The 63,053-nt window shown below is 38.2% G+C and overlaps 1 protein-coding gene across 3 annotated transcripts; it reads right to left on the bottom strand.

The window, feature by feature from the left end:
* Positions 1-2,595: 2,595 nt before the first annotated feature.
* Positions 2,596-33,086, bottom strand: FMR1 (fragile X messenger ribonucleoprotein 1). 3 transcript variants are annotated; one of them, XM_080554024.1, is made up of 15 exons: positions 32,615-33,086; positions 24,104-24,156; positions 22,988-23,081; positions 21,991-22,062; positions 21,572-21,720; positions 20,318-20,411; positions 20,113-20,229; positions 15,660-15,830; positions 15,501-15,579; positions 11,399-11,508; positions 7,855-7,941; positions 7,133-7,328; positions 5,722-5,901; positions 5,174-5,256; positions 2,596-3,147 (listed from the first exon to the last, which is right to left on the bottom strand). In XM_080554024.1, the coding sequence occupies exons 1-15, from the start codon at positions 32,663-32,665 to the stop codon at positions 3,142-3,144; spliced, it is 1,542 nt and encodes a 513-aa protein (XP_080410150.1). In that variant the 5' UTR covers positions 32,666-33,086; the 3' UTR covers positions 2,596-3,141. The 3 variants fall into 3 exon arrangements, with proteins under 3 accessions (XP_080410150.1, XP_080410149.1, XP_080410148.1); XM_080554023.1 differs by having other exon boundaries at positions 2,596-3,101; positions 32,615-33,029; XM_080554022.1 differs by having other exon boundaries at positions 2,596-3,152; positions 32,615-33,027.
* Between the last annotated feature and the right edge of the window lie 29,967 nt (positions 33,087-63,053).

The following is a 63,053-nucleotide window of genomic DNA, read 5'->3' as shown; positions in this document are numbered from 1 at the left end:
ATCCTGTGTACTGTTGAAAAAAATTAAAAATCTTGCAGATTAATACAGAATGCCACTTACCAGAACCATAAAGAAGGGTTCTCGAAGTGACTGAGGAATACTCACTGGAAGCTAATCTATTCCCTTTTAATATTCAATACTGAAGAGTTCTGAAGAAAAATGTTGCAACTCAGGAAGTTACCTTTCCTAATAAGCACTCCTACAAAGAACGCAGAATGTACAGTCAATATCATACTTGGACTATTAAATTTGTTTCTGGCTTGTTGAAAGAAACAAGCATGGTACACGTTTGACTTTAGAGACAGCAAATAGAAGATAATTTATAGCTAGGCCATTAAAAGTTTCTGTACACAAGAACTAAACTGATTTGATTCCTGAACTCATGAATGCTCTTCATCAGAAAAAAAAACAACAAAAAAAACATTTCAAACAAGCTATATAAATAGAGGTCTTTTCTTGACAAGATTTTATACCAACTCTGAGAAGTTACCATCGTTAAACAAACGCATTTAGTAAAGAAAGGAAACATTTTCTATTTTCATAAGCATCTGTTAATTTATAGGCTTTGATGTTAACCCTACTGAATTTAAACTTTGGCATCATTCACAAATACCTCTCATTCTTTTTAAAGAACTTTATTTTTAAAATAACTTTAATTCATTAGACCATACTTTATAAGTTACCAATAGGACGGACCTGAACTCAAGCATCAGACATTGGTTGCACTTTCAAGTTTTTTTTAAACAACACATGATTTTTCAAAATAAAACTGTACATTTAGATTCACAGTTTAATTTGCTGAAATTTAATAACATTTAAAAAACACTGGAATTTGAATTGAAAGGGATACATGTTAAGCACACAAATACTGAAAGGTCATAATCCCAAAATGCACTTGAGAATGGAATGCAACTAATTAGTCAAGACTGTAGTAGTTTAGTAATTTCACATTTAACCTAGTTAGCACCTTAGTAAACTCAACCACTGAATGTAAGAAATATAGTGCATATAAATGTGACAACTCAACAGGTATTGTACCATTTCATAATGAGATTGTTTCTTGAGCATTATGTGCCATATTTTTTGAAAATTGGTAATATTTTAGTTTTCTAGAACGTGTAAGTAACAATGACTACAGTTAAAGTCTAAACAGAAATATTTTCTCTACTTATTTTGAGATTTTTAAAGCAATCATTTATAAGGATTGCATCAACATCAGTTAGCAGAGGAAGATCAAACTTTATTGAAACTGCTTGCATACAAAATATATTGCACTATAACCAAACAAATGTCAACATAAAATCCAATCTGTTGTAGCTAATATGTACAGAGAATATTGCCCAAGAGCAGTTACATTACAAGGTCAGTCTACCTTGGTTAATTATCTACAGTATTTTAAACCAAACAGCTTACAGATGATGTGTGCAAGGTACCAATTTCTGTTTTCAAATACTATACATTCCCAAAATAAATAACTAGAAATCAACATTAATGTTTGGCAATACTTTTTAAGACATTTTTATATTTGTTAAATCATGTGCAGTTTGTTGCCATTTTTAGTATGCTCACCTGTATGCAAGGAAAACAAAGAATGAAGAAAGCAAAAGAAACAAAACTCACAAAATACATCAGAGGCAAGGTCAAGTTTGTACAATTCTGTACACAATCAGTGGCTCTCCTTCTGGAGTAATTTGAATAAAATGGATTAAAATGGAGGTCCTTATACAGCTTTGCCCAGTGAGTTTAATGCACGATCAAAAACAAAAGAAAGCACAGCTCCTCCCACCACTTCCCACCCTTCCCTGGTGTATGACTGTACTTTAGATCTAATTCTGCATCGCCTTCCAATGGGCTGGTAATTCAGACCTTGTACCTCAAAGTAAGATGGATTTGTTCTACCCCCAGTATCTCCAGTTAGTACACCTGAACTTTTCAGAGTGGCAATTTTCTTCCTACCTCTCCTGAAATAGTCCCCAAATTAAAATAGAAATTCAAAAACTTTTGGGACGATGAAGAACATTAGCGCTTTAAACTGGTCATCCGGCCAAATAGCAGGCACACATTACTAGCTTGTGAACGAGTTACATTTGTTCCCTCAGTAACAATGAGTTTTTTAGTTTTCCAGAATGGAAAGGTTTTTATTTCTTTTTATAAAAAAAAATCTGTACTGCCTACAAAGAAAAAGTTACACCCCTTTTTCAATAACACTATTTGCCAAATCTTCAGTGCAAAATTTCCTATTCTTATAACTGCCTAACCCAATGCTTATGTAAGGAAAAAATTATGGAAAGCATGCACTTGTCTATAAAGTACTAACGTCTGACAAGGATTGCTACATATATTTTACATTTAGTGTTACCAACTCATCTTCCCTGATTTCTGCATCCAAATATAATATTCCTACCTGCCAAGATATAAAAAAGGCACAGATCATACAACTTTTTTGCTAATGAAAATGACAATTGTTACATCACACATTTTTCAGGGTCCACTAAAATACTGAAAAAGGTGGACCAGAATGTGAACTGACACAGGACATAAAACGACATAGCATTTCATGAAGAACTTGTAAGTTAGATTGAAAACAGAAGCCAATTTGATTACTGCAAACACTATTTATTCTGAAAATTGAAATTGAGCAGTGATTTTGACCCGATGCGTTAAAATGGTACAACTGAACAGAAAGTTTACCAATGCACAGCTCAGTATTTTTAAAACAAACAAAAAGATTCTTTCATTGTTTGAAGTGCAATATGTACTTGAAAGCGATTTTCGGAAATTCAGATATTTTTATGCAAATATTTGAATAACTTCTTATTCTGAAAACAACTGCATACTGTTGATGTTAAAAAAGGCTAACAGAGAACATATGTTCATTTCATGCCCTGCGCCATCTTGCCTACTATTTGTCTTTGGCCTAACAAGTTTCTCTAATGTGGAATAGGAATTACTGAAACAGTATAGGAAATATGACTTCAGAATTATGCAGTTTAGGGTACTCCGTTCACCAACGGCTGTTGACCATCTGCGCTGTCCGCTTTCTCTTTCTTCTGATTACGTTCTTTACCCGTGCGCAGCCGACTACCTTCATTGGAGGTATTCTGTAATGTTTTAGTGTGGACACTCCTTTCATTATTGCAGTCAATTCTGATCTGGAACAAGTCAGAGTTATATAAAGCATTCTCCTCCTTTCATCCACCCCTTATGCATTCATTACCTTTGCAGCTTGGCAGGAGTGCTGTTTATTAAATCATCAGAAGACACAAAATAGTAACACACCCTTAAGGCTCTGTTAAAGGTAACTAGCTAAAATGGAGCATGTCTGATTCTTTTTCTGTTTGAAAATGCCACATACTTTTGGCCATAAAAGAACAAACAAACCCCCACAAACACTCCAGTCTACCTGGTCTTAGAAAGCTCTGCTCCCTCACCAAAGCAAAAACATACTGTATTTGTGCAAGATCAAGTTGAAGAACTTATAGTACACAGAATTTTGAAACATCATTTCACTTTTACTGCAAGTTCCTAGTTGTTGTATAGAAATATTTATTTTTGAAAAAATAAACACAGATCATGAAATGATTTCACATTTCAACACCCCAAAAATCTTCTCAGCCATCTAGTAAACCTGAAAAAAGATTTCTTATAATCCACCAAAAACTTATGTGGCTTTTATAAATGGCACTAAAAATGTTCAAGGGAGCATTTCGAAAGCAAGATTTTTATGCTTGTAGGGGGTAAGCTCTTAAACTCATTTCTGGCTTATTCCTTGAAATATTACAAAAATTTATTACGACTTGATCAGACAGGTTTCAATCATATGTAAGTATTTATTTTAATGTAGAAAGAGTATCACCTCCTCCATATCTCAGAGTAACAGACAAAAATCATGACTTTGGTTAAGTTCTCCTTAGTTTTTTTTTTCCCGTCTAACATCAACATTCTCCTTTATCTGCTTCATCCTCCTTTACTTACTTAAAATTTTGCAAGTGAATTGCTGACTAACTGTGAAAGTTGTGTGGCCATGTACATGCATATATTTTTTTTTTTGCATGCTATTTGTTCCAGGTGTGTATTTACATCCTCAAGTTTAGCACTCCCACTTCAAGAACAAAGCATTTGGTCACATGCTCCAAATTTTTCCTTTTTTTTTTTTTTTTTTTTTTTAAACAGCCTAAACCAAGACATTGAGAATCATCTGAATCTCCCTCCAGATCCATGACTCCTTGTAACACCATATAGAAGGTGGCAGCTACAGCTGCTCATTATTCCTCCCTCCTAACACAGCTCATCCTGTGTGGTAAGAAATGGTAGGTCTGCACATTAACACAAAGCATTTCCATTTGGGGAAACTTAACATATATACATAAAATATCATCATGAATAACTTCACCCAAGAAAACACTTGAAAAATCTCTATCAGTATCTTTATAAAAATCTATAAGGTCAATATTGAACTGTTTCTCCATTTATATTCTTAACTTGCTTTCTAGATTGCATAGCTTTGAATTGCAAACATTTAGTAATAAAGGTGCATTTAAAAGTGTAAACTTTTTCACTCTGGAGAGTTTGGCTACAATACAAGCACCCCCCCCCCCTTTTATTTAAAGCATTAAGTATTCTTTTTGCTCAGTTATGCTCCTTCATTTTGAAATGAAAAACAAGAACAGAAAATGCTGTGACAAGGGAAAGTGAAAAATAAAAAAGCTAATTAGAACAAAGAATCAAATACAGCTGTCTAGTAAAACCTTAGGACTCATGATCAGTATTCTAACTCAAGGGAAAGAGCTAAGTTCCAGAAATAAGCTCTATACTGTAATTTGAGTTGGGGTCAGTCTGAGCTAGCTTCAGAAGACAAGTTTCTCATCTCAATTCAACTCAAAAATTAAAATTAAACTGCACTACTCTGAACTTTTAAAAACTGCCAGCAAAACAAAGTTGTTAGTTCCAACATTAGGAAGCTGTATCTTTACACAACTTGAGATATCAAGATTCCTGTCTATAGAATACAAAACAATACAGAACTGTGCTATTCCTCTAAATATGATTAGGTAACAAGGAACCAGAAGGCTACTTTGTCAGCTGCAGTTTTGAAGAATCCCATGTTAGTACATACACACTAACACTTATGCATCTTTAAACAGTACAGAGTTCTAAGAAGAGGAAAAATTACCTGAAGAGATCCATCTGCTGTTCTCCCTTTTGCATCTCTTGAATTACGCTGACGGTTATCTGTTCGTGACTGTTCATCGTTTCCTGCAGAAAGAATTAATCAACTAGGTTTTTCCAGTAAGAACATAGAATTTTCTTGTATTCAAGAAGTGCACAAGCATAACAGTTAATTACTTGAAAATTTTCATCCTAAGGGACATTAAACAAATACCCTTGATCACATAACAACAATGTTCAAACTATGGCCCAAGTACCATCACAGAAAATCTTTTCATGCAGTAAATCACAGTAGACAAAACCACCATTTAAATCCAGTATAGTTTAAGAAAGACTTTTCTTAGTTGCCCTCAGGAGACAAATGTCTCTCAAAACAATCAACCACAGGAGAGAAAAGCGCAGTCAACTTTGGTAAGCTTTAACATATTTACAGATCTTTCCAGGATGGCTAGGAGGCTAAAGCATGTTTTAAGACAAGAGGCTGAGGAAACTGAGTTTGCTTAAGGATAACACTGCTAACCTTCTCTTCTTCAAAGAGAAGTCTAGATTTACCTTTGAATCCTCCACGACCCCGTCCTCCTTGGCCTCTTGCACCACCTCCACGTCTTCGCCCATCCCCTCTACGTAGGTAGTTGTCTCGCTCCTCTTCTGCTGGGGCTAATGACCAATCGCTAAGTTCATCTCTGTGATCAGATTCTGTTTCAGAAGCATTTGATGCTTCAGAATTAGTTCCTATCAAGAGGATAAAAAAATCCAAAACGTGCCAGTGTAGCTAAGCATGAAAATATTACAGTAGAACGGAAAATACATCTGTACACTTAGAGATTTCTCTTTTTAAAACAGTTTTGAAATTTTTGCCTCTATACATAATGCAGAGATGCGTATAATATGCATTACTTCTTCAAAAAAGTCAATATAGACATTGTAAGTTACAAGTATGTTTCAGGTTAAATTATCTGCCACACTTTTATAGTTAGTATTATTACTATCCATTATTGAATTTATTGTGCAAATGCAGTTAGTAAAAAATCACATCTAGTCATATTTAAAAAACTGAAATTCCTGAATTTAACTTGTCCTGCCTCCCCTCAACCCACCATGAAACAGCCTGTAACACACACTACAGAAGCAGAAACTAAAGTCAGAATGCTGTAAATGTATCAGATTCAAAATAATTGTCCATTACATAATTTTTGTAGTTAACAGATCACTTTTGCTGATAAAAGTTCATTCTTTTTCCAAATTTTCGTTTTCCTATACCCGTTAGTGGCCAGGTGAACTTGTGTCTTCGAAAAACCATAAAAGGGTTTCACCAGAATAACATTAATTCTGTATTACATTGTGTGCACGTCATCAAGCTCACACAGACAATTCAATAAGTGCAAACATCAGCTGGCCTATGCTCTGGATACTGAGATAACAGATTGCTCTAAAGAAGCACGTTCCTTAGAACTATTCATAAATAAATTATACAAGATTTAAAAGAAGAACACTATGTCGTTGACTATGCTCTTCTAGCAAAAGCACCCAAGTTCAACTTCATGAAGTAAACATCTTACTTTCACTTGCAAGTATTTATACTAAGATAGCCTCTTACAGGGTCAAATGAAAACCAGGTTTTATTAAGAGTCGTTCAAAATACAGATAAATTAAGAATCCTTGCCCTTAGTAGTTCATGATATAGAAGACAGGCTATACTGTAAGAGACAGAAGCTGCAGTAAAATAGCGCTAATGTAATCTAACCTATTGTCATTCAGAATATTTTTTACAGCATAAAGCTCTAAATAATCTCGAAATATTAGTACTTAATTGAATTTCTGTTTGAACATCTGTTTTCAAGTTCCCACAATAGCCAATCCTTAAGTGTTAACTACTAACAGAATGGTATTCAAGAAAGCAAGTGACCAAAGCAGCATCCAATAGGCTTCTACTAAAACTGTAAGCATGCTTCTAGTTACCTACCCGAAGCGTAGCCTGGACCACGTCTGCTGTGCCCTCTGTTTCTGTAAGGTCGACTACCTCGTCCAAGTCCTGGACCATCATCAGTCATATATCCTTTTTCCTTATCTGTACGATTTGGTGGTGGCCTAGAAGTAGCTCCGATCTGTCGAAGCTGCTCATCTATTTGCAGTCTTTCCAAACGTAGCTGGTCCACTTCCTACTCAAACACAAGCATTAAAGGTGATGTAACCATATGTGAATGTACAGACGCATTTCTCAGGAAAAAGAAAAGAACTAACGTATTGCTGTTGAAAATGTATTTAATACTTCCTAAGTCAGCTTTGAAAATAATTGTTTACCAAAAAACCCTTTTAATGTTTCAAACTGCTGCACAGTTAGCAAGCTCTCCAGTAGTTATACAGACAGGTGAGTGCTGTTATATGACCTTCTGTTCAGAAATGTTAGTACAGCACAAAGAAAAAATCAACTGAATTAACTATGAATTGAAGAATCTAAGAAAAAAATTCTGGGCTATTGAGCACTTTCCACTCCCATGTTAGAAGCCATTTAAGAATCAAAGTAGTAAAACTTTTACAAGAAGCCTTTAATGTAGATTGTAGATTGTGTAACAGCCACTTTTCAACAGCCTTTTGGGCCTGAAAGATTTTGTTCATCATCCTGTTGTTACCTTATTAAGTATTGTTAGACAAATTTCAGTGGTAGAGTAGCATCATTCTCCTCACCTTTAAATAATTAAGATGATAATCCAGAAGAACAGTTGCATTAGTGATGCTATCCTTGGTTCCCACAAATACGAATGGTACCATTCCCTACAACACAGTAACATTAAACCTATGATTACTGATTAGGCATCAAATACTGAAGAGAACCAAACATTATTATAAATTTAAAAAAACAATTTTTACAACATGCATAAGCACAAATTCAAAAATGAAACAATACTATATTTACTTTTTGATGCTGACTAAAGGGAATTATCCTTTTCCACAAAAAGATAATCTTAAGAAAATTTAGAGATCAATATCAACATTTATTATTCCCATCAAGTAAAACATTCAAAACACTTCAGGTTTCCTCCTTTCCTTCAAAACCACCTGACTGATTATGTCTGCTCTCTCACACCAGCTACTTTTATGCTGCAGGTCAGTAAAGAAGCCTTTGAGCTTTTTTGAAAAGTCAAATTAACACTGTCACATAGCAAAGCTTATCTTCCTGAAGGATCTCTCAAATGGTAAAAGGCACGTAAGTTAGTACATCAGGCAACAACTACTAGCTTACATGCCTGTTACCTTTCAAACATTAAGTGATTCGTTAGTTACCTGAAAAATGTAGGCCTGGAGTTGATCAAATTCTGATGCCTGAAATTACAACCCTTACAGATAAAATATCCAAAGACTAACTCCAGTGGTGAAAAGTGGTCTAAGAAATCTACCTAAAAGAGCCCCAAGTGCTGAAAACAGCTAAGCTTTAGCAGATAAAAAAATAATTTCCACAAGGATAACTCCAGACTAAAACTGGGCTAAGCGTCAATTCGAGAGGTGGGACTATTGCCCACACAAACTTAACGAACTAAACTACCTGAATTTTGTACCAGCTGAAGCCTCACCACAGCAGTACAAGCTTCACTGTAAACTGCAGAAGTCAACCTAAGTCTTGTAAACATTCAGCTGCTGAAACCCATGCATGGGCAGACAGAGCTCAACTACCCCTAACTGAACTGATAACTTTTTAAAAAGTTATTATATTAGGGTATCTCATCATGAGCTTTGAACACCCTTAACTCTTGCTGCATGCATACTCTTTACAGGATTGCATCCAAAAGATTTTTTTGTGTGTCCCTCCACCCGCCCCCAGCAACCCCCAAGAGTGAAACAACTGAGGATAATCTCTCAAAAAGAGAAAAATATATTCACAGCAGGGTGAAGTTCCTTAAAAGCAACAACGAAGTGACATGCCTGTAATTTGTCCTTTTTTTTTTTTTGGGGGGGGGGGGGGGGGGGGGGGGAAGGTGGAGTATGAACAAATGATTAGATCTTGTTAGATCTTACACATTAAAATATGTGTAATATTAAAATAATATTCAGTCCTTTAATCCTAAGGAAACGCTACACTAACGCTAAGCTTTATGAGCTTCAGAAATCTTTTAGCCACTGGTGTGGTTCACTGAAATATATTATCTTATTATCTGTGTCATTTTGTTTCATAAATATTTAATACGACTTGATGAAGAGTAATTACTTTTACACTAAACTGGCATTAACTAGTATATAGTATCAATTTTTAAAAGACAAGACAACTGACTTAAAATAGCATGTAAGGAAGAGGTAGATGCTTGTCACTTTCAGCAGTGAACTCTAGGCATAAGAATGCCAACTCTTAAGAATTTGAGCTAGTAGCAATGTGAAGCAATGTTAGTCCTAGAAAAACTCCAAAGTGCTTATTTATTGAGGCTTATTTCTGCCTTCAAAGCAAAAGCGCCAATCTTCAACTTAGTTTCAGCAGTGAATTCTTATGCCCATAAGTCATCGGCTCAGGAATTTAGAAATAAAAATAATATATACTACTATAAGAAATAAAACCTATTTTAAAAGACGAAAAGCCTGGAGACCTCATATAAAATTATGGGAGTTATGGAACCACACCCAAATTTTATGGGCAGGATTTTGAGATCTCAGTCTTAACAGAAAGAACCCAATACTGAATTAAAAGCAACCTACTGTTCTTCACAAAAAGAAAGTCTGCAATGTATGTGTCTACACACTGGAAGATTCCTACACATTCATTTCAAATATGACAGAAACAAGCTTACAGGTACTAACTTTTACCTGCCAAGTTTTGACATCAATTTCTTCAATTTCTCCTGGTGTAAAACATGACACAACTAACACCTAAAGCAGCATAAGGAATGCCAGTGTTAGCAATGTCATTATCAGGAAAAACAGAAAAAGGAATGCAGAGCTTGGCAGGTGAAAAGGCTTTCAATTCATCTTTAAAAGATGTATTTTGGATTGAAGGACATCAAATTTTTTTTTTTTTTTTTAAGACAGAAGAATGAAAAAACCTGAAATCCAACTGGAGTCATGACTTATTCTTTTACCCAAATTTTCTTCTGTAGGCAACATCAAAAACTTTGAAAGTTTTAGCCTGCAGCAAAAGCAGCACCCTCTTGCTTATTAAGACAGCTCAATAATTTTAGAGTTGTAAGTTTATTAGAAATAATAATTGAAATAGAAGTGAATCTTTTAAATCTAAACACTGAGTTGACTTTCTTACCTTTTCAAATAGATGTAAAAGTAGTAATGAAGTAAAAAAAACTTACATAATTGCTTAGCCACTTTTTACAGGAAGAAATTGAACTGTGGGTCTTCTGTAATAATTTAATCATGATGATACAAAAGATGAAAAACTACTGAAGCAAGAACGTAAGTGTTCTAGAAATCTATTTCATGTCTTATTCAAAGGTTATTTAATGAGTACATATAAAAATTTTTGGCTAAGAGAGTTTGATCTTTAAAATTCAAGCACATTTCACATTTGAAATGCAGGGACTTTTTGTGAATTGAGATAAAACCTTTTTGCTTAAAGCTTTACTTTCAAACCTGTAACCTTTCCCCCACAACATAACCCCACACAGAAGTGCCTTAAATTTTTAAATTACAAAGTTCAAGACTTCATTAAAGCCTTCTACAAGGCTGGTAGGTAGGAAAAAAACAATTTTACATAGCCTTTCTGTGCGAACATGGCATTTCACATCGTTCATGGTTGTTTTTCCTTTAAATTACAATTCACGTGCTACTGTGAATTCAGATCATGTTTAAAAAGAGGGTTTAGGGATTTATACACAGAACACAAACTTTTCCTTACAATGTAAGAACTTACTAGTAAAATTGAAAGCAGGTAAAACCCTAAGAAATCAGTCTCGAGGCAAATTAATGAATGGGAACAGGAAGATTTGCATATAGTTATTTACAGCTTAGCACATGCCGAGAAACAGTATCACTGCTTCTGACAGGAATAACATGAAATCTCTAAGAAGGTGCATCACAAAGTTTCATACAGCATTTTTTAAAACAAAAATAACAAGTCTAATTTACATAGAAATGCCCCTTTAGCATTAACGGGGAAATACAATTCCATAAGGAAAAAGAAGAGTAATCAGAACTTTATCTTACCACTATGAAAATACAAAGAAAATTTCATTTTAGCACTGGGTAGAATATAACCATCAGTTAACATACATAGAAATCACATGAACTAAGAACATACCTCTTCTTGTGGAATATTTTTATCATTTTCAGCCTCAATTCTCACTCTTACAACACCAGATTTGTCCACTATCTCCTGAATCAGTTTTCCATTTTTTCCTATTACTTTTCCTAGAGAAAGAACATACAAAACATTCCATTTTCAGGGTTTTTCCCCTAAAACCTGAGAGCATTACTATATTCTAGTTAAACACAACAATTCAGTAACAGTGCAAGAACTTGTCAAAATGACTTAATACTCCACAACAAAGATTTAGTCAATGAGCTATGAACTATAATGTCTAAGGCAGCCTGGGACGTTAACTTTGGTAATGTTCCAAAGCAATCACTGCAGCATACAGGAAGAGAGGTACTTTATTATGAAGGTTCATAACTGAGTATAGTTCCCTTCCTTTTCAAAGCTTCTACAGAGAACAAAGGAAATGAATCACAATTCCGTACTTCTGTATTAAATCATCAATCCCATTTTGAAAAAGGGTAGAAAGGAAGACCTGGGGAACTACAGACTGGTGAGCCTCACCTCTATGCCTGGGAAGATCATATAACAGATCCTCCTAGAAGCAACGTTAAGGCAAGGAGGTGATCTGAGACAGCCAGCACAGCTTCACCAGGGGCAAATCATGCCTTCCAGTAGCCTATGACGGAGTAAATGTCAGTCAACAAGGAAAAACCAACTGATGTCATCTACCTGGACTTGTGTAAGGTCTTTGACAGTCTCATACAACATCCTTATCTCTAAACTGGAGAGATAAGAAGGGTGGACTATCTGGTGGATAAGGAATTGGCAGGATGGCTACACCCAGAGAGTTGCTCCAGGTGGAGGCTGGTGACAAATGGTGTCCATCTTTGGACCAGTGCTGCTTAATATCTTTATCAATGACACAGACAGTGGGATCAAGCGCATCCTCAGCAAGTCTGCAGATGACACCAAGCTGAGTGGTGTAGTTGACACACCAGAAGGAAGGGATGACTTCCACAGGCACCTGGACAAGCTTGAGAAGCGCGCCCATGCAAACCTAACAAGGTCCAACAAGTCCAAGAACGAAGTGCTGCATCTGGGTCAGAGCAATCCCAGACATGAGCACAGACTGGAGGAAGAACTCACTGAGAGCAGCCCTGCAGAGAAAGACTTGGGAGCTCTGGTAGACGAAAAGCTCAACATGAGCCAGTGGTGGGTGCTTGCAGTCCAGACGGCCAACTGCATTCTGGGCTGCATCAACAGAGGGGTGGCCAGCAGGTCGAGGGAAGGGATTGCCGTCCTCTGCTCTGCCCTCTTGAGGCCCCACCTGGAGCCCCCAGCACAAGGATGCGGAGCTGTTACAGTGAGTCCAGAGAATGGCCACAAAGCTGATCAGGGGGCTGGGGCACCTCTCCTATGAAGAATGGCTGAGAGAGCTGGAGCTGTTCAGCCTGGAGAAGAGATGGCTCCAGGGAAGTCTCATTGTGGCCTTTCAGTACTTAAAGTGGGGCTTATAAAAAAACATATAGTGACTTTTTACACAGACTGATAGTGTTAGGACTATCAGGAAGGGGAAATAGTTTTTGACTAAAAGAGATTTAGATTAGAAGTTAGGAGGAAATTCTTCACTCAGAGGGTGGTGAGGCACTGGAAAAGGTTGCCCAGAGAAGCTGTGGATGCCCCATCCCTGGAGGTGTTCAAGGCCAGGATGGCTGGGGCTTTGGGCAGCCTGGTCAGGCAGGTGGCATCCCTGCCCATGGCAGGTGGGTTGGTGGAACTGGATCTGTAAGATCCCTTCCAAGCCAAGCTATTCTATGATTCTATGATCTTGGTTACAGATCTATTCACTATCTTGCATGCTTATTTGGCTTTGCTTTGGTATGTTTAAATTAACTTCAGAGTAATTTAAGAAAAAACTTTGTTGGTTACATATTTTTTTTTAAACTTTTACAATGACCTACATTTGATGTTTCATTACTTTTCAGGTAGAGAACAAAACCAAACCTTGGTTAGTTTGTTAAAAAATTAGCTAAGGTTTTCCTACATTATAGATTCTCTTAGAAACTGAGCTTTTCTTTGGAGATAGTTGAAAATAAGCTATAATTCATTAAAAAGTCAGATTAAAAACAGAAAAATTATACTCTAATGTCAGCAATGCCTACATTTATCTTCGGAACCACATTCTCATTTGAAACAATAAAAAGTTTAGCTTTGTCCAACTTGAACAAACTAGCTTGTTGTCTGAAAATAGACAGGATAAATGAGCTGCTTGGGAAGTGAGTAAGGAAAGGCCGTATCTTGCAATCACAGGAAGAAAGAAAAGCTTAGAAGAGTGATATCAAAGATGTTATGTGCATAGAACAGGAATACAGAATCTTAAAAAAAACTGCTGAAAAACTTAGGATGTAACATTTTAAGGGCAGAAAATACAGGCTACAAGACTGCTACTGTTTTGTTGGTACAATTAATCCCTGGAGAGCAAATTAAAACCCTCTTTTAGTCGCACAGGACACCGACCATTCAAAGCTAAATAAAGTTTCACTTCTGCATTTCAATTTTTCTACCGTGAACTTTTAAATCCCTCACATTTGTAGAAAACATGACAAAAGATGGACAGTAAGCTCTTCCTTGATCACAAAGGCCTGCTCAGAGAGTCAAAAGCTGATTTGGAATACTTTATTCCCTTACACACCTTCAGTAAATATAACAGCTTGCTAATAAATATTGAAAAGCCTTGGTGTGATATAAAAAGGTCAAGTAAACCAAAACACAAAAATGAACAATAAATTGCTTGTGCCAATGAAAAAATATTTAGTATTTATTTTTAGGTAGAATTCATTAACATACACAACATTCACTAAAAATTATGGACTGCATGCATACATTTTGTAACCTGCATTTCAGGTTATTAATTTCCATGCAGCCTTAAAACAAACTTTTTTTATGTTGCTTGATTTTTTTAAAGGATTATTAAGTAGAAAAAACAGATGCTGAATTTTGTTTTATCTAAAGAAAATGCAAACATCTCAGAAATGTAGGAAAAGGGCCTTTTGCCTTTTTAATGAAAATTATTTAGTTTTCTGGCAAATCATTAGAAGTTAGAAAGTAAATTACCAAACATTGCTTATTTTGGATACTACATATGGTTGGTCTAATTTTATATTAGAAGGGATCTAGGCCAAGAAACAGACTAGAAATGCAAAGCTGCCAAAACCGGAAGTTCAGAGATCTAAACATAGAATAGAAACAAAGAAAATAAAAACTTCAAGTTAAAATAATGATGGCAGCCTATCATTTCACTTACCACCATCAGAAATGTGAGGGAGCGGGATGGAGAACTTACCCTAAAAGCTACTGTTTTTATGTCAACTCCAGAGCTGAGGTGCCACATTCAAAAGTACTTGTCCCATTGCAGAACTCCACATTGCTTCTACACCAAATTTCATATACTGCTTCACAAGCTATTAAAATTACCTACCTTTCAAAGTACATTACAGTGTATGATATTTTCCCTTCTCTTATCTACTGGGTTACGCTATGTATTTTTAATGTTGCTTTATAGCAACAGAAGCTCATTAAAAGTATTTTACACACACACAACACCAAGTGCTGCATGCATTCTTGTGGACTGTCTTGATATACTTGATAATGGAAGTCATTAAATTGTCTTTTGAGTGTTTTCTTGACCTTTGAGTGCCTTAAACAGGCCTTCAGTTCATCCCACACTGCTGCTTCTAAACAAACAATATTTTAGAAGTAAAAGCACAGGAGAAAAAGACAAATACAAGTCAGAGCAATAATGACTCATCTGTTGTACAGCTGAACAAATCTCTTCACATCTTTGGAGGAAATCATTTAATTCTTTGGCTCAATCTAGAAACTACTTTTACTACTTTGTATTTAAGTATAACCATACTGCTTCTAGTTGAAGATCTTTCTGAACCGCAAACCAGTAGGTAATTCCTTAGTGTAAACTGAAAAATTCAGCAGAGCTTGGGAAAAAAAAAAAAAAAACAAACCCCAAGCTTTGTACCACCTATGAACTATTCAAAGAAAACTTCATTTTGTTTTTTAATTCTAAAAGTAAAAGCTTGTTCTCTAAAGGCACTTTTCTTTAATATCACATCCTCCAGAATTGACATACCTACTAAGTTTCTTGGGACTTGTATGACATCTTCAGCAAATTCAAGGTAACTTCTTGCCTTTTTCACTGCATCTTGATCCTAAAACGCAAGTATATGAGAGAAATGAGATAAGTTCTCCTATTGTATTCTCTTCTGAAAGGGTAAAGAAGGGAACTTACCTCTCCGTAAATATGGAATGTACAAGTATCTTCATCAAGATCAATAGCAGTCACTCCAGGGACTTTTCTGGCTTGCTGAATATTAGCACCATGAGTGCCAATGGCCAAACCCATTAGGTCTTCACGTACAACAAACTGTTCATGAAATCGTGATGCAAGTTGCCTAGAACTCTGGAAAGGATATATATATTTATATAGATTATTACAGCAAATCCCATGATCTCTGGCAGAAAAACACACTAATTTCAACTGTTAATGGGAAAGAACAATAACTCAATTAACAGGCACTGAGACAGAAAATGTTAACTATATAGGTATCTACTGTGCATAAAAGAAATAAAATGAGAAATCTGTCCATGCAAGACAACACAAAATTAAGGTGTAACTGCAATACACTGCTTAGAACACATTAAAAACGTACTAGTATCACTTCTACCCATACAGAAGGATCAACCTAAGAACTTCAGATTCATGCTACTAAGACAAAATCCCCTGCTTCACCAAGTCAATAAGAGTTACTAAAAACTATACCATTATATCAACTCTCAATCATTTTTGAAGCTTGGGTAATCTCAAACACCTGGTTTTGCAACTCTCATCACCTTCGCACGAAGCTGTTATGATGTAGTTGAACAATACAAAATGGCTTACAGAATTTTATGAGGATCTTCTATATGAAATAAGATACCAAGAAAAAAATAGTTCAAAATAGCTTTGAAAAAGTATTGCTAAAAATCTGGATAAAACTTGCAAAAATAATGAAAGGAACAGGTTAAAGATACCTTTACTGACCACAGTAAACAATTTTGTAAAGCAGCCCCAAGCTTCCAAGAAAGCTACGTTACTGAGCTCCAACTTACAGAATTATGCATAAACATGCCCATACATAAAACAGTTTCAATGTTTTCCTAATTGTATGAAGCTTCTGTCACACAGCATGCATGCAGAAAAGAACTGAGAACAGAGGGAAGCTTTTGAGAAATATCTTGCAGCATGTTGTAGAGATGGATCATGTTGAAAGTACTCAAACATGTAGGAAAGCTAGATTTTGGCAGAATCATACAATCCTGTATTGACAGGAACAGCCTCTGCCCATCCCAGGTACCTCAGATTATTAGCATGAGCAGACCTCGTGGGTGCAAAGAAAAATACTTGGCAAGTGCTGCATTGCATACAGCAACCCATCAAGCAAGCAGGGAAGCCACTAAACATAAATGGTGACTTATTTCTAAACAGAAAAAAACACCATAAAAATGACTTGTTTATGAAGACTAAAACAATGACTGATAAATTTATCCTACACACCCTCTTCATACTATCAAAAAACAGTTTTCTTAAAGGATGCCTGTGCTATATGAAATGGGAAGACCACTAAGTTTGGTTACCATGAGAACTAAAAGAAGCATATGGAGAGAAACCAGTAAGAGATGAATACACAGAATAACACAGACATTGTTTATGACAATGAAGTTGTCATACATTTAAACAAAGTTACAGTACTTAAACCTACAGAGAAAAGCAAATATAAAGTATGTAAAAAAGTCATGGATTACCACAATAAGTAAAACTATGTACAAATGCACATGCCATCCACTAATGTCTGAGCACAAGACCACCTAACAGACCACAGGAAAGTAACAGCTTAATGTATCTATGGAAGATACATTAATACAGACTTTCCATCTGTGATAAGTAAAATGGAAAGAATGTTTTGCAAGAAAATAAAGTGAAAGCTCTGTATTATCTTTTCCAAGCCAAAATATAACTGTGCATTTTTCTGCATTGCAATCAAAGTGGTGAAGATGTACACAGGTGCACTTTAATTTAGTTTCGGTACTAACAGCAGTTTAACCTCAGCAACATGAAACCCTACAGAGGTTGAAAAAACATGATGAAAATGCACACGTAATGGTCTACTCCGTCCCCTATGAACCGCTACTGTTATCCAACCTCTTCAGCTTAAAGATGATGATAAACACCCTGTGGAAAATCAGTCAGACAGAATCTGCTACAATGGATAAATCGTACACTATCCAAGTGTCATGAAATACTTCACAAGCTTGGGGACCTCTATCAAGCAGCTCTTTAACTGGATTACAGACAACTCAGAAAGCAAGCACCAACTGCAATGCTTACAGATCTACATTTCAACTGATAATCCAAAAACTGATTTACTGTTTGATATGTTACAGACCACCAAATGAAGAGTAGAGAAGAACAGGACAATCGTGTCAATCAGTCCTTTACACAGCTACCTACGATACACAGAAAATATGAAACTACATCATTCCTAGGGACCTTGACTACGATGGTCATGATAGAGTTATATAGCATGTACTAAAATATTATTAGCTTTTTCTGGAAATTATATATTACAACATGTACTGCATCTAAACACAGCAAAATCTTTATCTATTTTCTTTGGCAGATTAATGAGAAACGATTATGCAAATAATGTTTTAATACCTAGATAGAGGTCATGTCTTAATTGCATTCAGAGAGAATAAGATACAAACCAGAATGCAAAAACACATTTCCAAATTTGGGCTTTTTTTTAAAACATTAAAAGCACAACTAAGATACACCTACTAGGAAGGGATGCAAACAAAAAATAACTGGTTGTTTTACTTGATGCTCTAAAAGCCATATTTGAGAAGGAAGGCCATGCAAGTCAAGAAGCTAATATGCAGAAAAGAAGGTACAAAATACAACAAAGGGAAGGGAGGAAAAAAGCTGGTGTAGTGATTATAGCTTAGATTAAGAGTACTCATAGATTAAGAGTACAATGCATGAAAATGAGTTTATTAATGGTTCATTGTTTCCATCAAATAATAATGCAGTAAAAGCCCAAAGCATTCACTAAGTGCTTCCTCTGCAGATGGACGTGTGCAGTCTGTATGTCAATTAGTGTTTCAACAGAAATTCTGAGTATAATTTTTAGTATCTGAAGTTTTTCAAATTTAGCTGAAATTGACTTCATAGTTCTTGACGTACAGGAAACAAATGCCAACATGAAAAATGTCTCCCAACTTTTGTCACGCTACTTATAACCATATATATTTTTCTCACAACAACCTTAATTTAAGTACTGCTTATGTAGAATAAAGGCCTTCCAGTCAGAATCAAATCAAGTTGTCCAGTCTTTCACAGCAGGAAAAAAAAAAAAAGGTTCAGTCTTAGAATGAGAGCAAGAATCCCACATTAGTTTGGGAAAGGAATCAATTACAGCAGCTGCTGCTGCATGCATTTGTGGGAGCATGTACAGAGAATTAGCTCTAAAAAGGCTGTTGTTCTTCCCACCTCCAAAATAATACTTTGCACTTCAAGAGGTAAACTGCCCACACAATTGTCAGTTCTGGAGGAAGACAGAGAAGAATGGGTTGTACTCAACATGGAACACCAGTGAGAAGAGACTAGTTTTCTCAAGATCAGGAAGAGACCAAGACCCAAAGAAACTTGGATCGCACCTCTCAAATACAGAAATCAAAAGACTAATGAAAATAATGGAAGAACTTCTTGTATCCAGTAGGTACACACACAGCTGCTTACAAGAGTCCTGAATGACTACACCACATCCCATTTCAAGCTAAAACCAAAACTGGTCTAATCCCTGTTGGGGTTGTGGGGTGGGAATAACAAAATCTGGCTCCAAAATAACAGAGCTGGTATTCACCCAATGTAAAACTTTAATAACAATAGTTCTGGTGGTACTTCTAGTTCTTGCTGATGAATCTAAAAAGAAAGTTTTTTTGAAATGTTGCTATTTTTTTCCAATTTGTAGATAGGAGTAAAAACATAAAGATATGTTAATTCTACTGTACAAAGATCCCCTGATTTCTTAGCCTACTCCTTTTTTTCCATGGACAAATATGAGTCAAACTTCTTGCCAGTCAACACCCACTCTCCAGTTACAGGAATGTCAGAAGCTGTATCTGCTGTAAGACAATTTCCTAACATTTTATCTAGAGACAAACCAATCCCTTTGTACATCCTACCAACATCAGTCTCACCCCTTCCTATAGATCCACCTCTCCTTTTCACTACGTTTGTTTTGCAAGATTCAGTTCTAGTCCATCTCACTATCAAGCCATATTCACTCCACCTATTTTTAAAAACAGTTACTAAAAGCTATTTAGTATGAGCCACTATTCATGCCGTAGTGACTATTCTATGGTTCAAAATAGAAAATAAATGCATGTATATACATTCGTATTTAACAGAAGATCCTGCTTGATGGGCAGGACTGGATATAAGATTGGATAAAAATGATTATTTGTAAGAAGAGGCCCTATAACTATGAGCCTCTTTGTTAGGGTTACATCTTCATCTGCCTCTTTTTAACACTAAGAATAGCATCAGTAGATAATTACTTTCTTCCCCCTACGAATCCTAACAGCTAGTATGTGCCTGTGTTTTCTTTTTAAAAAAAATACTTCAGAGAAAAACAACGTACCTCCAGCTGTTTGCTAGCCTCTTCATTCCTCAAAATCAGGGATAACTTGGTACGAAGACTTCGAAAGTGCATATCAATCAGCATATTTGCCCGCTTTGTTGTTACATCATTGATTGACTAAATTATTAACAAAGAAAACAGCATTTTACATATGCACCTTTCAAACAAAACACTGTACTTGGTATAGTTAAATGCTCATACTTACTAAAATAATAAGCTGATGGTTTTCAGAATCATATGTTACAGAAAAAGCTCCAACTGCCTTTTTGAAGTCCTTATGTGCAGACTCTTTGGCACACCTAAAGAATAAAAATGCGACATATTTAAAAATAATAATTGCTGCATTTATGGTTCACAGCTAAAAAGAGGTTCTTTTCTTAATACAATGAATCTTAAAAAAAAAAATCATGTATCCAAGTCCTCCCTTTTAATGCAGGTATTGCTTCATTCTGACGTCATTTACTTTACTCCTTTTACTTCCAGTGGTTTTCACAATAGTAGAATCAGAGTTTTTTTTTTTTTCAGAAAATTTATCTGTATGTACATCTAAGAAATGACAAACCAGTTAAGGAAAATTTCACATTAAAAAAAGCTAGGATTGTCACATCCAGCAAGTTTGAGTTTCAAACGCACCATGAACCAGTATATGCAACTTCACTGCATCCACTGTAGTATTCTAATGACCTTACGGTCATCTCATGCACCGTTTTGCTTCTCCAGCCTTCTTCTGTCTACTCATTACTTAGTGAACTTGTTTACTACAACATTAACTTGAGAAACTCTGAGTTTAATCTGAGCTTATAGCTTATTCTACGTTGGGGTAATAAAATGCATCTCAAAAATGCAAGGAATTGATTTGAAGCTAAAGAAGGGGAGATGGTATTAATCTGTGGTTTTAGAGCTATATTTTGAAGAAAAAGATATGACAGCATTAAAGGAGAAAACCAATTGTTTCTGTACCATACTATGGGAGGTTTTGTTATTGCACAACTATTTGCAGAGCTATCACCAAAATACCTTATGCCCTACAACATAGGGCAATGTTTTCTATTGTCATTAAATACCAACTTGGATAGACTGTCAAATACTCTTTCACTGACAGCGTGACCATTTGCAAATTATCAATAAAGTTGACCAAGAATGGATTCATATTAATTTGTGTACATCACTGAACAAGAATACAAATAAGAATACATATTGTAATGAATAAAAATCTTAATCTATGCTGCACGTAAGCCTTAAAACCTTAAAGGAAGTATTTCTTCCTGCAGGACTAAGTTGTATTTCAAAGATCATTTTTATACTTCTGATCACATTCACATTTTTATTTTCTACATTCTTACATGAAAACCGTAGAAGTTACTTTCGAACAGTAAGAAGCATTTTTATTCCTTCTTTTCTCACACTCAAGAAGTTACCCATGTTTTGAAACAAGTTATAAAGAAATTCTTGCACTTACATTTGCCTTAAATCCTCTGGAACTTCCAGTTTGATTTTATGAAAAGTATCTTTTGTTGCAGGTTTATTGGGGTTCACAGATCTCAAACGCTCAATTGTGACAATTTCATTGTACGTAGCATCACAGGCTGCATATTCTATTACGTAAAACTGATATAAAAATAATAAAATCATCCAAGACACACATTTTATGACAAGAGTAAGACTTACACTATTAAGTGAAAGGTGCTTTTGTTAACTCTAAAAGTCAAATTTGAACTTTTTACATTGATGTTAATGGCAATTGCAACAGTCCTAGTCAAGAAGTTATTTGAAAGTGAAGAGGGAAAAGCTTATGTTACTGCACATCAATATAAAAGAAATCAACACAAAAAAATAGTTTATATAAGTAAATAAATATGTACATATGCATATTCCTACCTCACCCTTTATCATTCTCACTTTAGCCAACCACCAGCAGCAGGGTTCTTTTTCATTTGCCCTGGAATAAACCTAAACAAAATATATATATTACATATTTGTAGCATTCTTAAAAGATATCACAAAAGCTGATATTGATTAGTATAATCATCAGCTCTGTTATGTGTGAAAAACAGCAAGATATACTGATACTTAAAGTCTCCAACCTAGGCACTGCACAGCGTGCGTGTAACAGCTGAAGTATCTACTGCAAGTACAGGTAGGATATAAACTTATGTGTGTTATATCATAAATAATATTGTACCTAAGATTTACCAGTAATAATCGCTTCAGTGCTTAAATACATTAATACTCAATCAACAACGCTTATTGTGTACAAGTCCAAAGAGGTTTTACAAATGGGGGGGAAGATAGGAAGGGACATATATCTATACTACTTTAGCACATACATGATATTGGCCACAACTACAGAAAAGAATTGCCATTTTCTCATTTTTCAAATCAAAATAAACTTAAATAGCATGCAACCAAAATATAAATGCTGCAAGTTCTCACTTCTTTTTTAATAATAATTATAAAAAATATTTTTTCATAATGTGGTCAAGTTTTAGGAATGTCATATTTAAGTCAGACTCCCTCTACATATACATCAATATTTACATATATATTTTTATATTTAAATGTATTTTGTATACATACGCACACGTAACAATCTTCCTCATTCAGCTTTAAGTTTTATTAACATATAGACATTATTAAACATCTGCGTAGTTAAAGAGTTAAAAATTAAATGTAGTCAAAGAAGTACAGTCCAGGCTAACACAGCAAAAATCTCTTTTGATGACATGCATGATATCATATTCTATGTAGTACTTGGGATTAAAGAAGTGATGCCATGCAACAGGGAGGCAAGCCTTACAACTGGCTAGGCTAACATTTTTTCCACCCCAAGTTCTCTCACTTCTCAAATCAAATTCTGAGAATGGAGCATACGTACCTCTACTTCATCGCTTTCATTTATATCCTTATTATAGCCTGCAGGTGGAGGAAACCTCACATCGTGGAATGGTATTTGTCTCTCTGGTTGCCAGCTGCAAATAAAAATACACTGTATGGCCTATTCACATTCTTTTTTTTTTTTTTTTTTAAAGAACTATTACTGCTTTCAAAATCCATCAATTTTTGAGTTTTGCAGAGCTTGTGCACACAAACATCTATAGAAAAGGTAAATCAATGTTTGGAAGAAACACCCATTAAGTGATCATTAAGCAACTTAAACGATAGCTTGATGCTACCTGCACTGTTTTGTACGTACTACTGCTGGAAGATTTCTGTTTGCAGTTATAGGTTTTACTCCTAACATCAGAAACACAGATTAAATAGTTTTATAAGCCTTTTGAACTCTTCATTCAAAAGAAGTCTTATTTCTTTGGTTCTACCTATAGCTCATGAAAACATGATCTGGATTCAGTCTGAATTCAATTTGAATTTGCAGGTTCTTTAACAGAGACTGAATAAAATGAGTATGACAAAAATAACTTATTTTTAGAGAAATAAGAAAATTTCCAAAACCACAGACGAAACCATAAAGATTGACAGGAAAAAGTATATAGCAGCAATTTGTTTCCCTCCTGAAGGAAAGAAAACCTGAGCTGAACAGTATAATGGAAGGCTAACTTGTAATGCCCTTAAATGATAAGGAAAATTCGAGCTAAGAAAACTGGCATTTATCACTTATCTATAAATCACATTTTGTATTAACGTAATTCGGTAAATTAAAATAAGATATTCCCATGAGACAGAACCAGTCATGATACCACTGCTTACTTACATTGGTTGCAATTATGTAAGTTCAATAATATGCTCATCTTTCTAAGAAATCTCACACCGATGTAGTTTTGTACTTTAAAAATATTTAAACAAATAAAAGCATTTACATGAAAATGTCACAACATAATAAACACCTCAAACACAATTCTAAAACACACTAGCAGCAAGCCTACAGTATCTAAAAGATGCCAATGTCCATCATTATTAAGTTATATCTAGGTTAATCAAATTCAAGATGGGAACTCTGCCACGTTTCTAGGTATAACATCAGCAATATACTTACTTGTTTTCAAATACAACTGTTATAGAATCTTCATGTACATCCTTTACAAATGCCTGTGAAGAAAAGATAGATATAATTATGGTCTGCCTGTCCATATTTAAAAAAAAATAATTTTGAAACTCTTTTTTTTTCCTTTCAGAGACATTAGCAGAACTCAAAACGTAAGTATGGTGTTGACTCAGCCTTTTCAATTTTGCAATAGTCCTATTTAAAATGCATACTGAAAGTTGATAACCTTGAATTCATGTCTGCCATTGTACAGACACAATGTCCAAGCCATAAACACATTCTCTCCCATTACTTATAAAAAGCAGAAAGGTCACTACCAAATGGCAAGATCATTCTGAATAGTGAGTTATAACTTGATTTTAACATGTTTGATTTTATAATGAACATTTTGTGCTTTCTGCCAGGGAAACTATGGTATAGAAATAAAACAAATACTCCTAGAAAACAATCCTGCCTCTTTTCTCTTTTACTTCAAGGTAAGCTTAAATATCACACTAGCGAAGTTTGCCAACATCCATTCCAGCACAATTCTCCCAGTATTAGTTTCATCACACTCAGCTTCCTTAGCACACAAATGTAAGTTAAATGCCCTGCAGCCTTCCTTCGCTTTCCTTCTGGGTAATGGACAGCAGTTGTGCTGTCTCCCACACAACCATGAAGCAGAATACAGAACTAAGACTCAACCCCAAGTGCTTTTCCACACTTATGCTACTCAGCTGATTGACCTTTGATCAACTCTCATCTTAATGCCCAAACTTCCCCATCTACAGAAAAGCAAGATTGAGACACTACTTGAAGAGCTTTGGGATTCCCTAATGAAAGCATTTTTCACAGTCTCAAATTATAGAGGTCACAGAGCAACCACGGCTGAAAAGATTGCGGTTTGTTCCTTTTTAAAATACCTTTATAAACTGCTAAAACAGGCACTGGCAAAGTGCTGAGCATTCCACTGGTATTTGTCCATACATAAATGTATATTATATATTATTCTATATGCCCTTGCAAGGTAGGTGAAAGCGCACTATCGAGAGTTTACGGAAGTTTGTTCTACCAATGGAGATGAGTCTTAGCAGATCTAAAAATTCTCAGTAAGTTGGAAATAACTTAGCAGTAACTAACTTCTTTTAGAAGTTGTAGTTACTGAACTATGGAACTTTTCATTCTCCTCCCATTTCAAGTTACTAAGACAAAAATAACTGGCATCTTACACGAAGGTAAGAATTCTCTAGGTATGGAGTTTAAGTGGTTAAAAAACTTCTCCCAACACTTTCCTTTATGAAGTATTCCCAAGCATTTGCTAAGTTGCAGTAGTAACTTGTAGAATCAAACAAGAGCAGTACCTGATGTAATGAAATTAAGTGGTATGCGTGCACAAGTACATGTCTAAAGTGCACTGAGAGACATGCAATAAAATAAAGAGGTGCAGTGCTGGTTGATAATCTGAAAATAACTAATGCCATCTTGAGCAGAAGTCAAAGCCAAGTCACAAGGACAATAGCAAAAGCGTGTTTTATACCTGGCTCATCTCTCTCAATACTGTAAATAAAGTTACAGGCAAGTTTATTACTCTAGCATCCAAAGGAAATTTATTCAAGAAGCCCTAAGATTTAGGGATGGATTTAACAAAACCTAGGTAATTACTTATATTGAAGTTCCAAGATATTCCTTCCAAAGGGATTACAAACACAGTTGGTATTTTATGAAATGATGTAATGCAAAGTAGATCTAAAACTGTATCTCTGCATTATGTTGATAGTAGAACAGAAATACTCTCTATAAAAAGGCAACAGAACTCCCAGTTGATCGTTATGACCCCCAGACACTTATCTACTGTTTTATATTGCTGTCTCCTCCGTAAGAGAATCCCAGAACAGAATATGCACTTCACTGATACTAAGATAGTCCTGACTTGTTTTGCAACATTACACATCACTTTCAAAGACTCTTCCCACATTTCTTGCAATGTTTGGTCATGTGCAGCTCTGAAGTACCTATTCTTATGGATGTAGCAGAAATGGATGCCTTTAATACCTGAAAAAAATACTGTAATCACTACCAAATATTGGGCATAACTCTTTCACGCCACGGAATGGAAAAGACAGGACTTAGTATTATTAGTAACATTCCAGTATGCAAAAGAAGAAGTTATTTTACAAAGCAAATCCTACAGAAATGCCACCAAGAGCGCTGAATAGCCTCAAGGGAAGATGGGCAAGAGTAACACAGTACAATGTCTTGAGACCTAACTTGTTCATACCTAATTTTCTCATATTCACAAAATAGCGAAAATTGCTGCTTCTCTGAAAGATGCTTTTGGAGAAGTCATCCCCTCTATGGTAATGAAAATACCAAAAGATGCTCCAAATAACACTGTAAATATTATGGGATATGACAAAGAAATGCACCAGCATAGCAGTAAAAGGCAAGACTATGCCTCATTTCCTGACCTCACAGTTCCTAACATCCAAACCATCTTGAGTAGAACCTACTGAGTGCAGCAATATAACCAACTGGGCGTATTAATGCTAAAGGCTACCATTAATAACCAAACCAGATGGTGACACAAACAAATGTTATCAAACTGGAGACTAACCTAACACCTTTAAACATTATAGTACTTTAAAAATCTGGAAAATGTAAAATACAGCTAATTAAAAGAATATTTAACTATGGGCAATTGCCTTAAACTTGCCTTAAACTTGCATCATGGCCCAATTTAAAGGCTGAAGGTCTAGTACAGCAGGTGCAGAGCTTTTATCATTCCTTTACTGTGACAGACCCAGGGACTGAGGGACTCCACTAGGCTGAAGATGATTCCAATACTGTGCAAAAGTTTACAAATTTATTATTATAGTGTTTTATCACTTTCCAGTTACTACAAAAGCTCCTCTTAAGGACGAAGAATGACTTGGACATTGCTTTGGTCTCAAGCCAAAACCAAAAAGACACCTGAACCAGGAACACTGAGGATACTGTTGACCATACAGAAGTAGCATCAATTCAGATTATCAATAGTGAATATGATAAAATCAACAGTTTCTTTCGTTTACAGAGTTCAGAAACAGATCAAGTACCTGCTTTTGCTCCAGCCTGGCCAAAGAAGTTGATGTCGTAACACTGTTATTTGCTCTTTATTTTCCAGCTTTGCTGATCTTACAAGGAGAGGGATACCTTGCAAAGTACCTCATTTCAAGTATACAACACTTCTGCTACTTCCATAATGAAGTTTATGCTTACAAAACAATTAACCAGACAAAATACATTAATAGCCCAGATATACTGTTGCCTAATCCCAACTAATCACAGAAAGCTGGTTTTCCTTGTTCTGCAGTTACAAACTTGTGACACAGGAAAAAAACCTCAGATACACCTTGGCCAGAACATTTTTCTGAGTCCATATAGCATTATTTCTATTTTTCACAGGTATAAGAATTTAATATCTCTAGTAAGTAAAATTAATTTGTACACTTAAGGTTGAACACTTAAGCCTTTCTACCTTTCTAAGTATGAATTTAAATGTCTCAAAACATTTATAAATTTTATAAGAACCTGTAAAAAAACTCAACTATTAATGCATTATGAAAACTAAAACTTACCACAATTGTATTCTGTGATATGCATAATACTATACACAATACTAAAGTGAAGTGATAGACAATTAACATCACAATGCAAATTCACAGTAACAGGACAAGCTGGTCCCAGATGTCAGTGAAGGCAGAGAAGAGCCACTGATTTCACACTGAGTATTATGGAAAGCACAACAAGCATTCATCAGGCTTTCTGGAAATAAAGAGTACAAGTCGGGCATGGAAGTTTAAACCCAAAGGTGCATATATTTGGGCTTGAAAGGCACACTCAAGAAGGGACAGAACACTGGCTATGATAAATGTGAACACATACGTGAAAAAAAACACATTAAAAACACACTGAAATTAGATGGAACTCAAATGAGAATACAGGACACTGAATGACTACAGCAGCTGTGGTATCACTAACACTACCAGCGATACCAAGTAAGAACACATAAGAAAACCAAATCACTGAGAGGTTTCCTTTTGCAAAATGTGCTTCTGTTCACAGAAACAATGGCCAAGTCTGCTTGTTCCTCTCTGATGTGAAAGATTCAAACGTAGTAAGTTTCCTACACCAAGTTTGACTTTCAGTCACATTAGCCATTAGCATTTATCTCCACACTTCAGACATAATTAAGTAAAAGAGATTATAATCAAACAATGGCATGTTATGGTCTTTCTTATATATGATCATATGTATTGTAAGAACAGTTACATGCTAAAGATGTGGTCTAAATTGTATGAATTATTAGATACAAAATGAGAATTATTGGAAATTCCAGTGTATTTGTTATTTTTGTGCTAAATGGCATGACAGAAACTTCAAAGGAACAAAAAGACACTAGCTGCCACGAAGTATTTTGATATATATATATATATATTTTTAAGTCTTACATTAGATGCAAGTAGTGTCAAACATTTTAATAACAGATAATAAAATTTAAAAGTGAGAAAAGGGAAAAAATGCTCTAAGATGAAAACGTTATGTTTATACAAATGCGCATCTACTGTTTGCATAACAGCTGTGTACCATTTTATACCTGTTGGAAGGAAGGATGGCTACCAAATCTGAGAACAGGCATACCGCCATACAAAGAAGCAGATCAGGAAACAAGAAAAATCACAGAACAAAAATCACTCAACAAAAATCAGGAAAAATGGTACAGGCTATCATCCTCAGAAGGACTGAGTAGACAGGATTGAGAATGTACAAAGAGACTGAAGATACTTATTTGCTGAGGGTACATCTGTGTGGAACAGTGAAAGCAAAGAAAGAAATAGTATGGAATGCAAAGGGAGGCCCTGAGTACAGTTGTTAACATAGACACGAAGTAAAAAAAAAATTAAGATGAATGATTTTGTCAATTGCAGCTTCAACAGAAAAAAGTGAAGTACCTAGAAAACTACCGAAACAATGGCAGAGTGCTGAAGCTACTGGGATCAGAAGAGTTTGAGTATTGTAATAAGGTTATAGAGCAAGAAGTGGCAAAACTTGATTACAGAGAACATACAGATGTTAACAGCAAGTATCTGAAGCAATCCGCCTCAACAACGATGCTTTCTATCTCTAGCAGAAGATACAAGAGAATCATTCCCAAGCTGGGGAGAGTAAAAAATCCCATGCTGGAAAAGCATCCAGCACATGCCCTTTTACAGGGAAAAAGTATCTAAAGCTAGTACTTGAAAGATTAGACAAGGGACTGTCTATTTGTCCTCTGAGAACATGAGCTTAAAAAACCCATTTACCACACCATACTAACCAACAAGATGTGAAAAGATATGCCCTACCGGCACACATCTTCAAGATTTAGTTACTTAGCTGTGAGCTCCAAAAGGGCAGTTCTCTCCCCTTAGGATTTGCAGTCCTGGCTGTTTGTTGGACTATTCTTAAAATAAATAAGGGGATTTAATCTTTTCTTTCCAGGGATTCTGGGCCAAGCGATCTACCAAGTCATGACTAAGCACCTCTAGGTACTAGATTACTGACTATTCCTGAATCATGCTTATTGACTGCACTGCACTTTCCATGGAATAGTTCACATGGGTAAGGAGAAAAAGTTCATGAAATTGTGATGCATTCACCAAATAATATTTGAATTAATGCATTAATGAATACATGAAGAACTAGTCTCCAGTGCGGCGATCAAACCAAAGCATTCCAGAACTCTGTGAAACAGCACACCTGACCAGTATGAAATGTGAATTAACATCTTCCACGTGCTGAATGCATGCTCTGCCTCTTGAGGTATCAAAACCATCTCCTGTGTTTTGTGTGGAACACGATCCCTTCAGATGCATCTCAGCATGTGCTCTGGATCAAGTCCCACAGGTAACACAAGCAGAGAAAAGCCTGGTTTATGACTCTCAGTAGAGCCTAGGTGCCAATTAGACACCGGTTTTATACTTTCAAGATCAAGATGCTGCTGGAAACACTCAAAAATTAAACTGTTTAGGGATTTGAAATCATAGGGTCTTAACAGAGAGTTACAAAAAGGCTATGAAAACCTCAAGTGGCTGTTAGGTACCTACTTGTATCACATAGTCCCTTCACAACTCCAGCAGCATCATATTCTTCCCCTCCACATCCTAGTACCAAGATGTAGGAGCTGTTTTTTCAAAACACGTACATATTCTAGTGAAGATCATCAGAACGATTCAGAGACAACGAAACTAAGTATCAGTAAACCATGAGATGGAATAAAAAACGTTTCATTTGTTTTACAACAATAACACTCTAAACGTTTCTCAGGATGCTGCTTAAAGAAACTTGAACAAAAATAAATAAAATCTTGCCATTAAATCTGCATTTAACATCATAATGCTTCTTGTTATGCTGGATCAATCAATCCATTTTATAATCAAATTCCGGATCTGTAAGACAGGCATAAAACTCACAAGAAAACATTCTAACAAATTACTTACTAAGAGTGCGATACTCAAAGATTATGATGAATTCCAGTTGCAATTCTTTTATTTAAGTAATTCAGGCTAGAAGAAAATTGCTGATGTACACTGAATATTACTGCATGAGATTTCCTAATTTTTAGTTTAAAAAGATCTGTTGCTCTATTTATCTGAAGTTTGATGCTCCATCTAGACAGGTAGTAAACATTAAGAGCCCCATTTAAGTCCCCTTACATAATTTAGCCAAACCCTCACGGTTAGATAAGATTAAGAGACCAAAAAAAAAAAAAAAAAGATTCTTGTATCTGAATTTCTAAAAGTTAAAAGGCAAACATAATATACAATGTGGAAGCAATGTCTGTGTGTACTTGGATACATTAAACCACACTAAAACATAATGAATAAATCCCCATGAGTACAAAAACGCTCATCTGAGATTGCTACCTAAACCACAACCAGAAGTATGTCGGATATTTTATGGAGGACAGGGAAAAAGGACATCATGATGTCAAAACTGAACACGACAAAAAAAAAAAGTTCCAGAAGCTTTCAGTTTCCCCCCTTTTCAGGTTTCCTTAACAATATTGACCACTAAAAAATGTACAGTATCATTTTTATCATCTATTTTGTGAAATATAGTCAAGAAATTTGATAAAAGCCTTGTCAGAAGTTCTCTCAAGCTACATATTATGCCTTATGTTTCTTCCTGAGCAAATACTGCATCTTCAAAAATTTAGAACTGATTTTTGTAAGTGCTAAATAAATTTAATTCCAGGAAGTAATATATAGATCCAGGACTGTGGCTGCAACACTGCAAACCCACAGGATGCTCTGTGTATCACATTTACAAACTTTTCATACTTACCTTTTTCTTTATCTTAGGATCTTTCCAGAATATGAAATTATCTCATGGATTTAAAAAAAATTGTCATTTTCTTTGAAACAATAAAAGGAAGAAAGCCAACAACTCAACGGTGCTGGAACTCTACCATTTGGATACCAACCTACACTGCCACACTACCATCAGAGTGTGAAATTCTACCCGTGCCTTCATTGCTAACATAAATATTGGATGTCACGCAATAGCTGGGCCCATTTTTAAAGTACTACAGCACCTAAATGACAGTAAACTTTCAGAAACTGATCCACGACAGTTTCTGGTCCGTTCATAACAGGTGCACATGCCAGTGAGGGTAGGCCCAAACCCAGCGTTCAAACTTCGATTTTCTGTGCACAGCGTAAAAGCACAGCTTACACCCTATTAATTAATAGGCCCTTAATTAATACCCCCCAACACACGCAGAGCCACAGAAGCACTACACGGTATTAATAAAGGCATTAAGTGCTCGGGGAATATATGGAGGACTTGGTGACAGCTTTATTCAGCACAAGGACTTGGAAATAAACATGGAACCGAGTAGTCCCAGTAAGACGCACGTTAGATAAATTAAAAGCACTCAGCGACTCAGCACACGCATTTTTGGTCAAGCAACGCTCTTTAATATCCGCAGGCGACGTCCCCAGCCGCGGCGCTGAGCCCTGCGGCCGGCCGCTGGGCCCGGCTCCGCACCTAACGGGCCCCCTGCCCGCGCGGAGCGAGGCCCTCCCGGAGACCCGGCGGCCGCGGATCTCACCGCTAACGGCCCGGGCCCGGGCCCAGCCTCGGCGCCACGGAGAGCAGGCCCGGGGCCCTCCCGGCGCCTCCCCCCCCCCCTTTTCCCCTCCCTACAATAGGGGAGGCCCGCGGCCTCCTCGGCCTCCGGGGGCCTCTCCCGGCCTCCCCCCTCCTGGGCCGGGCCCGCCGAGCCCCCGGCCGCGGCCCCCTCCCCTCGCACACGGCGCGGGCCTCGCCGCGGCCTCCCCCCCAGCCCCGCTCTCCTTCCTCCTCCTCCTCCTCCTCCTCCCTGCCCCGGGGCCCCCGCTTTCCCTCAGCGCGGGGAGGAGCCGCCGCCTCCTCCTCCCCCTCCTCCTCCCGGCCCCGCTCCCTCCGCGGAGGCCCGGGCGGGCCGCGAGCAGCCGGTACCTTGTAGAAGGCCCCGTTGGAGCCCCGCACCTCCACCACCAGCTCCTCCATGTTGTGCGGCGGCGGCTCGGGGCGGGTAGAGCCAGGCCCGGCGCCTCCTCCCTGCCCTTCCCTTTCTCTGCCTCGGCGCAGGAGGAGGAGGAGGACGGGGGGGGGGGGGAGAGGAGGAGGAGGAGGCGGCAGAGGAAGGCTCGGTGTGTGTGTGTGGTGTGTGTGTGCGCCGGGCGGGGGAGGGGAAGGGGAACCTCAGTTCACTGCGGGGGTGGGGCCGCGGAGGGGCGGGCCGGGGCTGGGGCCGTGCCGTGCCGGGGGGGCGCTGCGGGCGGCTCCGCGCCTCCGCTGCTCGCCCTCGGCCGCCCGGAAGTGAAAGCGAAACGGGCACCGCCGGGCGGCGCGCGCGGCCCCGAGGGAGGGGGTGGGAGGGGGGGGGAGCGGCGCGGGGGCGCCCGCTTCGAATGTAAACACTGAACCCGCGTCACGTGACGCACCGGGGCGGAGCGGGCAGCGGGCCGCAGCCTGCACGCCCACCGCCTAACGGCCGCGCAGCCGCAACGGGGAGAGGCAACGGAAGCCGGCGGCCCGCCCCTGTGGTTGAGTGACAGCCCCGCTGGCCAATCGGGTTGCGCTGTGAGCCTCGCGTTCTGACCTATCGGAAGGGGGCGTGGCCTGCTTCGTCTGGCCATGGCGGGGGGGCGGGCCCATAACGGCCGCGGCAATGGCGGTGGGGGATCATGGCGGCGGGAGAGCGCCAAGGCGGGTGGGGTAGGACTGTCGCTCTTTGCGGGACCCCCGTAACACCTAGGGGATCGCCAAGAGTGGAGTGAATCAGAAAATAAAGTGTGAATCAGAATCGTTGTGCCAGTTTTTATTGGGTTCACCGTGGTCGTGGTGAAAGACCTGTACACCCCGTGAGGAGGCAGCGGCGAGACGAGCAGAGCAGCAGGCCTGGACAGCTGGTGTGCTGCTGCTCAACGCCACAGTCAGGCCTTGGTCAACAAGCCAGCTCTATGTGTGCTAAAAAAGGAAAAAATATTCAGCATATTACATACGCTATTATTTATTTGAACTACAAACCATCACTGGAACAGTATAAATGGTTCAACACAAAATCATTCAACAATCTGCCCGGAGAGATGATGCCCGCTTCTAAAACAAAGCTAGCTGATATTTTTTTGGCATTCTTTATTACGATTATTCTCTAATTAGTAAAGCAGACTGCTGTCGCACAGGCAGGTTATGTCTGAGCAGACAATATAAGGATGGCTAATTTAGCTCTGACTTCCACTTTTGATTTCACCATTTACCCCCGAGCTAAAAGCTGCTGTACTGTATAATCTTCCCTAATGCTTATTTTTTTCATTTCCATTGCTTAAATTCAACATTTTTTTTTTATTTTGTCTTGACTAGTGAATGTTCTACTCCCTGTCTACTTAATGAGACCAATTTACGTTTTTCCAGAGCGCACTCTTGTTTTTCTGCTGATTGACTCTTAACCTTTCCTCATGTTTTCCAAATTGCTTACTGTTGCTGCTGTTTTACTTTGAACAATTTCAGACTGAATTGTCCATCCCTTCTGAAATGTAATGTTCACTAATTAACTAGTTCCTACGTAGATTTACCAGGTCCTTTTAAATGTGCCTATCTGAAACTCAGTGGCACTAAAAATAGATCTCAGTAATTCCATTAAAGTATTTTAATATTAATTATTATATCTAACACATTTATTTTTGTTAACTTATGTTTAAATAAATACCGTATCCATTTAAAATTTCTTCCATCAAAAATTGTGTTAAAATATCTACTGATCATCTTTATCCACACAAATTTCAAACTTTTGCTTGTCTGACCCCCTTTCATGATCAACACCTTTCTCCCATCTGAAGTTCTGAATTTATAATCCCTTTCAAAACCAGCTGGAGTTAATGTTCCTCAGATGACCTGTTTGAACACTGGATCAGCTGAGCTGTGCTTCATTTACAATCTAGGTTTATAGTTAAAACGCATACACTGTTTTTGGTTGGTTTGTTGCCTTTTTTTAAATTTTACTATATTTACATAAAAATATGGAAACAAAGAATGGGAACTTTTCGGCCAACACCACGTATTAAACTTAATTAGCCTCACCTAGCCGTGTCTGCCTGGACAGTATGATTTTGTAATCATCTCTATAACTCAACAAATTTAGACCCTTATATGATATGACTGGAAAATGAATCTCACTACTGAAGCTTCCTTTATGAAGATCTTGCATGGGAGGCTTCTGCTGACAATTAAGGAAAGATAAATGAGCTGATAAGAGATCTGTATTCTGATGCAGTTCACATTTCTTTTCTTGTTGGTATATGGTGTAGTCTCAATAAAGTGCCTTTCAGTAATCTAAGTGAAATGGTAATGTTATAGTAAGTAGGTCAGCAATTGCAAGAAAGAGTTACAATCAATAGAGATATAAAGATGAAAAACCTCTTGGACAAGGTTGCTTTATGATTAATCAATAATACCTGAAGGTTGATTATCACCATAGAATTGCACTTTTATTAGGTTGTCCTTGACTAAACTGATACCCAGAAATGACACATATCCAAATCATGGTATAGAATAGCAGGTATTCCCAGAACTTTTGAAGAGAAGCTGAACTAAAACAGAGATTTGCAAGTCTTAGTGTGTGCGTACAAGAAATCAGATTATGTTATGCCTGATCATTCAGTTCTTTAAATAGATAATGTGAACTTTATCTGTCAGTCTTGATAAAATCCTCTGAAAAGTAGTGTTCATGTGGAAAAACAATAAAAGTATAATCATAGAATTATTAAGGTTGGAAAAGACCTCTAAGATCATCTGGTCCAACCATCACCCTACTACCAATGTCACCCACTAAACCATGTCCCTAAGTGCCAGATCCAACTTTTCCTTGAACACCCTCAGGGATGGTGACACCACCACTTCCCTGGGCAACCCATTCCATTGTCTGACTACTCTTTCTGAGAAGAAATGTCTCCTAATTTCTAACCTAAACCTCCCCTGGCACAACTTGAGGCCATTCTCTCTTGTCCTATCACTAGTTACCTATGAGAAGAGGCTGACCCCCAGCTCCCCACACCTTCCTTTCAGGCAGTTGTAGAGAGCAATAAGGTCTCCCCTGAGCCTCCTCTTCTCCAGACTAAACAGCCCCAGTTCCCTCAGCTGCTCCTCATAGGGTTTGTGTCCCAGGCTCTTCACCAGCTTCATAGCCCTTCTCTGGACATGCTCCAGGGCCTCAATGGCTTTCTTGTAGTGAGGGACCCAAAACTGAACACAGTACTCGAGGTGCGGCCTCACCAGAGCAGACTACAGGGGGGACGATCACCTTCCTGGTCTTGCTGGCTGCACTATTCCTGATATAAGCCAGGATGCCGTTGGCCTTCTTGGCCACCTGGGCACGCTGCCGGCTCATGTTCAGGCGAGCATCAATCAGCACCCCCAGATCCTTTTTCCCTGCACAGCTTTTGAGCCATTCTACCCCCAGCCTGTAGCACTGCATGGGGTTGTTGTGGCCAAAGTGCAGGAGCTGGCACTTGGCCATATTGAACCTCATCCCATTGGCCTCTGCCCATCGACCCATCCTGTCCAGGTCCCTCTGCAGGGCCTTCCTGCCCTCCGGCAGATCGACACTTCCCCCTAGCTTGGTGTCATCAGCAAACTTACTGAGGGTGCACTCAATTCCCTCATCCAAGTCATCAATAAAGATATTAAAGAGGATGGGCCCCAACACTGACCCCTGGGGAACACCAGTGGTGACTGGTTGCCAGCTGGATTTCACTCCATTCACCACCACTCTCTGGGCCCGGCCATCCAGCCGGTTTTTAGCCCAACAGAGTGTACCTGTCCAAGCCATGGGCTGCCAGCTTCTCCAGAAGAATACTATGGTAGACCATGTCAAAGGCCTTGCTGAAGTCTAGGTAAACTACATAAACAGGCTTTCCCTCCAGGCGGGTCACCTGGTCATAGCAAGAGATGACGTTGGTCAGGCAGGACTTCCCTTTCATGAACCCATGCTGACTGGGCCTAATTCCACGGTTGTCCCACATACATGGTGTGATTGCATTCAAGATGACCTGTTCCATCACATTTTCTGGCACCACGGTCAGGCTGAGAGGCCTGTTGTTCCCTGGCTTCTCCTTACGACCCTTCTTATAGATGGGTGTCACATTAGCAAGTCTCCAGTCATCCAGGATCTCTCCGGATGACCAAGGCCACTGATAGATGATGGAAAGCAGCCCAGCAACCACATCCGTGAACTCCCTCAGCACCCTTGTGGGGATCTCAGCTGGCCCTATGGACTTACGACAATCCAGGTAGAGTAGCAGGTCTCTAACTGTTTCCACCTGAACTGTCATTACAAAAAGACAAAACCAAGTACTGTAAAGTTATCTAAACCCCAAATCCTTCTTTACCTGTGTAGACCAGTGGGTAGTTGTCTTCAATGTTGTAAAAATATATTAGCAATAAAAGCCAATTATTCTGTATTGATTTTCTACCATAATTAATTGAGCTGACCTTTGATTAAAATTGAACGTTTCTTTATTTCTTTTCTGTCATTACTCCACTTCCTTCTCCTACAAAAAAAGGTTTCCACATAGTAAGTTAGGAATAGATACGCATCCAAGGTTAATTTTGTGACAGATTACACTTTAATGTAGATATATGTTTCCAGTTGTGGTTTTCAGTTTCTACAGTATACTATATCTTCCTCACCTGAATCTGTAACGAAGCCCAAGGGATTGAAATCTATGTTGTGCCTGCAATTCAAAAGCTTTCCAGATTCATGAAGAGTCAAAGTAAATATTGGAATCTAAACTTCAGAAGGCTATTAAAATCAGTAACTTACAAAAATGCAGTCTTTTAAAAATAGGTATTCTGAAAATTCTGTGTAACAACTGTCAAGCTCTGGCTCAGTTCTGTCATCCAAAAAAAAAATTGTCATTGTTATTTAATTCACCTGTGAAATAATTGTCTTGGTGGTTAATCTCTTTATTATTTGCTCCATGTTATGTTATTTTTGGAATAACAGATCCCATTTAAAATTAATAGTAGTTTCTGCATTCTTCCAGAACAGTTTGTCTGTGTGCTGTTGTTGGTCCACAACCTTCAGTAATGCATTTTCTTTTCTTCTTTTTCAATGTTAATAATGAATTTGAAAGCACAGCATGTAGAGGTTTGCTGCTTAATTATTCAGTTTTGTCTCCTGCTCGTGAATTTCTATACATTTCACTTGTAACTCTACAAATTCATTTATTAGTACATTAAGCCTGCATGTTATTGGTGTTGTAAATGGTCCATGTTAATAGATGACACACGCATTCATATGTAAAACTGCATGTTAGTTTATGCAGCTACTTTTTTTTTTTTAAATTAATCATTTGCCAAGTAGCATTTGAGATGAAAGTGAAAAGATTCCCTGGATTATGTAGGTCTTGAAAATGAACAAATTAAAACAGAAAAAAAAAATACAGACAACCTAGAATACAACTGTTTAGAATGAAATGCAAGAGAAACGTTCAGTTCTTGTCTTGTTGTCAGACAGCATTCACTACCATAAACATATGGATGCTTCCCTACAATATGTATGATGGGTAGATATGTATGAATACTGTGGTAATCCGTACACTAGTCCTCATTTCAGTTAAGTGAACTGTACTCTGAACATACAGCACGTAAATAATAGTTGATGTCTCTGGAAGATCCAAAACTTATTCTTTTATGATCCTCGTGACTTGGCATTAAAGTTGCCATTTAGAGAATAAAAGACTCATATATTAGAAGTTAACTCACTAGGAATAACTTTGTTCCATAGAATTTAGAATCATATGCAAAATTTACTGGCATCAAAATGGCTGTAATTAATCTGACCATCTTGAGTGCGAGGCAAGTACAGCCCTATGCTTTTGTGGCCATAAACAGAGCCTTAGATAACAGTTCAGGTGGAGACAGCTGTTCTCTGGATATCTACATTCAGTCCACATTATGAGTCTTTACTGGATTTTTCAACCAGCTCCTGTATATTTATTAAAGGACAGTATTAATCAGCATCAATGTCAAAGATGGAACTCATAAGCTTAGAGGTTCTAAATTTCTAGTCAATCTAGAACTTAGTGTTATTTGTACAATAGATAGACATTTATAGTATATTTCATGTCTGATTTTATAACACAGAATGCAATCATATTTTTTTAGCACCCATGGGAAATCAATTGAGCAATCATCAGCTACTGATCCTAGCAGTGCATTCATTCTGCTGTGCATAAGAGCAGGATACTTCAATACTAAAGCTAGTATAGAGATTTATGAAGATTGATTATTGCCTCTCTTGAACACACTGCAGTTTTCACTGAGATTAAACTGAATAGATCACACGACTCTTCCAAAGCCATAGCAGAATTCCCCATGATGTTGAGCAGCAATAGGTCTATATTTCAAAGGCTATATATGCTAGTACGTTTATATGGCCTTAACATTATTTGTATTGACCCTGATGGTAACTGCTATGGAAGTCCTGTATAAAATGTCATAATCTTGACAGACTGAGATATTTAACTCCCTATTACAAGCAAATATAACTTAAAAGATTTGTATTTTTTCCACTGAATTGTTATAGAAAACAACACTGTAATCTTATACTGTGGCAGCAGGTGACTTGGGGGAGGAAGGAAGCAAAAGCAATCAGACTGTAATAATGGTCTTTCTGCCCTGCTTACTGTTTTACTTTCAGCTGACATAGCTAGCATTTTTGGTCTTGGTAGCTAATATTTTTTCCTTTACTATTTTGGATGGTCTTTGACATATCATTTATATGCTTATATTTTTGTATCCTGGATATATTTGGTATAGCAGTATTTTTACCTTTTTTTCCTTTATCTGTTTTCAAAAAAACAAAAACAAAAACAAAAACAAAAAACAGTATTAACTTGCTTCTGTAGCTTCACAAGTTGCAGAAAATAATGTTTGAAGACAGATTAACATTTTCTGAACACCTCGAAGAATTAAAGTGCAGTAATTGAATCTTACCACAAGAGGCCCCCCAAAGACAATTTGTCTTCAAGCATGACCATGAGATCATGAAAATTTGTCTTCAGAATGCTGATGTGTCCCATATATTTAATTAAGTTTTAAGATAGTTTGAAAATTTCACTGTTGGTTTGAAAGAAGATATCATCTTAGTTTCTTAAATACTGACTACAGTGTAGTTCAGGTTAAACAATATTTCACGTAAAAACAGGAACTGTATTTGAACCAAATTAAACATTAAAAACAGTAGTAAATGTTAAAATTTAGTAAGGATTTTTATTATTACTATTGCTAGATGTATTTTTATTTTGAGAACTGTCCTTTAAACCATGGTCTAGGTTGCTCTTCCATTTCTTTCATCCATTTATGAGAAGACTATGAAACACTTTAGTAGTACATGCATAGAATCATAGAATGGCTTGGGTTGGAAGGGACCATCAAGACCATCTGGTTCCAACCCCCTGCCATGGGCAGAGACACCTTCCACCAGATCAGCTTGCTCAAAACCCCATCCAACCTGGCCTTGAACACTTCGAGGGATGGGGCATCCACAATTTCTCTGGGCAACTTGTTCCAGTGCTTCATCACCCTCTGAGTGAAGAAATTCCTCCTAATATCTATCTAATCTAAACATACCCTCTTTTAGTTTAAAACTACTGCTCCTTGTCCTGTTGCCACACTCCCTGACAAAGAGTCCCTCCCCAGTTTTCTTGTAGGCCTCATTTACGTACTGGAAAGCTGCCATAAGGTCTCCCCAGAGCCTTCTCTTCTCCAGGCTGAACAGTCCCAACCTCCTCAGCCTGTTGTCATAGGAGAGGTGCTCCAGCCCTTTAATCATCCTCGTGACCCTCCTCTGGACTTGTTATAAGAGGTCCATGACCTTCTTATATTGGGGGCTCCAGAACTGAATGCAGTGCTCCAGGTGGGGGTCTTATGAGAGCACTCGTTGATCGCACCACACAGTTTGGTGTCATTGGCAAACGTGATGAGGGTGCACTTGATCCCACTGTCCATGTCACTGACAGAGATGTTAAACAGTGCTGTTCCTAATACCAACCGCTGAGGAATACCACTCTCCACTGATTTCCACCTGGACACTGAGCTGTTGACTGCAATTGTTTGAGTGTGACTATCCAGCCAATTCCTTACCCACTGAGTGGTCCATCCATCAAATCCATGTCTCTCCAATTTAGAAATAAGGATATCATGCAGGAGAGTGTCAACTGCTTTGCACAAGCAAATCCTGAAGTTCTCTTATGAACTCTTGAACTAGATAGTACTTACTCTGCTTTAATGGTCCTGCCCCTTTCAGCTCAGAGTTCTTTTTCATTTTCACAGACTTTCAAAGAAAATCAAATGTACTGTAAGTTGAGGGTGAGGTTGTGCTCTCTACTGGATTATAATGAAAAGTCAACTAAATGTTCTCATTCCACAGGAAGGACTTTGGTGCTGCACTCTTTACTCTTTAAAAAGCTCCCCTTCAATAATGTATTTCTGAACCAAATCAAATGAGATTTTCAGCAAAACCATCGTGATATTAAATGGAAGGCTGCTAAAGGAACATCCCCTCTAATTTAACCTAAAAAAAAAAAAAAAAAAAGTGTGGGCAGGTATCAAACAAGGAACAGAAATTTATCTGAAACATTTAAACTACCTTTTTACAACAAGTAAAAAACCCTCTACTTTTACAAACTAACAGAAAAATTAAGGTCCGCTTACTGTTCAGAAAATTTGAAATCAAGACACATAGGTGAGTAAGCATATGCATAAAACTTAACTTCAGTAACCTGTTAAAATACTCTACTTTTGACTACAGAAGAGGCAAATCTCTATTATAAAATATATAATATGTAATTAAATATATATGTTATATATACTATATATGTGGTGTAAGACCAACGCCCTGACCTTATTAGACAAGACCAGGACATTTTTCACAGAAAATAAGTCACATTCTTATGCTATAGAAGAAGACAGTATTCTACTTACACTGATAATCAAGTTAATTAGGAATTAATTATCAGGAATATTGCTAGTGTTCTGTGTTGATTTATAGAATCACTGTGGGTCATGTAACGATTGGAGACTTTGGGCCTGTGTTCAATATTAACACCTGGGTATTCTTAAAATCAGTATGAATTACTAAAGCATCATAGAGAATATTTCCCTCAAATCACTTAATCTGTATTTTAAAATATTGATGACATATCTTTGAGCTTAGATTTGACTAAGCTTGAGCTTAAATAAATCACTACCATAATCAGTCCTGCTTTTATCCACAAAAATACATTTAGGTAGATTATCTGGTATTAATCAGTACTTCTTCAGTAGCAAAGTGCCAGAAAGTCTAACATAAATCATACTCTCATCCAGATATATTATCATTTTAGTAGGAAGCCAGGTTTTTGTATGTGTAAATATGAGTAAAGTATTTGACTCCATTGACCAGTCTTTTTTTTTTTTTTTCCCACTATAGTACAAGACAGATAGGAAGCAGAAGCACTGCTGGACTTAATTTAACAAACAAGCAAACAAAAATTCTTATGTAAATTGTGGTAGTGTACCTGAAGGGAATTCAACACCAAATTTATATGGCATATTCGCCAATAAGAACAAAAACTAACTTCACTGACTAATTCATTGTTATATTTAGATATACTACTATAAGCAAAAGCCTGTGAGCATCAGTTTTGCTTTGAAAATCCAAACTGAAAGGCTTCCGCATCACAATTTATTTGTGTGACAGAGATGCAAAACCATGGACACGAGATAGTGTGGGAATGTCCTTCACTCTCAGACTACAAATTCTAGGAATCACTTGACGTGCTGCCTACATGCAGTAGTTATCTTACCTAGAAATTACTTGTATATTTGACACCTTTTTTATTTAGTGCTTACATAAGAAAATAACTTGCACAGTCAATGACTTTGTATTTATTTAAAGAATATTTTTTGTATGTTTTTTTTTTTTTTCCCTGAAAGTATAACATATAAAGAACAGAACTGCTCTTTAGGCATAGAAGATTCTTCTGTTTATGTAATGATGAATTATTCCTCTTCCCATTCCCCCACAACAACAACAAAAAGGAGATTGTGAGACTAAGTAGATGACTCCAAGGTCTTTTAAGTTGAGATTAACATATGTTTTTGCAAACCTTATTTTTCTCCCTGCTTTATACAACATCTGCTTTTAACATCATTGTCAGAACATCTATTCCTGTACTAAGTTAGATTAGCAATTCGCACCTTTATACAAGATTAGGCAGAACTTATGTTTGATGCCAGACATGATTATTGATTTGCATTTTAAAGAGGTGTCATTCACTCAATGCATCATTTTTCCTTTTCTACTTGTAACATTTTTCAGAAGAGATGGAAAAAGAAGTGTAAATTTATTTTATGAGTGCTCTCTAAATCTTTTCGAACAACAACACAGCTGAATCTGGGAGTTGGTGGAAGAAATGTGTCAAGTATGGAAGGAAATGTAGAGATTTCAGTGGGTGAAAGGCATGGCCATTCTTGTAGAGATGTTGTGCCTCTGCACGAGATGCAGATTGCTCTTTCGCTGTTGTTTGCCTGCCTATGTTGGCCACATGGCCCTGCCTAGTCTGCATGCAAAATGACAGCCTGGGTTGGTGTTGTGCAAAAAGTCATCACTAGGAATCACGAGTTATTTTCTCACTCTGTCACATGCCAAACTAAACCACAAATATTGAAGTTCGGTGATAAATTTCTTTTTGGTAAAGTGCTCTGCTCAAGGAGTTTTGTTACTGATTTCAGTGAGGTCAGGATTCCTCCTGTCATCTGCCACTGCAGTCTCCAGGAGCTCAGTTGCCCACCTATGAATGGGGTTGCAGTGCATGACCTCCAGGTATGCCTTCCCACCTAAATGATTTGGTAACGGTGCAGCAATTTTCTATTCAAACATGTTTGTGCCATTGGATGCAACAAGAAATAATGCCATTGTGGCCAGTTTCCATTAAATATTAAAATGCCACATCAAAAGTTTGAGGCGATTTAATGCCTTGTCAAAGCCCACCTGCCATGGGGTGCATTGCAGCAGATCTCTGAGTTGGAAACTATATTACAGAAAGGTTTCAACGTGGACACGTGTTCTGCTATGCAGGTCTTATAGAGATGTCAGGCGTTGCCAAAAGGTAGCTGATGAACATGCAGAGATAAAACAACAGAAGACAGAGTTAACCAACAGCTGAGAAAAAGTGTATCAGAATAAAAGAATGTCCCTGAAATTATTGCCTAATGTTTCCCAGGAAGAGACAAGTATATCAGTCAGAATCACAAGAGACCAATTGTTCTTACTTGACATTATGATGATAGGCATGTGAAACCCTAAAGTATGTACCCTAATGAAGTAGTCTGGCAGTTTCATGTAAAGCAGCTTCCAAATGGTATAAAAACAAATTGTTGTACCAGTTCACAGGAATGGAAATGCTTTTATAGTAAACTGTAAAGGCTATCAGTGACTTCAGTTGTGTCACCGGTGAAAGAGAAGGGAATAAAAAAAGCTAGACAATGCTTTTAGGCGTACTGGAAACCCATTATGCTGTTTTCCACAGCCAGAGGAAGAACAGCAGGACCGTGGTTACTTGAGGAGAGGACATGAAACACTCTTGCTCGTCAGGTGATTTCTCAATTATTTGCTATTCAGTGGAAAAAGAATAAATAAATCAGAGGCTCTGGACTAAAGTGCTGTGGAAGATGGCTATTGTCAAAAAGGTAATAGAGCTTTGTAGGGAAAATGGGAAGAAAAGTTCAGAACTGCTGCTCTGAATGGTGTGCTGAGGATGAAAGGCTAAGGAGGAGATATCATTGAAGCAGGAGAAAGTATAATCCTGGGTATGAAGAGAATCATTACTGGCAAGTGAGCAGCTTTATATTGATGGTGAAACTGTGAGAACTGGAAAAGCCAAGAGACATGCTGAGAAGGGTGAAAGCCGAGGGCCCATCTTCTGCCCCCTCCCCATCTGCCTCTGCCCTGCAAGGGGATGGGGAAGGACAGGCAGCAGAGGCGCCGGGTGTGATCTTGAAGGATCACAAGAAAGGCACAGCAGGCTGTGTGCCACAGCATCTTTCTCCTTTGTTTCTTAGGTCCATCAGAACAGGCCAGCAATCTTGGTTAGGCGCTCCAATAAGAAAAATATCAATAAAGAATGAGTCCTGTTAAAGCCAAGAGCAGTTTTGTTTGTTACCTGAGCAGAAATCAAGTAGAAGACAATGTTGCTCTGTGTTCAAAACAGGTCTAATCCATCTCAGAAATACTTGGATATATAATAATTAGTTGTTGCTGATGTGTTTACTTGATTTTAGCTTTATTTGCCTTTGACAGCTTCCCAACATGAAAAGGAGTGATTAAAATAAATCATTCAGAGATACTATTTAATGAGAAGAAGGCAATTGAAAGGCTGTATGTGCCCCTGTAGATAACAAATTGTACATCAGAACAGAGAGCAAGAATTCTCCAAGGAAAGAACTAAGCTTCTGCGTTCAAATAAAAATGATTTAGGGCATTAGGAAGACAAACAAGGAGCTACAACTGAAGTATCACTTTACAAGTCTGTTTTCAGGCTAAATTAAGTGAACAGTGAGGGGACTAGCATCATTCTTGGTCTGTCCACCAGTAAGGGATATTTCCTATCTCTCTCAGAAACTGAAGCACAGGCTGTGTAAGCCATTCAGGACTATCAACAATAAAAGATCTAATTTCGCTTTCACAGACATGAAGACAAATTCCACAATGATTTCAATGGAAGAAACACTCTTGAGAAAACATGTGGGAAAATACTCAAACCACAACTTAGTCTATTTGTTTTTTGTTTGTTTGCTTTCATTGCCTTTATATATAGGATCTGAATCTATACAGATAGAAGGGAATACGTATGGCATTCTTCAATAGCTCCTGTTAGTGATGTGTATATTAATAAAAACCTAAGATCCCTGAAAATTTTACTTTACTTGATCTTTGTTAAATTTATCACCATTAAGATTTTATCAAAGCTGAGTAAATATGGCATGTGTCATGAAAAAATTTGAAGTTTCTTCCTCACCAGTATTCTTGGTCTCTTGAAAAATGAACACTGATCAGATGACAGACTTAATGAAAGAATAATAGGTACGCTTCTTTAACTCTCTAGTTACTACACAGAATACTATCTGTATACTATCAAATAGTTTTCTGAGAAATTTGTATTCTTTGTTATGGTGGTTTGCTATTTCTTTGAACAGCTTTCTTGACCAGCTGGTCTTGTGCAAAGATAAAAAGAAAAGCTTTGTCAGTTGGAAAACAGGATTAAATCTCATTTTTTGGTCAGTATCAAAACAGAACAGCTTAGATTAGTTCTCTTTTCCTCATATCACACCATAGTTTCAGATACACCATAGTACAAAAACATTGCTTTTCCTACCATGGTGTGAAAGCCTATCATTAACAAGTGATTATTCAATTTATTTTTCCCTAAAATATGGCATGAGCCTCCTAATCTTTCATTCACATGAAACAAAACAATTACCACTTCTTTAGAAGTAATACTGAAGGTATTTTGTCCTCCTTAATAAGCTATGGGTGGTTGATGCTTGGAGGCTTGTTTTTTTAGAAGTCAGATTAATTTATGGATTTTTGTTCACTTTCTACTGAGAGCTTTGATAATAGAAGTTAAACATGGGAAGGTTTTATCCCTGTTAGGACTAGGAAATATAAAACAGAATTTTTCTTTTCAGTAAAGTTTGTCTCCTGAACCAGAGGCTAGAGTAATAACAATAAGTGAGATAATTTTCTCATCATTATCTGTAGGAAATGTAATAAAATAGCTACAAGAGGAAATGTGTTTTGAATTATCTTATTGAGAATATTTTTCAATAAATGTTAGACATTAGAAACAATAACATCTTGTTTCCTGTGGTAAAAATGTGCTAATAAGAATGGCTATATTAATAGCATTGTTGCAGTCAACCTGTGTTGCTGGGGTTTAGCATACACCAAATTAAAAAAAACAATGACAACACTTTTTAGACTACTCATGTGTAGATTTTGCCATTTAAATACCAAGATTCCTTCCTTTTTATCCTAGGTTTGCATTGTATGTACTTCTGAGTGTCACAAGTTAATTTGAGATTTCACTCCACAGCCTGCATCCACATTTGAAAGTGGTTCATTTTTAAGGGTGGTATTGGTTGATCCTACTTAAAGGCCTGATTTTGCTATCATTCCTTTGAAGTAGATGGAGAAGGGTTGGAAAAGAATGATATGGGCATGAGTGGTGGTCCCCTTGCTGTCCTGATGACACTGAAATCTATTTCATTGCACCAGCTAACAACTTGTTTTTCTGAGAGCTTGGTTGAGATAGTAGCTTAGTAAAGAGAAAGAGAAAGATAACAATAATAAAACAATTAGTTTTATCGGAAGAATGTAGGAGACAAGGAAATGTCTCCAAACTATGTTTATTCTTGATACTGAAATCAGAATCAGGACTCCAACTAAAACTTCTGAAGCCATACAGAAAATATAAATAGCCACTATTCCTCAACCGATCTCCCAATAGCATTTAAATAAGCCATTTAGTCATTTCTTTGGAAACATGTCTTGCTGTGCTATCCCTTCTTCTAGAAGGAGGGACACACTTGTGCTAGCTGAATGCGTGGTGATTACAGTGATTGTACTTTTCTCACTGCTCTTCCCAGCTGGAGTCCACGTAGCTTAGCTCTACAGGCTGCCTGGGCTATGTAGACCTTCCAGACAATTCAAAACAACATTTGCCTCCTCTCTCTACACCCCTTGGTCTTTTATCACTCAGTGAAGTCTGGCCTTTTGACTGCCGTCCTAGCACAAACAGCTTTTTCTGGAACTAATTGTACAGATACTCTTGAAGCACTGGCACTCTGCTCTCCTGGAGGTGCCATTCCTCCCAAATTCTGCATTGCCATCCACTTATCGCAAAGTAACTCAGATCGTGCTTTTTGAGTGCATCCTCTCTTTAAGAGAAAGGTCAGCATCCTTTTGCAAGAGATGCCAGGAGGTCCTGCACCTTGTTCAGCTAGCATCTTTCCTGCTATCTGCTGCTCTGTTACAGTGATAAGGAACAAAAAGGTTTCTGCTGGTCTTTGTTGTTGGTCTACAATGATTATGTGCGGGGAAACTTGGCACCAAAGCTGTCATTCCTTCTTTAAGCTCTAATTATTATTATTATTATTTTCCTTATTTGCATCATATCAGGAGAAAAAAATTACATTGACTGATTGCATATTATATACAAATAATTTCTAAAAAAAAAAAAAAAAGCGATCTGAAGAATGACCTCTGTTGAAGAGATGAGTACAAACGGGTGTTGCAAATTGTCTTTTCTGGTGGGATTTTTTTTTTCTTGGAAGATAAAGTAATTTCTTTTCAATTGACCTGTAGCTATCAAACAAATAAATAATCAATACTGGATTGAGTCTACAACATTTTCAGGGAACATATAATTTTCAGCAAATAGGTTTAAAATACTGACTTCCCTCAATCTCCATGTCAGGTTCTTGATTTCTACTGCTGTCTTTGGTTTACCATTCCAATTTTGCTCCTCTGTTAAAGATATATATGTAAGATTTCTTTGAACTTTACCTGTGAATACATTGCCTTTATTTTTGCTTTTGTTCTTTCAGTTGTCTAGCAACAAGCTTCTCAGAAAGTTTCACTGTACTTTCCTCTTAATATGTTTACTGCATTGGATAGAGCCTAGAGTGAGAGCTCACTTGGTTGGCACGGTACATTTACAGAGTAGTAGGTCTGCCCTTGCTTCTAGTCATTAGCAATATGGGTAGGCAAAATGGTTTTAGAGAAAGGGTAGAAGGTATAAGCAATGTAAGCCACCTGATTTTGTCATTTATCAAATTTATGCCATAACTTGAAAAGGAGTTTTGAGTCTTAGTAAGGTCATTAAATGAAACAGAAAGTGGGAGAGGAAAAGAGCTGCCAAAGGAGGCAGGTAATAGAAAAACTATATATCACTTTTTACAATTGTAGAACATAAAATCTTTCACAGAGCAAGGCATGCATGAAGGCTGGGTCTGGTACCTGTGGAAATCATTGAGAAGAGGCAGGATATTTCATCAGAAAAGAAAGACTACAATCCACCTTAATGATTTCCACGTAGATGTCACCATTTGCTAGACACTATTGAGTGTTCTCAGAATGGAAGGACATAGGTAGACAGACACCTATAGGCTAATGCCCATGTCTTAAAGATTGTAACCAATACTGAAGCCAAGTTTGAGGCATGTGGAGGGAAAGTTTTAAGGTGCTCTCAACACCTCAACCTCCAACTGCAGATAATTATTTGCAGTCTCTCAAAGATTACGCTACAGGCATGTTAATTCGAGCAGTCCAAAAACTGGAGCCCCTCTTGGGCATAATAGAGAATTCCTTTCAGGTAACCCTAGAAATATAATGGAATCGAGGCCTAGAACGCATCTACTATTACCACTTCACCATGTAGCTGTAAAAGCTTTTGCCTTGTGTGAAATCAAATTAGGGCAATATCAGAAGTTAGAGCTCCTCAGCTTATATATGGTAGGTACCAAAATGCATGAGCAATAAGCTTGCTAATTCACTCTTCCAAAATAATCTTTCTTAAATTGTAGTTGAAGCTGCATCTAGTTAAAATATACAGGCTGTCCCCCAAGTACTGCAGGTTGCAGGTAGTGTAGTACTACACAGCAGGTAGCAAAAGTGACAGCAAAAATGGTCTTGTTGCTGAATTGTGCTACAGATTTGAAGCCAATGAGTGGCATAACAAATTAAGAAGTATGTTAGATAGTCTATTTGTGAAGACCAAAGTTTAAAAATATCTAGTCAGATCAGCAGCTTCTTTCTTGGGCTGACTGACATGTTTTGAAATTTCCTCTGTACACAGATAAAGGGTAAAAAGCTGACTAAAGTTCCTCTTGACCTGTAATGCAGAGATGTTTCAGGCTCTAAATGTATTGCTTATCTGCAAATCCAAAATACCTGCTACTGCATGAAATATTGAGCATGTCCTAGAAGGCAGCAAGTAACTATATTCAGAAGTATAAGGCTAAGTGGGTCTTACTGACCGACTACCATACTTCATGAAACAAAACGTCCAGCTCTATTTCCCAAGGTGGTAGGGGTGGAGTGGACTTTTGGGTGACCCAGGCTAAATCATTTGTCCAGCCTTTATGTCCATGGTTTCATGAATGCAAATTGCCTACCACCCTGAAATTTCTGCTGGTTTTTAGACTCCTCCAAGACAAAAGAGTGAACAGTATTAATTTTAAGCTTGGTACATTGCCTCTCAGTGAAGGGCTGGGTGATTATTGAGAACTCTTTTCTAATTCCCTTTCTAATACCAGAAACCATCGGTATTCAGACACTGCTAGAATTCAGAAAGACATTTAGTATAACAGTATGAATCCTTTTGTTCATTATAGCAGGTACTTACATGAATTGTAATCTTTCCCTAACATACATAATGACTACATGCATATATGTGTGGAGAGAGCACCCAAAATCACTGCACTGCTTTACTTTTTATTGCAAACATCTCTACTCTGCTTCCAAAGGCACTATTATTCACAGCAAATTGATTTTTATACAAACACATAATAGATGCAAGTAGCTGTTTCTATGTACTTTTTGCTCCCCCTCTCCCCAGCCCCAGATTTTGAATTCTATCAGTTCAAAATAGAGCCTCATGGGGGTGCTATGCCACCTAAAATAAATTGTATTGCATTGCAGTGTGGAAGGCCTTGATAGATCAGAATATTATAATGACATTTGAAGACGAAATTTCCTTTCCTTCCCCCACCCTTTCTGCAGACTTTGTTCCTTTATTTACCCACAGGATCCTAAGAGTTACTTTACAATTGAGATTCTCTTCTGCCAAAGAAATCTTCAAATAAAAATTAGATATTTTTTCCTCCAGAATAGAGTAGCACCTTTCTATGTAGGTGAAATACTTCCTCAGGTGAAAGAAAGAAAAATACATTCTACAAGAAACAGGCTTTTCTAAATCATACTCAAATAAATAGTTTTAAGAGATTTCAAAGAGGTTACTAAAGATTTATACTTGCTTGTGTGATTAGCGTCAGGCTTCACAAGATGGAGAGCCAAAAGCTAGCTTTGATGGTACCCATCTAGGACATTATTTGAATTACTTTTCCCATTTTTTTTTCTGAGTATCTACACTCTTTTACTGTTTTTACAATTGATTGCTAGTCATAAAGCAGTAAGATACAGTTCTTATGACTCTTCAGACTTTCAAAGCACAAAAAAGAATCTTAGAATATTTGTATACCTTCCAGGTTTTCCTCTCATTAAGAAAAGGGTGCAGGTGTACTATGAACTTCAAACCCAAGAGTACATACATCAATGGTAATATTTATTTATCCTTTTTTCATTTATGTGCCAGTCATGGGTATACGCACGCTCAAATCTGAAGAGCTCTATTGAATTGAGGAGTGTGTTTTTTAGCTTAAAGAAACCTGCAATAAAGGCTTCATCTATGCTGTCACTGGAATCCTTCCCGTTTTCTTAAAATCTTACATTCAACACTGAACTTTCAATAGCCAGGGTGAATTAATTTGAAGTCTCAAAGAAAATTCATTTAGATGCTTTGGAACAAGAGAACTGAAGCAAGCTTTGTGGGGGAGGGAAATGAGAGGGTTATATACAGCTTTATTCAACTGACACTCATTTTTCATTTGCTGGTAACCTCAAAACTGGCTGAGAAAAAAAAAAAAAACCACACAAAAAACACCTCCAAAGTTGATGTGTAGTTAAGAATTGCTTGGAAGGGATCTGTGGAAGTCATGTAGTCCGACCTGTTGCTGAAAGCATGGTCAGTAATGAGATCGGACCATGTTGCTTGTGGCAAACTGATCTCAGGCAAACCTCAGATCAGGTTGCTCAATTTCAGTAGATTTACTGTTACTGAAGAAAAGAAACTGAATCAATCTGAATCTAGCTGGATTAGAAAATAATCTAGAAAATAATAAAATGAATAAACAAGACTCATATGGAAGAGCCTTGGCTAGGGCAAGGACTTGAAGGGATATGTGGGACAAATATCTAGCAGCTTCATGATGGAGAAAAGTGTTTATTTAATTTAATTTAATTTAATTTAATTTAATTTAATTTTATTTTATTTTATTTTATTTTTGGTAACATTTCTAGGGTTTTGGTTTATCCAGTACCTTCTGTCTGAAAACACTAGGGCCCGACATGGTCTATAGAGTGCTGCTAGCCCTTACACGGCAGTCAGGTGCTATGAGCCCTTGCACCAGCAGCGACTGAAATAGGATGCAGGTTGTGTATCAAAGAGGGAGCCTTTGTTCCTGTAGTGCTTTAGCTGTGAATTGATAGAGGTGGCAAAGCAAATCCAACCCCACTGAGAGCCCTCCAATTATTTCTGCTATGTACAAGTCTGCTTTGTAAACAGAAGCCCAGGTAGCCAGCACAATACAATTTAGATTTGGTCTTTTCCCTGCAAATAAGAGGCTATTTGAGCAGTCAAACAAAGTTTCAATATTTAGGTTGAAAATAAGTTTTTGTTTAGGAAGGTATTACGTGTACCCTTTAAGCCTATGCCTCCTAAGGCTTTAAACTTTCTGGATTTTCTGTACCTGTTGTAACTCTCTGCATTGTATTTGAATGGGAGAACACATTGTTCTTGTTTTCTTAAATGTTCCAGGAGTTAAGTGTCTTGCAAGACCTACCTTTTATTGTTATTATTTTAAAAGGACCATGTGTGTTACTCTTACTATGCAACAGCTGATTTCTTAAAAGGTATATTAAACAAACAAACAAACAAACAAAACCATTGGAATGAGAAAGCCTGTAAATGTAATGAAGTGCATTTTTCCTGTAAGACATTTTTTTTTCTCTTTCCATGCTCTATCTTTGATGTTGCTTGACTTCCCTCAGAGGCATCAAGCTATATATATGTCATGTTACCCTAGATTCTAGTCCTTGTTTTCTCCAGACAATTTCGTTGCATGCTGCTTCTAGCATGACATTTCCTTTATGGTTTTAAGTGCGTGCTGTTTTGGACTGAAACTGTGTGCATTAGAAATTGTTACAGCATCAAATATTAGTTTCTAGCTTGACATTCATTTTCTCAATCTAATATAGCATTTTGCCATGCCTGAACTTCTCATTACCTGGAGTCCTGAGTACCTGCATTTGCTTACTTACAGATAGCTACACTACCACAAAAGTTTTGTACACAAAGTTTTGGTACAAGTAATGAACTGTTTCTACTACTCACTTCACGTATGCTTTGATATGATAAAAACGTTGTGTATAGGGTCTCAGCAACAGAAAGCATGGGTCCAGGATTTCTCCACATTTGCCTGTTAGCTATTCCTTCTTCCAGTCCCAAATAAAGCTAAATCAGCTCATATAAGTAACGTAGTGCCTGATTCAGTAGTGCAACAGGAGCTCAGTCAAAGATCAGTTCTTACATTCTTTGAAAGATAGAGTGATAGGAAGCTTGGTTGGCACAGAACCCTACAGAGAAGCAAATAAATAGTACAAGAAACAACACTGGTAGAACAGGAATGAAAGATAAGGGAATCCATATCAGCTGGTAACTGATTTTTCATTCTGGGGTCTCAATGATCCTCCTGTCAACCCCCCCCCCCAAAAAAAAAAAAAAAAAAGGTTGCATAACAGTGCTCAGATAGGGTAGTCATGGAAGTAGGAAAAAAAACAGCCTGCAAACAGAGTGAACGCAAATGAGTAAATGAGTAGTAAGGAGTCTAGGTCAGTGACTACTGATCTCTTTCCAGAAAAACGAGGGTGATCATAGTAAAGTCACACACAAGACCACTGAAGCAGTGGCACATTTCCATGGAGAAACGTGGGTTTTACCCTGGGAAAAAAATATTGTGACCTTTTCAAGAAACACTGCTGTAAATTAAATATGCCTTTTTTTTGTTGTTGTTGTTTTTCTTGAAATTAAAGATCTCCCATTGCTCTGTGGCAAGTTCATCACTTCTGCAATAACGTGGATAAAGTCTGGGGAAAATGCATCAGTGTTTCTTTATATCTCAAATAGCAATGTTCACAAGCCTCTCTGATTCAAAGTTATTTTCCAGTCATAATTCATCCTAAACCACTATTTTGTGCTTCTTCTAGACATTGGTATAAACACAGGCTTTGCATTTAGTGTATTTCTTAAACAGCCCAGAGAAAATCCTTATCACTGAAAGCCCTTAGATGCTTATCATCAACTGTCTGCAAAACATTTATATTGGAATTTTGTTATTTACTTCTTTCATTCCTTATCTTATTTTCTTTCTCTAAATCCACTGTCTCATCTTTCACTGAAAAAATACAGTCATGCTTTTTTGTGGAGTACCTGCATAGGGTGAGAAATATTTTGCACTTTAGCATTTAGTGTTCCAACCCTTGCTTCTCTTTTGAGACAGAATTCATTAATGGAAATCATTCAGCTTCTTTCAGCTGCTGACAATGCTCATAAGCAGCATTTCCTGCTTTGGAAAAAAATTGGTTTGGTGGGCTGTAGCAGATAGGGTGAGCAGTTCAGTATTTTATCCTTTCTCCATGCTTTTTTAGGAAGTGTTAACCATACTAAGATCACGTGTTCAGTAAGTCTCTCGCTATGCTTTCAGCAATGATAGATGCAGATCTCTGTCCCACAGTCCATCTAGCTATCTGCATGGTACTAGAGGTAAAAGAAAGATCTTTCTTGCATTTGGCTTACTATGTAACCAGCCAGTTTTTGGAGCACCAGGAACAGACTGCATGGAATAAAACTATTTACATCCGCAATATTTATTAGTCAGATCAGATTTTGGTAGCACGATTCTACAAAAAAATTTCAGCAACAAGCTTAGCTCATTTACATTTGAGTATCCCAAAAAGGCAAGGCACCGTGTTCCACAAACCTGGTGAGAGTTTAAGTAACACTGAGCAAAGTCAGTTTTCAGAACAGCAGACGCAATCCTGGGGATAGGATATACAGTTGTTAACAGTTCACCTGATTACCAGACAAACTCAAGCCAAGTAACTGCACTATGAGTTCTGCTTATAAAGGGCTGGACAACCAACAACTTAATGTAGTGTGTTATAATGGCAGCAAACTCTTGAATTCACTAGTAAAGTGAAGAAAACTGTCTCAATGCCTGATTTCAAAGATAGCAAGTCAGCAAAGCACTCTGGACTTGGAGTGGCTTTCTTGCTTATACTTGATACAACACAGTAAATTCTGAATCCTTTTCCATGTCTTTTTTTCCTAATAGCAAGCCCACAGCTCTTCAATGAAAGCAGGTGACACCCACACTTCCTGGTTTTGGGTTTTGGTCTGCGGCTGTTCTCTCATACTAGGCCCTGAGCAGAAGCCCACTAAAAAAAAAAAACAACAAAAAACAAAAAAAAAAACAAAAACAAAACAAAACAAAACAAAAACAGGGCAGGACAACTGGAGAAGACTTTTATATTAAGACAGTTTATTTGAAAATTTGAGACTCTATATACTACTACTAAAACATCTAGAAAATCATGTCTTGGAGGGCAGGTGCAAGCAGGGCAGGGGCAGTGTGTTGGGGCTGGGCCGTGAGGTGGCCTTGGCACAGCAACAGTGGCTGCTGCCAGCACAGGCCCTGCAAACAAGGGGTTCCACAAGGAACCCCAAGCCCAGGCAGCCTGCACAGCTGCTAGTGCTGGGTGCATGTTGGGGACAGGGGGAAGGCCCAGCCCCGCTGGAAAAGGACTATTTGTGATGGCAGGCATGGCCTGCAGTGGTGGAGCAGCAGATAAAGCAGCAGAAGGCCCCTGGGCACCAGCTGAGGCAGGGCTGCTCTGTTGTGGTAGAAGGGATGTGGACAAGTAATTTAACCTCTCCCTCTCTCCTCCTGCTGCCCTTGAGCCTGGAAAGTTTGGAGCTGACTAGACCCTCTTGATCTGGGTTTAGGACATCACGTAGCAGGTGTAGGCCTGCTGGATGGCTGTGTCTTCTCCCTTGGAGCTGCAGCACATGGATCATTCTTCCACTGTGAAGCAGTTCCCCATACAGGCCTAACACCCAGGATTCTCCTTGGTTGACATTTCTTCAAATCTTGATCCAGTGCAGATGCAGCACATGTTCTTTTTACAAGAAAGAAAGCTTCACTAGTCGTCACTATGTCCAGAGTGGGAAAAAAAAAAAAAAGAGACAATGACTAAGAATTTTAGTCTTCAAAAAACAAAAGCTGGATATTAAAAAGGACTTTCAGGGGGGCATTCTCCTCATTTTGTGGGTTCAGACATTGGAAATAACCAACCTACATTTGATCAGCATTTCTGCTACTCAAAAACTGCCACAAAAATTCCTGGACATGAACCAATAAACAAAAGGCAGTCAGAACATTTACTGCCATCCACAGCTCCGATATTGAAAAGGCTTATTTCATTTGAACATTAATCTTCCCTGCTAGAACATTCTGAGTGTTAGCTCACTTGCAGAGGATCTGACATACCTCCCTAGCTGCTGCTGCTTCTAGAGTTTTCAGATGAGCCATAGCTTGGAAAATCCCAGTGTTTTCTGCTGAATCCATAGAGATGAATGTAATGAGCCTTTCCATGCTCTCAAAAATTTTCAGAGGTCCTCTCCTTCCTAGCACCTCCTCTTCAACCAGTAAATCTGCATAAATCATCCATTATCGTCACACCAAAGGGTCTGAAGCTGATTGCTTTCAAGAAGGTTCTGGAGATTCTTTAGCAAACTGGATGGAAAGCCCTCAGCTTTGATGGAGCTCTCCTCAGAAGAATTAAGGTGCATTCTTTTTGTTTAGGATTGATCATTTGGAGATGGAAAAGCCTTTTTCTTCAACTGGAGATCCTAAGGCAGCATCAGAAGCTGCTCTTTTGTCACGTACTGGAGGGACAGAAGTCAAGTTAGCAGAATCAAATAGCTTGTCTGGAAGACAATCACTTGAACTTTCTGATGAAGAAAGCTACATTTTAAAGTCTTTTTTTCTCAGCTTGACTGAAATCTTCAGCTGAAGCCAGTTTCTGTACCAGCTAGGCTGTGTCCTGCCAGTCAGTCAGCTGGGAAGAAATGACACCAGCTGACTGCAAATCCCAATGGAAAAGTCTCAAAAGTGACAACCATGGTGCATTGCAGTGACATCACAGAAAAGCACCTATTTGCTATGAAAATGGGTCGGCTGCAGCAGAAAGTGCAGAAATTGCACTTGTTACTTTTCATTTAGAGATTCTTTTGGCTCTAGAGTCAGGAATTAAATAAAACTGTATTTAAACTTTAGATGTAGTGATAGGACAGCGATGTGTCAGATTGCATCCGGTAGCTGGTCCCCGGGGAGGAACAGAGAGGTCTGCAGTGTCAGGAATGAAAATGCCAGATGTCTGCAGTTTTACAGTTGCATACATTTCACACATTCAGAAATGTCCATACTCTCTTACCTTCTTACTGTGCTGACAGTAAGGACACACAATCCATGGTATTAGACTGCCATGCATCTGAGGACAAGAAGCATCTCAACACTCAGAAAGCTTCAGTGATGAAGTATTTGAGTGTTCTCTGTGGAAATCACATTACAAACACGTTACAGATGTTGCCCCCAGGTCTGGAGTAGTGTTAATATTATTTATTTTATCTGGTATGTTTTTTGTAGAAAGTTAATTTTCATTTGTGAGCTTTACTGGAACTAGTGTTCCCACTTTGATTTGCTTCTACATGACCTTATGCAAGATTATCTTCAAGATCTCTGTTTCTATAATCCAAGCCAATGATTCATCAGAACCTATTTTAAAATAATCATGGCAAGGCATGAGGTGACATACAACTTCCATCCCTCCAAACTAGAGTTAGTAATTTTGGCCACCGAGACACTAACATGGGGGAAAAGTTTGAACATCCATCTTTAACTGACATGAAGCAATCCGACAAACCATGCAAGTGTACAACAACTTTCTAAGGAGGCATCAGGGCAAAGCACAGGCTGGCTGTTCCCTAGAGGATGGGGAGCCCAGGGGGATAACAGGGCTGGCAGTGGCTCCACCAGCACCCACCACACAGTACCCAAGAGGGGGTGACCCAGAGACAGTGGGCAGGTTCAACCAGGAGTCCAGATCATTAGAGAAGCCCATGGTGTTCAGGCAGGTCGGAGGTCACGATACAAAGTCAAACTGGAGGTCAGGATCAGGTCCACTGGTGACGAAGCAGGACCATAGCTGCAACGAAGGCCTAAAATCAAGTTGGGAAGTCAGCATGAAGTGAGAGGTAAGGCACAGCTGTAGCTGTACCAGAGAGTGGCCTTCAGCCCGCAGGGCTCAGGCTGAGCCTGAGGGCCTGAGCTTGCACAGGGCTCCTGGGACATGGGCAGGGCCATGACAGGGAGGCCACAGGTGGGGCTGGGCAGGGCCGTTAGGCCCGTTCGTCCCCGCATGGCGATGACAGCCCTGGGGCTGGAACCTGCCTAAATCTGGATTTAAGGAACAAATCTGCACTTTCCCCCTGATCTTTTCATTGCCTACAAAAGCGTTAAACCTTTCACGTTTCTTGGCTTCGTGGTTATTCATCACTTTATGTCCTATAAAATGTGCAGATTGAAGTTGCCTGCAGTAGTTTCCTGGGTAGCTAAACCTACAAACCACACATCTGTATACCCTCACACTGTTCGTGACAAAACGTAGTCCCATTCTTAATAAGACATAGTAAATTCTGAATCCTTTTCCATGTCTTTATTTCCTAATAGCAAGCCCACACCTCTTCAATGAAAGCAGGTGACACCCACACTTCCTGGCTTTGGTCAGTGGCTGTTCTCTCATACTAGGCTCTAAGCAGGATTCCACAGTAAAAAAAACAGGGCAGGACAACTGGAGAAGACTTTTTATTAAGACAGTTTATTTAAAAATGTGAGACTCTTAACTGGCTATATACTACTACTAAAACATCTAGAATACCCTGTCTTGGAGCCCAAGGCCACCACCCTCAGCCCCACTATTTGGAGAGCAGGTGCAAGCAGGGCAGGGGCAGCGTGTTGGGGCTGGGCCATGAGGTGACCTTGGCACAGCAACAGTGGCTGCTGCCAGCACAGGCCCTGCAAACAAGGGGTTCCACAAGGCGGGCAGGAAACCTTCCAGGTTTTGGTCTGTGGCTGTTCTCTTGTACTAGGCCCCAAGCAGGATTCCACTGTAAAAACAGCACTAGACAATTGGAAAAGTCTTTTTATTATGACTGTTTATTTGAACATTTTTGATACTCTTGTCTGGCTATATTCTAGGTGAAATACATTTGTTTGCTGTTTCCCAGCTCCAGCTTAACAGGCTGTTGTCCGCTTTATCTGGGATAATGATGTTTAACTTAGGAGGTGGAACCACATTCTCATCTTTCTACTCTTAGGATGTAATTTAGGAAATCTTTTGGTGATAAGTCTATGCTGTGTAGCACTTCATATGCAGTGTGAAGTTAGGGACTGATAATCTGAAGAATTTCTTGTGATTGTGAACATAAACCATGCCATGTGTTTTATGGAGGTGACAAGTGGATGGACCATCCTCCACAGCATGTGTTACAAGCCTACTACCACCAAGAAATGGAGGGCCATTGAAGTCTTTAAGTGCCCTCAGGGCCATGAAAGAGATTTGCTATCTACTTCAGCAGTGCTGTACTGAATTGTCTTAGGGCCTGGAGCACTCCAGCAGGCTCTGCTGCCTGACCCTGGTATGGGCTGGGCTCCTTGTGCACAGCATTCTTTTACACATGAGCCATGCTGTAGCAGTGATTCTGTATGCTCAGGTACCTTGCTGCTCCTTACCTTGCCCAAGTGACAAGCCCAAGGCCTTCCTGGCCTGGCTGCTGTTTCTGTGGTCACTACAGACTTGTCTGGTGGTCAGAGGGCTGTGGCTCACCCTGGTCACTGTCACTAGGGCTTCTCTACACTTGTCTGGGGGCTGTGGGATGCTGCCCTGCCTGCCTGGATGCCATTTCCACCTTGTCTTCCCTGCAGAGCAGATGCTCCTACTGCTTTCCAGCCAGACCCACCAAGCTCTGTGACCATCAAGGCAGGTCATGGCTGAGGAAAACCTGTTCATTTATTTGTACTGCTGAATATTCCAAACTGTGCTTCAACTGTTGAGACAAGTGATGAAATCAAGTGTGGGAAGGGAGTAAATATTCAGATGAATTTATCTAAATCCATTGAGACAGAAAGTTAGATAACTGTGCTCTCTCTCTATCTTTATTTGAACAAAGTGAGCGGTTAGAAGGGGAATCAAAGAGCCCAGACAGACACTTGACAGAATCTTCTTTAAAGCTTTGTGCATTTGGTAATTTTGGAGCTGAAAGCTGAGTGGAAAAGCATCTGAAGTAGCAAGTTGCAAATAGAAGGCAGCCAAGTGAATGTGGCCGTGGAGAGAGATCTAACAGTATCAAAGAACATTCAGTAGAAGATACTTTGAGAGTGGATGCAGCAAAGAGGAGTAATGTAGCATATAGAGAGACATCTACCAAAAATAATTGCAAGAGAACATGTATATTTGTACATATAGGGTGTACTCCAGGAATGCCAACACCTATTAAAACCCAGATCCTGATGCCATCTGAAATAATTTCAAGATTCTGACCACCTGTACTGATCTACAATAACCGTGGCCAATGCCCAGGGACCTTTAGCTTTACTGAAGGTGGGAAGGTTTTCAAGCTTGTTAGGTCAGATCAAAAACTGAATGTGCATAGACAGTTTTCATATGCAAGGATCTGGGGCTCAGGCTTTCAAGATGAACAGGCAAAGGTACAAATGGTTGCTGAATATGTGACATTTTATGCCAATTTAGAATATAATTTTGTATTGTTTTTGTGTTGTACTTTTTTGCATTATGTCAACTTTAGTAACTAGAGTGGGATACAAGGAAGTCCAAGGAGACAGCATCCTTAGCATTCTTTAGTGCGCAGTTTAGAGCCATGGAAGTGACAACTCAGACATACCCCTAGCAATGAAGTAGAATATAGGAAAAGAAGCGTCTGTAAATGCATCTTACTCAGCTTTTCTGTAGTTCTCAGGTTGCTTCACAAGTACTATTTAATTAAGCCTTCCAGCACGTCAGTGAGGTGCTTATAAGAACTCTATGAATAATTCATTTTGGTTTGGTGACTTAACTGAAAAAGTAGAAGTAATTTTCAGAACAATGTGACCCAAAAGGAAAGTATGCAGTTTTTCTAATCAGAATACATTTTTTTTTTGATCCTCAAGAACAAAATCTAGGTATTCCGTACATCTAATAAAAGAGAACAGAGAGACAGAGGTTTTAAACAGGAGGACAAGATAAAGGTTCAGCTTTTCTAACCAGACATGGTGATTAGAGCACTCTAACTAGGCATGGACATGTTAGTGTTTAACATGGTAGTTTGTAACCCACAATGAGAGAGTTCACCCGCGTGTCCCAAACCAGAAAGCATCCCCTGCTCTCTAGTGATTTTGGCACTGCAACAAAGAATGGGTGAGAAGACACATTACAGGCATCTGTAGTTTCACTAAAAGCCTACCTTTTATGAGCCTTTTAAATGAAACTAGCAATGGAAGTTTCACTAATTCCCTTTTTATGGTGGTTCCAGCAGCAATACTATTTAATTCACACAGGAAGCCTTGTGCAGCTGGATTCCTAGTAGTGGTAGATTCATACAGGCAGAGAAGGAAGAGGATGGCAAACTCCTGTCTCTTGGAAATGCAAGGGCCAGCCAATGCAAGACTGCTCAGCAGGATGAAGCCAGCTGGGAGCTGATGCCACTCAGGGCCTTCCCAATCCAAGCAGCATATCCAAGTCTCCTCCTATCTGGGACTGAATCCTTTCTCCTGTGCAGCTGCCCCTGACATGCAGAAAAATGCAAATTGTATCATGCAGCACTCCCACTGGTAGATCTAGTCCAGAACACAAAGTTTGAAAAACACTTTTATATTCCTTCAGTACTAGCATTAAAGAGCTTATTAAAGGTTAAAGTCTAAGAATGTGCGAGAAAGTTGCAACAGAACACAATACATTGGTAGCCAAACTTCTCAACATTAACATAAAATGTTCCGACACAACAATTAGACCAACTCAGCTCTTGCAGGATAGGTTGGCAAAACTGACTCATCTCAGACAGTGTGAGTGCTGTTTGTTGAAAGAACTATTTACTGAAGAGATGACATGGGATATTAAGTTCAGCTTCATCTTTGTCACCCTGTGTTAAAATTATTAAGGTACCAACTAGAAGTAATGTTTATAAAAAGCATTATAATGTTCCAGCTTAGTAATTCACAGTGACTCCATTAAATTTACAAAGGTGCTTTAACAACATCAAGGAATCATTCCTAAAATACGATAGATTAAGAACTGCACATTAAAAAGTCACTGTTATGAGATCATGAGAAATGATTTGGGTCCAAAGTTTCTTTTAGTTATGTTTTAATATCTTCAGCCCTGTTAAAACCCTAGGAAAACTTGCTTGAAAATATCACATTGTTAAGCACAGGGTGAAAGAGGTGGTTGGGAATTAGAAAAACAGAAACATTTAGTTGATACTCGTCTAAATATCCCATATATAAAGCTTTGTGACTTTTGATAGCTGCTTTAGTAATAAGAAACTTTTGTTATTGGTTGAAATATTCTGTGTTTGGTTTTATGTATGTGCACAGTCATAAATTCCCCACGTATGATGTAGAATTTCTTCATCTGCAAGCTCTAAAGCAAAATTTTTCAGTGGATATGCAAGAGCTCCATTCGAAACCAGAAGACAAGATTTTAAATTGTCACTTTATCCTTGTAATTTAGCTTCAAGTTTGAAATCAACCTTGAGATTCCTCGCACAGAGCTTTGCTCACATTGTTCACCTCAGTCAAGAAATGAATCTAAAACAGACTGTGGAAGACAGAATGTTAGTTCACTAACATATAAATAGGTATCCCGTCTAAGGGACACAACAAGAGGCTGAAAAGGGAAAGAGCAGTGTAACACAGATTGTTAGCATTTTCTTTTGTAAGACCCATGTCCTCACATTCCAATTAAGCAGAGAAGGAGCTTACTGGTCTAAGTTTTTCCTCTCAAGAGATATTTTTTGCACAGTTGAACTGTTGCACAGGGTGTTTGCTATGCATGCTAAGTCTGTCCTGATGAGCCCTGCAGACGTGCTCATGGCAAAGGTGCTGAGGGTCAGGAGTGAGATGTGCTGCCAGAGCTGCATTCAGAACTCTCCATATTCAGGGCACGTACTCTCGTTATGCCTCCCTCCTACCAGGGCACTTTGGTTTTCTTAAGTAAAGCAGCACATTCAGCTATCAAAGGGAAAGGGTGAAGGCAAAGAAAAGGCCAGGAAGTTCCGATATTTAATGAACCTTTCATTCAGTGTATACAGCTTCTCACGTAAACTGAGTGTGTGGAGAA

Source organism: Anser brachyrhynchus, assembly GCF_964034855.1.
Source record: "Anser brachyrhynchus genome assembly, chromosome: 13".
In the NCBI taxonomy this organism is placed as follows: Eukaryota; Metazoa; Chordata; class Aves; order Anseriformes; family Anatidae; genus Anser; species Anser brachyrhynchus.
Note: the sequence above shows the minus strand (reverse complement) of the source record. Positions and strands in the feature narration are given on the sequence as shown.

Excerpts from the sequence above, each read along its gene's own strand:
- FMR1 (XM_080554022.1), bottom strand. The coding sequence starts at position 32,665 with ATGGAGGAGCTGGTGGTGGAGGTGCGGGGCTCCAACGGGGCCTTCTAC. Across the intron at positions 24,157-32,614 it reads CCAACGGGGCCTTCTACAAG|GCATTTGTAAAGGATGTACA; the intron begins GTACCGGCTGCT and ends TTTTCTTCACAG. Across the intron at positions 3,153-5,173 it reads CAGCAGATGGATCTCTTCAG|ATCAGAATTGACTGCAATAA; the intron begins GTAATTTTTCCT and ends GACTTGTTCCAG.